The sequence below is a fragment of the Neofelis nebulosa genome, chromosome 15, assembly GCF_028018385.1.
Source record: "Neofelis nebulosa isolate mNeoNeb1 chromosome 15, mNeoNeb1.pri, whole genome shotgun sequence".
Lineage (NCBI taxonomy): Eukaryota > Metazoa > Chordata > Mammalia > Carnivora > Felidae > Neofelis > Neofelis nebulosa.
The window spans coordinates 71,493,133-71,563,700 of NC_080796.1; the positions used below are offsets into that span (position 1 = coordinate 71,493,133).

The 70,568-nt window shown below is 49.5% G+C and overlaps 2 protein-coding genes and 2 long non-coding RNA genes across 4 annotated transcripts; 2 read left to right on the top strand and 2 right to left on the bottom strand.

Annotated features, from left to right (window-relative positions):
* Window positions 1–450: 450 nt before the first annotated feature.
* LOC131495502 (uncharacterized) lies at window positions 451–11,751 on the top strand. The gene is made up of 2 exons (XR_009253990.1): window positions 451–858; window positions 11,431–11,751. It is a non-coding gene; the product is annotated as an uncharacterized LOC131495502 (long non-coding RNA).
* On the bottom strand, window positions 7,252–9,017 carry DUSP23 (dual specificity phosphatase 23). The gene is made up of 2 exons (XM_058700505.1): window positions 8,670–9,017; window positions 7,252–7,633 (listed from the first exon to the last, which is right to left on the bottom strand). Exons 1-2 carry the CDS (start codon window positions 8,934–8,936, stop codon window positions 7,448–7,450), a joined length of 453 nt encoding a protein of 150 aa, XP_058556488.1. The 5' UTR covers window positions 8,937–9,017; the 3' UTR covers window positions 7,252–7,447.
* Window positions 11,752–17,189: 5,438 nt separating the features above from the next.
* On the bottom strand, window positions 17,190–19,374 carry LOC131495503 (uncharacterized). Its single transcript, XR_009253991.1, has 2 exons — window positions 19,196–19,374; window positions 17,190–18,194 (listed from the first exon to the last, which is right to left on the bottom strand). It is a non-coding gene; the product is annotated as an uncharacterized LOC131495503 (long non-coding RNA).
* Window positions 19,375–63,626: 44,252 nt separating this feature from the next.
* On the top strand, window positions 63,627–65,414 carry LOC131496007 (C-reactive protein-like). Its single transcript, XM_058701120.1, has 2 exons — window positions 63,627–63,783; window positions 64,376–65,414. The coding sequence occupies exons 1-2, from the start codon at window positions 63,720–63,722 to the stop codon at window positions 64,981–64,983; spliced, it is 672 nt and encodes a 223-aa protein (XP_058557103.1). The 5' UTR covers window positions 63,627–63,719; the 3' UTR covers window positions 64,984–65,414.
* Window positions 65,415–70,568: the final 5,154 nt, after the last annotated feature.

A 70,568-nucleotide genomic window follows, 5' to 3' on the forward strand; every position in this document is an offset into this window, starting at 1 on the left:
TGGGGCCACCACCGCTGCAGACCTTAGAATAGGGTCAGTTGGCTTAGGGCAGCGGCCCGAGATTTAAAACGCGACAACAGCGACTTGGCCAGGGCGGTGGCTGCGCGGGAGCGGGTGCCAGCCGCCGTGGGAAAGACACGCACCTCTAGCACGCGGGCGCGACACTCGCTTGAGGTCCTTTGGCATTTGAAAAGCATTAAAAAATCACAACCCGCAAGCCCAGAGGCTGGAACAACCCCTTTACTTTCTCTGGCAACGCGTTAACGTCATTAACTTTCAGCAAGCGGGGAAAGCGGGTTCTTACTTAACTCGCATCTTCTGAAACGTCGTCGTAAGGATCAGCAGCGGTGAGGCCTTGTCTCTCTTTGGCCGGCGTGAAATCACAAAGCACCGCAGCGCCGCCCGGCGACGGGGCCCTGCTGTCGCGCGGAACTGAAGAAAAAACGCGGAGCCCGGCCGGGTGGCCTCTGCTCAGAGGCCTGTGGCGCCTGCGCACTGGCGATCGGATGCAACCCACCCAGACCCTCCGGCAGGAGTGTCGTCGGCCCCTTCACCGACCGAATCTACCCACGTGTGTTCCGCTGCCCGCTGGGGGCGCCTCGGCGCCAGTCGGCTCCCTGTGCGCCGCCCTGTACCCATCTTTGCGTCACACTTCGGGTCACGCGTGCCACGGATCCGCCACTAGATTATATGCCCTGGATTATTCTTCCCGGTTCTGCGTCTCGGGGCAGGTACCCGGTCAGTCGGTTGCCACGTGTTTACGGAGCACCCGGGTTCCAGGCATTGTGCTGGGTGCCGGCAGCATGGGCGAGGTCCCGACACTCTAGTAGGAGAGACAGACAATGAAAGGAATCATAGGTGAACAAGGGCCCGTGAGGGAGAAGGACAGATGCTTCGGGAATATGTGTGAGTGTATGTGGGGGGCGCTTGGAAACCTTTTCCCAAGAAACGGTTTTAAACCGAGACCAAGGCAGGGGGCTTGGGGGGGGGGGCGGGGGCGGGTGTTGGGAGCTGGGCACAGTTGGGGACAAAGCCTCGCTGGCAGAGGGAACAGCACCCCCCAGGCTGTCATGGGCAGAGCGCGGGATACCTGGTCGTGCGCAAGACGGGGTCAGCTCAGCAGGCAGGGTGGCCCAAACCTTACACTTTCCCAAGGTCGTCAGGCCTGCCCCTCAACTGGCTCCTGTGAGGTGATCTCTGAGCTCTTGAAACATCCTGCCTATGGGGCGCCTGGGTGGCGCAGTCGGTTAAGCGTCCGACTTCAGCCAGGTCACGATCTCGCGGTCCGTGAGTTCGAGCCCCGCGTCAGGCTCTGGGCCGATGGCTCGGAGCCTGGAGCCTGTTTCCGATTCTGTGTCTCCCTCTCTCTCTGCCCCTCCTCCGTTCATGCTCTGTCTCTCTCTGTCCGAAAAATAAATAAAAAACGTTGAAAAAAATAAATAAATAAAAAATAAAAAAAAAGAAACATCCTGCCTCATAAGGACGTCTTTGGGCACCTGAGACCCCGGGCCGGGCAGAGGGTGTGTGCTAACAACGTTGACTGTGTGGACGCCAGGCTGCTTGGGGCCGGGCGGCCTCACTCTGCCCTCTGGGGCTGCAGACCGAGTGAGCGGCGAAGGTCAGTCACACCGGGGCTGCGTGCCTTTGTGAGTGCCCCCTGCAAAACCCCTGGGCACTACTAAGGCTCCGGTGAACCTCGCCGTCAGGCAGTATTTATGCATTTTCACAATTCCAGGGGAGATAAATGTGCCCGTGTGATGCCATTGGAAGTCCATGCCTGGTTTCCCCGGGCTCTGTCCCTTGTGCCTTCCTCCTGTGCTGATCGTCATTTGTGTCCTCTCTCTGCAATAATATAATTGGTAATGTAACAGTTTTGTTTGTGAGTCCTTCTAGCAAGAATGGTCCTGGGGACCCCGAAAAGGACTGGATTCTTTGGGGCCTCATAGATCAGGGTCAAACGTGGCGTTGTTCTCTCTGTGCACTTGATCCCAGTGTGGTTACTTTATTCAATTCTACTCCACGCCCCAGGCTGCACCCAGCTCCAACCAGCCCTCACAACAGGTGCCTAAACACGCAAATCGGTGAATTTGCTTGGCGTGGGCCTGGGGAGCCCAGCGGCACAGAAGACGCACTGCAGGAGGTGAGCAGTGCGACACGTGGGGCATCTACACTGGTTATTCCCCATCTGTCCCACCCTGGGTTTGGAGCAGGCTCACTACTCAGCACGCATCGCTGAGGAGGACACAGTGATGTCTTTAGTATAAAAGGCAGGGGGGACATCCCAGAACTGTTGGCAGCGCTGAGTCCCATACACCGAAAGCTCAGAGGTGACATCGCCACTTTGTTTCGTGATCACATGTCCAGGGTGACAGAGCGAGTCAAGGGAAAAATAGGGTGAGAGGGTGGCCGAAGCAATTCAGGGAATTTGTTGGCACAAAGGATGCGGTTATCAAGGTTGCAAATAAGTCATCAACTTGAGGCATAGACGTGCACCAAGTGTTTCTCAGATTTCTGCTTGCTTGCACAAGCACAGGCCTTCTCGAGAGTACGCCTTGAGTTCATAATAGCGGAGACAAATTTTTAAGTAATGGAAGAGGTGCTTATGTGACTCACTTCTAAATCAATAGGGGACTATATTTTTGACGGTGCAGGAGGCTTGAGGTGGAAGCCGGCTGGGGTGGCAGCCGCTCAGGCAGGTCAACACTCCCAGGACAGAGCGGCGGTGCCTGTGTGTGTGTGGGGGTGGGGGGGGCGGTGCGTGATTCCAGAGCTCCACCGGGAGCCTGTCGGTCCAAATACTTTGTTTCTGGGGAAACACGAGATGCTGCTGTGTATTTTCTAATGAGAACAATGTCCCCTCTCCACGCCTGAGAGACAAGGCATTTACAGTTAGAGAAACCCAGGTTTGAGTCCTGGTCTAGCTATGTGACTGGGCATGTTATTTAAACTCTCTGGGCCTCAGTTTACTCATAACGTGCACTGGTCATTATCATGACCTTGCTCGTAGGGTCGCTCTGCGGATCGACTGCGATAATGTCTGTCGGGCACTTGGCATAGAGCCTGGCACGCATTAAGGGCTCCAATAACGACAACAAAGCCAGAAAGGAGATTCGAGTTTTCAATAAATCATCGGATATTTTCAAGGGCTCGATGACATTCACACGTGCCTCCAGATCGTCCTGCTGGGCGAGGACATCACAAACTCCGAGTCCTGTAGTAGCAGCTGTGACAGAGGTGACCTGGTGACCGGCTTCCCTGTTCGGGACTTAAACGCTGGGGCTGCATTTTAAGGAACAGCCACAGCTCGGATGCATTGGCTTCAGCGTCAGGTGCAGTGTCTTCTCTGACCTCCTCGGAGGATGGACAGAGGGACGTCAGAGGTTGTGTGAACACGGCCCTCGAGGCCGAGCTCTGACCATGAAGACAGACTGCCACACGGGACTGGGGCTGGGGCGAGGTCGGGCAGCGGGAGCAGGGCCCCTGTTTGATCCCAGCTCGGTCGCTGCAAATGTGGGCAAGTTAGCCAGCTCTGCACGCCTCAGTTTATCTGTAAAAAGGGAAAAATGCCTGATTCGCAGAGCGGTTGTAAGGAGAAGATGGTATAAGACGACGAGTGTGGAACAGCTGCTACGCGGTCGGTGCTTCATAAATGGGACGGTTCAGTCACGACGCAGCGGGCGATGCATTCGTGGTCACTGATGCTGTTTTGCGGCGCAACGGTCCCGTGAGACCAAATCAGTTTCCTTCTTAGGAAAAATGGCAAAGCAGACAGCAGAAGTTTTGGTCTGAGGCTCGGCGCAGGAGTGCGGCTCATTCTGGGAAATGGTTCGTGATCTGGATCAAATCCCTGGCCCCCGTGACGTGCTCATCATTCTCCTGGGGAGTCCTGGGGGCCCGGGCACCGAGGAGCGGACTTCCTTCACCAGGGGGAGGAGGGGCCGCCCCGTGGGACAGGTCCCTACGCGGTGGGTGCAGGATACATGATGCAGACGGATCTCTGCAGCAGGAGGACGCATGTCCGCCCCCCCCACCCCCCCCAGGGCGGGGACACATGGCCTGGGAAGAGCCCACGGAGAAGTACCCCTGTGGGGCCTGCGGCAGGCGAAGCGGAGGAGGAAGAACCAGGGAGGAGTGTCTCAGAGAGCGGCCCGTGCGCCTCCTGTCCCGATTCTGGTTGCTCGCGCAACCGAACAGCTTTCCGGGAGAGGAACCGAAACGGCGCCGGCCGCAGAACCCGAATGACGTGGACGGATGTCTTCCACTTAGAACGGCCTCCACCGGGCAGGGATGGCAAGCCACCTGCCAGACCGTAAACGTGAGCTTTAAAGACACGGAGGTGTGAGTCCACATCACTGCAGACGGTGAAAGCGAACAGTGTCTGTCACCATCTTGGAAAGCCACCCTGGGCAAGGGGGCGGGGCTGGGAGCGGGCAGCAGGAAGCGCTGCAAGACGGAAGCGTTTGATGGCGTCTGGCCCTTTCTCCCCCCTCGAGACGTGTGCGTCCACAGGAGAAATGCCCGAGCACGTTCCTATAGGGAACGAAAGCTCACGGTTGCCTCTGGTGCTTTGCTGGGCCGAGGCACTGGTTCCCAACTGGGGCCAATTTTGTCCTCCTGGGGGACATTTGGCAATGCCTGGAAGCATTCTCGAGGTCCCATTTTGGGGGGGGGGGGTAGGCACGCTACCGGCATCTGGTGAGTGGAGAGGTCACGGATGTTGCTAAACACCATACGGCGCGCAGATGGCCTCGCAACCAAGAAGAAGCGTCAGCCCCAGATGCCAGCGGTGCTGCTGAGCTGGAGGGAGCCTGGTTTGAGGGGAGGGCACAGGCTCCGTGTCGGCGGGGGTGGCCCGTTCCTCACACCCGTCATCTCAGTGAAGGTGGGACGGGGAAGGGAGGCCTGTAGCCCCTCCTTGGTGGTCACAGGAGAAGCGAGCAGGCCTCTGCTCCCAATCCCCAAGTATCTGGGGGTGGGGGTGCGCCCAAAAGGCGCCTCAGGCTAACCTCCCCAGGTAGGTGGAAGGATACGGGCAGAGTTTTTCATCTCAAGTCAACTCTTACTTATTTAAAAACCGATTTCCTTAAGCACATAATTATATGTTTATTTCCCTGAGGAACTCTTGAGGCAGCAGAGATCTGCTTAAATTATGGGGACGGAGGCTGCATAGGGGGCTCTAATGGGGTTAGAAAAATGTTCCGTCTCCTCTGAAGGAGCCCCGGGAGGAAGGGAAGGGCAGGTTCCCCTCCTGCCGTCCAGAGGACAGGATGCAGGGGGGTGGGAGTGGAGGGCAGGAGTGTGAGGACTGGCTGTTCGACAGGGCACGGCAGGATCAGAGCAGACGTGAACTCTGGGGTGCAGCCTCGGGCCCCCACTTCCCTGTTCCCATCCTGGTAGGTGGAGGGGAGGGGTCCGGGGAGCAAGCCATCCACAGGCTTGCTCCCTTCACGCACGTGTGCACACACACACGCACGCGCTCCCCTGTGGAAGGGGGCTCTGGTGCACGCACGCACACACGCACACACACACTCCCCTGTGGAAGGGGGCTCTGGCACGCACACGCACGCACACACTCCCCTGTGGAAGGGGGCTCTGGCACACGCACACACACACATACACACACACTCCCCTGTGGAAGGGGGCTCTGGCATGCACACGCACGCACACACACACACTCCCCTATGGAAAGGGGCTCTGGCACACGCACGCGCACACATGCACACACATGCACACACACACTCTCCCCTGTGGAAGGGGGCTCTGGCACACGCATGCACGCACACACACACACTCCCCTGTGGAAAGGGGCTCTGGCACACGCACGCGCACACATGCACACACATGCACACACACACTCTCCCCTGTGGAAGGGGCTCTGGTGCACGTGGAGAAACAGGCCCAGGCCTCTGGTGAGGCGGCAGGTGGAACAGGTGACCGGGCTTCGGTGCATCGGTCTCCGAGCCGCTTCCGGCTCTGCTGTAGCCGGAGTGCCTGCAACTGTGGGTGCCTCTCATGCGCAGCCTGGCCAGGCTGGTGGGGACCCAGGGGAGCAGGATGAAGGACCGATTACTCGGCTCTGATAGTCCTCAGCGGAGAGGGGCCCTTAGTTAGTCCGCTGTAGGACTGGAACTTAACGTCCTGTCTCCCTTCCGGGGACAGCGGCAAGACTCCAGCCGTAACACTGCGTGAGAGAGCAGAAAGATGGGTCAGGAGCGGGCGGCTTGGGCCTGCCTCTGGCCTAGGCTATACGGGACGGGGTCCGCGGTGGGGGGGCTGGCCTCCTTCCTCTGTGTCCACTGCATCTGGAAGGCAGGTCTGTCCCAGTGCCCCTGTCCATGCTGCGGCCCTGTCCGCGCCCGTCCCTGCAGGAGGTGGTGAGTCATCTCACTCAGCTGGAGCCTCCGCACCTGACAAGGCCGGGGACGCACAGCACTCAGGACGTGGTTCAGGACCAACCTCTGCCTCGTGCAGCCCGGCCTGCCGCACAACAGGGGACGGGGATTCAGACAGAAGTTACAATAAAGAGTCCATGTGGCTGGTCTCCCCCATTCATCCTGTGCCTCAAAGGCTCTGGGCCTTCTAGAATGGTCTCCAACCGGGAAGGGAAGGGAAGATCAGAGAAACACGCTAAGAGTCATGGCCCCGCATCCCTTCATCTAACCATCAAATAGCCCTCTCCACACGACCGCCCAGGCTGGCTCGGTTCCAGCCTCCCTGGGCCTGGGGCTGGGGGACAGTGTCACGGGCAGGGGCTCACGGGGGAGCCCAGAAGCCCACGGCTGGTAAGAGACGTCTGGTCCTGGGGAACTGGCAATAGTAGTTATCTGTGTGCACAACACCCAGGCCTTCTCCGTCTCGAGAGGGTGGACAGGATGACACAGGAGGGGCATGCGGGTCCAGACTGAGGGGTTGTGTCCATAGGACGCTTCCGGCCTGTGAGCATCAGAGACCCCGGGCCCCTGGGGATCTGTGACCTTTTCGCTGACCGGCTCCCCGGGAGAGACATCAAAGATTGTCAGAGAACAGACGCATAGCGTCTCAGCATCTTTCAGGGGCTGAAGATGTGTGCTGTGGTCCCGGCCCACCCTTCCACTTTCTAGAAGCCTGGCCTGGGGCCTGGGCCTGAGCTACCTCACCCAAAGAACAGCGATGGCCCTGCTGTCATTCCTGGGTCACAGGGCTAGCGTGAGGCTCCAGTTAGTTGGCATGTGGGAATGCTTTGTAAACTGCACGGGGCTATACACTGCGAGCTGGCTCTTCGAAGTTATTTATTCGGGGAAGCAGCGGAGGCCCCCCCCCCCACCCCCCCTGCAGTGCAGCCCCAGCCCTCTCTTTGGTCAAGGCCTGCCTGCAGGGAATGGCCACTCGGTCTCTTGAGCCAGCGGGAGGGCCTGGTGCTTCCAGTGCAGGTCAGGGCATGGGCCAGGCAGATGGGTGCCGGGGGCCCTTATTTAGTCCGCTGGTAGAACTGGAAGACGGCTTTCTCCTGTTCGTAGGTCTCGATGGAGCCGGGTCGAAGGCGCCGGAGTTCAGCAATGGCATCTCCCGCGGCCAGGCCCCTCTCTTTCACCAGGTAACAGGCCAGCATGGTGCCAGTGCGGCCAAAGCCCAGGGCACAGTGCACTCCCACAGCCTGCGAAGAAGCAGCTTGGTCGGGTGGAGCCTGGTGCCCTACCCCCCGCTGCCCTTCCCTTACACCCCTCCCTCTCCCTGCAGCTGCTGCTTCTAGGTGAGGCCCAGGACCTCACAGGTCGGCTCAGGCTCTCAGGGGCCAGAGAAGTGACATCAAAGTCAGGGAGGGCTGTCCCGTCCCTTGTGGTTTGGAGGCTGCCAATCACACCCCAAGTAGCTGGTTCAAGAGCCGGGTTCCTGGCCTGCCCGCCCACAACCCTCTACCTGCACTGACCAGTGATACCCCCACCCCCACCCCCGCCCGCCTCCCCCCCTGTCCCACCCCCCGCGGAGCGCGGAGCCGCTGCTCATCCGGATTGAGATATGACATAAAGTACAACCAGGTTTTGAAGACGTGGTACAAAAAAGTATTAAAATATCTCATGAGGAATTTATATTGATTATATGCTGAAATGGTAATACTTTTGACTTACTGGGTTAACCTACATCATCAAAACGAGTTTCCCCTCATTCTTCTTTACCTTTTCAAAATGTGGCTGCTAGAAACTTTAAAATTGCAAATGTGGTTCCGTTATATTTGGACTAAGTGCGGCTCCGGAGAGCGCTCACGAGCCACTGCCTTCCACCCGCATGTCGCCCCAGTGCGGCCACCCTTCTGCCTCTCAGCTCACAACACTCGTTGCTTCCCTGCGGGCCCTACCCCCCACTGCGCGCCTCCGCCCGTCTTCTCGTCCTGGCCCCTGGGCGCTCCCTCTGCTCCCCGAGTCCAGCGAAGTCCCTCCCTGCCCGGCCCCGCCCAGTCCCCTCGCAGGCTCCTCCCTGTCCCCCCCACCCCCCGCTCACCCCCTGTAGGCCCCTCCCTGCCCAGCCCCGCCCTGTCCCCGCCCAGTCCCCCGCGAGCTCCTCCCTGCCCGGCCCCGCCCTGCTCCCCGCTGACGCTCGCAGGCTCCTCGGTGCCCGGCCCCGCCCCGCCCCGCCCCGCGCAGGCCCCTCCCAGCCCCCCACTGACCCCCGCAGGCTCCTCCCCGCCCGCTGACCTCCCCGCGCGCGTTGGCCTCGTCCACTATCCGCACGAAGCGGTCGATCTGCTCGGGGGCCGGTGGACAGAAGTCCGGGATGCGCAGCCGGTGCAGCGTGAGGCCGGGGCAGGTGTCGCTGTGCGGGGGCCCGCGCTCCGTCAGGGACACCAAGTGCCGCACGCCCCGGTCCAGCAGGAACTGGTAGTGAGCGGGCAGCCGCGGCAGCGCCAGACCCGCCAGTCGGCCCGGGAGCACCCACGAAAAGTTGGGGGGCTGCACCCCCATGGCGGCGGCAGGGCACGCGACCGCGCCAGCCCCTCGTCCCCCGCCCGCCCCCGGGGCCCGGCACCACCCACCCGCGCCCTGGTACCACGTGGGCTCCGCGCCCCGTCCGGCGACGCCCCGTCCCGCCGCGGGGATTGGCCCACCCGCCTCGGGGGCGGGGCTGGGGCGCCGGACCGACGAGACGGGCGCCGCGAGCCGGCCGCAGTCCGGAGCAGCGCGCTCGTTGATTGGTTGGGTCGCCGGTAATGGGCGGGATTGCCGCAGCGGTGCTCACGGGGATTGGTGGAGCTACTCAAACAGCCGGAGGCAAACCTAGAGGCCGGGATGAATTGCTTTCTGCGCACGACGCCACCCGGGGTCGGGCTCTGCTGCTCCCTGGCGGCCGGTGGCAGTTATTACATCAGTGTCCCCTGCCCCTGCAAGCCCAGGGCCTGTCCTCATGGCGTCTTCCTTCACAGTGGACGCCTAGCAGATCTTCCGCCTCCGGGGAGGAACCCCTTCTATGATGACCGACTGGTCTCTTCAGTGACTTGGTGAACCCGTCCAGATGGGGCGATCACCGCTGCGGGGACTCTTTCATTTTCTATCGCTGGAATTCTTCAAAAAACTACGGGGCTGCCATCTGGTGCCCTGAAATCTTACCCGGGTAGGTATTAGAGTCCAATGATAATAACAACCCACAGCGTAAGAATTACCGTTTATTGAGCATTTTCTACATGCCAGTGTTCTAAGCACTTTACCTGTAGGAACTGATTTAATTGCCACCATAATCTTACGACGTGGGTAATCTAATGCACCCTGCTTTACAGGTGAGAAAACCGAGGCTCCAGAGAGGTTCAGGAATGCCACCGATATGACTAATGTCCAGGGATTTGAAACCAGACAGCCTGGCGCCGGCATCTTTAACGCCCCAGTTTTGTTTGCTCAGGTTAAATGAAAGGATGCTGCCTCTTCATATAACCGTCCTCACACTCCCAAATCATCTGCGTGAAGCAAGTGCAGCACTTCTTAATTTCTTTTCGTATTTCGTGACTTCCAGGCTGAGTCACCCTCCGGTGGGGAGACCAGAGTTCATCAGCCTTGCTCGGAGAAGGTGGGGACCCAGCTCTGAGCACAGCGCCTTCCCTGTGATCCGACCCGCCCACATCCTCTTTTGGACAATGCGCTTGCTAGTGATGCAGACTAATTATAATCGTGAAAATATTTAACCCTCCTTGAATTTGCTCATGTGCCAGGCCCTGTGCCAGGCGCTTTCTGGAAGAACAACACTCGGACGGTATTTTTATGTCCCTCTTGTACGGGAGTAATCTGAGGCTTAGACAAGTTGGTTAACCTGGTCAAGGACTCTCAACCAGTATGTGGCTGGGCTGGCTGAGCCGAGGCCGCCCTGAGCCCAAGCCCAGGGCACTTAGCCATAAAGATGCGCTTCCCTCCCCCTGTCCCCTCCAGCCCCTGATGCACACATTGGGCCATTGAAAGCTCTGGTTCCAGCCATATGGAAAGGAACTTTCTTCCCCCAAAGTTCAGAGGCTCTGCTGACTCTGTGGAAGATGCACTTACCGTTCACCCAGACAGGGCTGAACATTGCCTCCCCCTCGCTCGCTGGGTGCCAGGAGCTGAGCCATTTCCCCTTTCCCTGCCGTCCCCGCAACCCGCAACCCGAGGCTTGATGAGGCCCTTCCTTTTGGCACTCACATTTCCCACCAACCCCTGATCACTCTTCTTGCCTATCCCCATCCATCCATCCCCTCCTTGCCTGCTGTGGCTCCCCAGGGCTTCTGGCTGCACTGACTGTGGAGAGAAGTCTCCAGGGCTCCTGGGGTTGAGCATTTCTTGGTCCCCCTGTCTTGCCCTCCCGTCTTTGCAGCCCTCACTCGTCAGAGGAAAACTTCCCACATGCCTCCCCGCCACCCGGTGCCCCTTCCTTGTCTCCTTGAGATCTACGTCAAAGCCTATCTTCTCCGGAGCTATTTCTGGGGAAGACAGAGATTCCCTTCTCCCTTGAGCCCCTAACAGTGACTCTCCCCTTGTGCATCCTTCCACCTGCCTGGGCCCCCTTATGGAGAGCCTGTAGGAACTCCTTTCTTCTCTACAACTGTGCCCTTCCCTTCCAACAGAGCCCCGGTGAAAAGGGCCCAGGGTCCCTGCCTTGGGCTGTGTCCCATGGCCAGGGGTGCTGTTTAACTTTTTGTCTTGGGCCTCTGGAGTCTCAGACTGAAAGGAAGACCCCTCTGTGATGGTTTCCTGGCCCAGACCTTTGCCACTAACCACGTCAGTGCCTTGCACGCCCCGTATGATACTGGTTTTCCTTCAGGTGTTACCTGACGCTCAGGAAGATTTAGGCTTTTTTTTTTCTTTTTTCTGGGCTCGCCTCTCACCTTATATAAATATGTACTCCCAGGCAACAGTTATTTTATTGCATTGTGGTTACCTCTTTGTGTTGAAGCCAAGGCTGCATCATTCAGTCTTTGAATTTCGTCTTTGAATTCCACAGATCTAACGTGGAGTCTGATACGCAGTGCTCAAAAGTGTGCAGTGAACCAACGAATGGGGGAGAAAAAAGAGTGCATAGGCCAGACTGAGAAGACACACTTCTGGGAGCATACGTGAGTCTCCGGGACTCTGTGACAACGCGTGATCGCTTCTTAATCGCGTGGATTTGAGGACCGTATTGGGTGTCCTGTAACACCTTCTTACGGTGTGTTTTTTACCTGTCTGTGCTTTTAAGGAAAGAACACCTGTGTCGGTATGATCCTGGCTAAGTCTAATTACTAGTTTTGTTAAAGAGGATAAATAACCCTTGGTTTTTTTTAGAGCTCCTCTCCTGTTGTGAGTGCGTGTGTGTGATTGCGTGTGTATGTGAGTGTGTTGGGGGGGGGCCATATTCCCAGAGAACGTTCTGTTGACACTGATGGTGAGCTGAGTAAGAAGCTTAATTTCCCCGACTTGAAGGAATTTACAACATACTTGCGAGGATTTAGACTCAAATGTCATTGTTCTCATATAATGAAGCACTAAATTCCTCATCAAAGATAATCAGTTAATATATATTAAAACGTTAATTGTGTAGTAAAAATAACAAGCACAAAGAAGTCAGCAGGGGAAAGATAAGCCTGAGTTAGAATCACCAGAAAGTCCTGTGACCTTACATTTTGTTCCCTCCATTGCGAAATCCTACAAGTCACTTTTCATTGGACCACCTGGGTGGCTCAGTCGGTTGAGCGTCCGACTCCTGGTTTGGGCTCAGGTCATGATCTCGAGGTTTGTGAGTTCGAGCCCCATGTTGGCCTCTGCGCTGACATTGGGAAGCCCCCTTGGGATTTTGTCTCCCTCTCTCTCCGCCCCTCCCCCACCCTCTCTCTATCCCTCTCTCTCAAAAATAAATAAACATTAAAAAAAAAACAATAAAAATAAAAAATATATTAGAAGTAACTTTTCATTGACAAGCTCAACAGAACAGTTTGGGGGCACCCTGTACCATAGCTCCCCCTTCCCCAGTCCATACAAATGTTTTGACCTACTCTTACACGTTGAGATCTCAGCTCCCTGACTGGCTTCAAGCCAGTGGCAGTTGGAAGTGAAGCCAGAGTCAGAGAGTTCCTTGCTCCAAGTAAGCCTCTGTGTCCCCTCAAGGCAAAGGACTGCTTGGGCTGGGTCCCTGTGGCCCCTGGATTGCAGTCAGAATTCTCAGCATCTTAAGTATGCTGCTCTTCCTTTGTGTAAACACATTTCATATCTGGAACCTGAGGATTTGGCGATTGGGCTTAAGAAGGGATGGTGTGATGCCGGCCTCCAAGGTGGCCCCCGTGAACCACCTCTTTCCTTGCCTCGTCCTTTCCCACAGTGACAGAAGTGTAGCTGGCAGGATTCTGTGGAAATGATGGCGGGTGACTTCTTAAGTCATGAAAGACATTGTGGTTTTGCCTTGGAGAATCCAGCTGCCATGTTGTGAGGACACTCAATGAGCCTTATGGAGAGATGAGGTGAGGAACTGAGGCTTCATGGCCATATCACTCGAGGGAGCTAGCTGTTGGAAGTGGATTCTCCAGCCCCATCAAGACTTTAGATGGCCAGCATCTTGACAACCTCATGGATTCCCTGAGCCAGAACCACCCAGCTAAACTGTTCTCGAATTCCTACCCCATGGGAACCGGGAGATAATAACTATTTCTTACACCATCAGATTTAGGTGTGATTTTTCTGCAGCAACAGGTAACTAATACGAGGGGGGAATATCCAGATAGAATCAGATCGAATCAACTCAAGACGTAAAATAAAATCAGATTTGTTTTTACAAGAAAAAGTTATACCATAAACAGTTGTGGTCTAAGTGTGTTGTACGTGCATGTTTGTTGGGGCTGAGGTGCCATGGTAGATCAATGCCAATATCCCATTTAGAGAGCCGGGCTGTGTACAGGATCGAGGCTGAACAGCTTGAGTGTGGGGTGTGTGTGTGTGTGTGTGTGTGTGTGTGTGTGGTGTTGGAGGTATGGGGGTTTACGTGGTATCCGTATAGTTAGGGATGATATACAAATTATTTAATTACTGCCCATGGCAAAGGAAGCAAGCTATCAGAACAGACCAATCAGCTCCGTGGCTGTAAACAAAGAGTGAAGCCACCCTACTCTCTCTTGGATGCTCATCAGCACTGAGTGTGGAGGCTTCCACACGGTCTGGGTGTGGCCAGATTACCTTGGACATTTTAATACAGGTCTTTCCACAAGATGGCACTGATAGCTTTTCCTTGTTTTTCTTTGTCGTCTTGTTGAAAAATTTCTGACTCGTATACTGTTACAGAACGTTCCATGACTGGACCCTCCCAATTCACCAGTTGATGCCTTGTATTCCCGACAATTCCATCACCTTCATGACACTGTAAATTTTTCCTTTAGAGCATTCCAGAAGTTCACTGAGACTCTAGGTTGAGATGTTGGGGCACGGTGTCTTATACCAGAAGCTGTGATCAGGAGCGTTGGAGGTGGGCAAGGGCAGGGGATCGGGCTTTGGTCCTTGGCAGAGCTACCAACCCAGGCAGGTGAGAGAGCCGAGTCAGAGGAGTGGGAATGCTCACGTAGGTAAGAGCCACCTGCGGGATGGAAACCCTTTCGGTGAGCTCTCTCACATCTACGGTTCATGCTGCTACAGCCTTGGTTTTGCCTTGAATCTGAATGGAAGAGATTCCTGAAAACCTCCACGTTGCAGTTTTCATGGCATAAAGGTCAAAACTGGAAGGAAACTCAGAGCTCTCCTGGGTTTACCTCTCCATTTCTAGGTGAGGAAACTCATGGGTGGTCCAGACTGGGGACCCCATCCATTCTATCAGAAGTCACTGGGTCACGAAACTGTGTAGCTAGACCAAGTTACTTAACATTTCCAAGTCTCAGTCCCCTCGCCTACAAAATATAGATGTCTACAATAATACTGATCGTTAAGGATTATTGAGAAGGCTGAACATGCTAGGAACCTGTAAAGTACCTAAGCAAAGTGCCTGCACATCATTGGTGCTCAGAGCATGGAGGGTGATGCCACCATTATCCCAGGTGATTCAGAGCCTGATGAGAATAAGTGAAGTAATCACACTTATGCTGAAATAGCTCCAATGTGGAACACACACTCGTGAGATGCTGTGGTGGGCAGAGTTCTAAGACAGGTCCAAAGGCCCACACCCTTTGGCGAGAGGATGTGGCTCCCATGATTATGTTCGTTGCACGGCCAAAGGGGCGCACATGGCAAGGTGGCCTCGAGGAGCTGCGGCAAGGTCTCGGCTGATGGCTACCGAGAAAGCAGGGACTTCAGTCCTACAGTTGCAAGGAAGTGAATCCTGTGTCTGAATGATCTTGGAAGAGGACCCTGAGCCTCCAATGACAGTCACAGCCCATCTGGCATCTCAATTTCAGCCCCATGAGACCCTGGGCAGAGGATCTAGCTAAGCTGTAATTGGATATCTCTTTAGCTCCCAAGTTTGTGGCGGTTTGTGATGTAGCAATAGACCACGAACGCAGATGCCCTAATTGACTTTCTTTCTTTTCTTATTGTTAGTATGCTGGTTGCAATAGTAGATCTTTGAGGCTTCGGAATTGCTGTCTTATTTCTTGTGTCTTGTCCCCTTGTTTTAAGTCTCCCAGTGTCCAAAACTGTAAACTGCACAGGTCCGTTGTCCAGTGCAGAGGCAGCAAACATAGTGAATCAATGGAACTCAGGACCTGTCAATATCTTCTTCCCTCTGGTCGCCTTACCAACCTCCTGGCCGTTCTTCTGAACGCTTTGGAACCAGTCCTTCTCAGAGTGGGGCCCACAGTTGCGTGTCACCTGGGGGGCTTTGAGAAGTACAGACCCAGGTCCCACCCCAGACCTGTGGGATCCCCAGGTGGTTCATATGCACATCTTCGCCTAGAAGTCCCAGTGTAAGTCCGCTTTGTTCTGTGGCTCTGTGGACCTCTTCTGCTTGACAGTCATTGATAGCACCTAAAACATGGCTTGGTCACGAGGGGACATCTCTAGGTGTCTCCTCCCTGGAGCTGGGAAGCTTTGACCGAGCGGGTCTGTGGGCAGAGGAACCAATCAGTGCAGACAGAGGCCTCAAAGAGGCCCGACTGGCCTGGGTAGGAGCCCGAGGTCATTTAGTAACACCGAACAGTCCCTAATGGAAACAATCTATTGCTTTCTCTACAAGTTAGGCAGATGTCCAAGAAAAATATGCTTAGATGTACATTGTGGCTTTCCTGTTTTGTTTCAAGGAAGGGCTTGGTTCTCAGATTTCCTTTCTGGAGGCATTCTTGAAACATCATTTTCCACTCTCTCCACCTTAACAGCACATTCCAGGCATGACAGAAATTGCCTGATTTATCATCCCCCCCCCCCCAGCCTCCCTGCAATTTGGGGAAAAGGGGAAGAGAGCCACGGACCACCATCTGTCATATCCCGCAGCCCCCCAACAGACCTCTTCCCACCCAGACCCCATCCCTCTGGCATCTTCTTAGGACCCATCAGCCCCGTGGCTGTCTGGACTGGCCTCCACCATTCCAGCCTCTACACGTTTCCCCTCTGTGCAGCTACAGTGACTTTCACAGAACAGAGATCTGATGTCTCCAGTTCTCCGAGAACGCCTGACTGCCTTCAAGACAAATCCCAATGGTGGACTGGCCTAGAAAGCTCTCTGGGATGAGGCCTCTTGCTTTTCTCTTCAGCCCCACCTTAACCTCACTCTCTGCAGCAATGTGTCCCTGTCAGACTTCGTAAAGTAAGGGTCGTTGGAGAAGCAGGGCTCTCTCCCCGTCTGTGCACCTGCTGTTCCCATTAGCTGTCCTGGGCTCACCTTGCAACTCCTCACCTCCCTCAAGGTCCACTTTGGAACACAGCACCCTCTCTAGGACGCCTTCCCCGCACCCACACGATCGTGTTTTGTAGCTCTCTCTGAGCTTCTGCAGTTATCTCTATCAAAACTTTTATTATGTTACTTATCTAAAACATCTTGAAGCATTTATTGCTTTACCATACAAATGACATGTTTTTAGTCCAAAGGCATTAAAAATATATATGCACAAAAAAGAAAAGAAACGATCACCTCTTACCTAATTATATTAGTTGGTGTTCAAGGAGAAGCCGCTGTACGTTTTCCAAGTATGAAGGGAAGCAATACAAAGCCTCTAGAGGTTTACATACCCGTGGGATGGGATGTGGTCCCACATGATTGATCTTAGCCTGGGACATGTGCGTGAGAGGCTCTCAAAGACCTTGCCTGGAGGCCACTCTGCTATGAAGCTGAAGAATGTCTGGAAAATTCCCACCGATGATCTCAGTCTGCAGCACTGAATGTGGAGAGTCTCAAGAGATTCACCTGGATGCTGTGTGGACCCCTCTATGCATCTGCCCACCTCTGGAAAATAATGGCCTCTTCTCTCCATTGGAAACATTGTTCCCAGCATCTCCTCTGTGGTGCAGAGGCTTTAATAATGAGGGGCATTGCTGGGAGGTTTACAACAGACAGTTCACCTAAAGATAACCACACTTTGGTGAACCACCTTTCACAGGTATTTGTGTGCGTGTGTATATAAGTGAATAATAGACATATAAAGCCCTCCCTTTACTGTGCTCTATCTGTGTATCTCTATACATTTCTCCCCTCTGGCTCCTTGAAGGTTTAATGAGCTTGCTTCTCTACTTTTTAGAGCAAGGATTCCCAGTACTGCTTTGATGACACCCTGGAGTGTCTTCATTTATCTCAGGGGGTGCCTTGAAATTCACAAAACAAGATTAATTTAAATTCATTTTCATTTAAAAAAAGTAAACAGACATTATATAGTAATTACAGGTACAAGTGTGTGTGTTGAAATCAAACTAATAAATGCTTGCCTTAGAGAGAAATCAGCAGGATGGGGGTAGGGTTGGAAGGGACCACAAAGGTGGTGTCGTTTGAATCTTTTTAAAACATCCCCTCCGATTACTTCCAGGTTGGTATTTCCTCCAATTAATCGTGTTTCTCCAAGTGGGAGTCAGGGCTGTGGGGGCCGAGAGCTTCCAGAGTGCAGGTCTGTCTGTCTGTACTGGCTCTGGGGCGGGGCATGTAGGAAGTCCTCAGAAAAACATTTTGATTGATTGAGGAGGGCGCCTGGCACTGGGGTCCCAGCTCTGGGTAGCAACTCCATTCAAGTCCCGGGAGACTGTAGACGGCCAGACAGCCCAAGGGAAAAGGACCCCGCCTGAGATTCACTGCCTAACGTGACCGGTGAGAGCTTCTGTGATCGTCTTTCTGTCAACCATTTGTGCGAATCAGGAAGTTGGGTCAACGAACATCATAAGCGTATAAATGTGACCTGCCGCCGAAGGGACGGTCCCCAAGGTCATGGACGCGGGAAGGAATTTTGGATTCTTGACAAGACTAGCATCTTTGAAGCCAAGGAGCTGGTGGTGGGTTCGAATCCTAGTGCTGCCATTTAAAGCTAAAGACATAAACTGCTTTCCCCCCGCAGCACCCTCCTCTATTAGGTGGAGATAATCATGGCACCTACCTCATAGGATTGTGAGGATTACACGGGTTAATCCACGCAAAGTGCTTTGAACGACATTGGGCACAGTGAGAAATCAATAAATGCCGGCTCTTGTTCTCATCATCATCACAGGAGGCTCTAGGTACTTACCAGGACTAATTGGTAGTAGGAATGATGTCTGTTCCCCTCCACCCCCATCTGGTCCCAAAGAATAGGTTCAGGCACTCTCCCTGTTGTTCCCCAGATGGGCGTAGGAGCATCGTTTGCAGAGCTGGGGTCGGAAAAGTAGGCAGAGAGTTAATTACATAACAAGGACACAGACAAAAAATGAACACACACACAAATAAAACAAACAAACAAAAAAACCCACCCCAAAACAACAACAACAAAAAACAGAACAGAAAACCAGCACAGGCAAGTCTAATTCTCATGAATCCCTTCGTCACACTTTGAAGGGATATTCTGCTTCATGCGGAAAAACAGTGCAAACATACTTAGATTCTTAGAATCACAACTGGTAGCAAGGGAAGAATGTGTCTTTTAGCAGCATGTTATGACCTATCAATCCAGGAACGCAAGACATCATTAATCAAGAGGCAGTTTCAAAATGTGTTCATCATTACCCACTACTGTTGATGGAAACCTCAACCTATTCTAGAGAAAATGATTGATGGAAAGAGAGCTTGTGAGGCCATTGAGACACGTTCACTATTCTCTTTATTTTAGTGAAAAACTAAACATACCTTTTCCTTAGATGAGAAAGACAAATCAAGTCTCATGTCTGATCTTAGCAAAATTCAAATACTGGCTTTGAAATGCCAGTAATTGTATTCACTTCCTTTTCTCTTGTCCAAATACGGAGGAATAGACATTGTGTGATTATCGAGATGTTCAAACAGTTATGTAGGATCAGAAATTTTTCAAATTCATATAGAATTCATTTCTAGGCTTGCCTCTGACCATTACAGAAACAAGGTCGACGAGTTATTTCTTTGAAATTCATGATACCCAAAGACCTTCAGCTAGAAAAGGTATCTGGTTCACAAGAATGTTGGAAAGATGGTGAGAAAAAGGTCTTGTGATGGTTACCATTGTTATATAATATTTTTGGACCTCCAAGGCTGTAGTAGCCCTAGCCTTTCTGGCCCTTGCATTTTGAAAACTCTGTGCTTCTTCAACTCAGTTATACAAACATATACCAAATATGCCTGGGTGCACAAAATATTGGGCTATATACTTAAATGACGATACAGAGAAAAACACAGAACTTACATTTTGGTGCTCTGCGCATCACAGCCACAAGTCCAGTGAAACTCACCTCCCAGTAGCCACACCCTTATGTATTCCTCTTCCATGTTAAGACCGGGCTCAGCCACACGACTTGTTTGGCCCGTGACACATAGACAAGTGTGACAGAGGCAGAAGATTAATAAGCACTTTCACAACGAACCCTGTCCACCAGGAACCCTGAGATCACCGTACTATGAGGAAGCTTGGATTTCAATACCAGGTGTCAGGAAAGGGCTGTTGGGTCCAGCCCCCAAGAGTCCGTCAGCTGAACGCAGCTGCACAAGTGATCCAAGATGCGACCTGTGGAAGAGTGACCCAGCTAACTCACAGAATCATGACAAGTAATGAATTGTTGGGTCACTGTGTTTGGGGGTGGTTTATTACACAGAGATGGAAAGCAGCTCTAAAAATCGGTACCCAGAAGTGGCTTGTTGCTGTAATAAAAACCTACACTATGTGGAATTGGCTCTGGGACTGAGTGGCTGGCAGAGGCCGTAAGGGCAGCATGAGCAGACTTCTGGTGGAGCCCAGAGCAGCACGCTCACCGCCAGAGACCTGTAAGATAGAAAATGCACACCATGAAGTTGTGGCTGTTGCTTAAGGTTTCCATTTGGGAGGCTGAAGAGGTCAATTAACTTAAAAAGTTGTATTTAATAGGGTATGGGAAGAGAGAGATGTGCACTCAAGAAAGAACTGCTTTGTTCAAAAGCAGAATTTAAGTCAATATGCAGGGTCCAGGATATGCTGGGCTGGGAAATAAAACCACTTCACGTTTCCAGTCTCTGCAACTGGCAAAAGATTCTCAAAATGAGGAATGACCTCAGGGTATAGATCAAATCAAGAGTGGCTTTAAGACTTTGTGAGGACCACAGGAAGATGTAAAGTGATGTCCACTGCACTCTGTTAGCAAGACAAAAGGGCCTCTAAGAATCTTAAGGGCATTGTTTTTTTTCATAGCACCTTGCCATGCTGACCAAAAATAGTTGTTGGTATAGCCTTTGTGTAATGAAATGGACCAGAGCTTGTAGAAAGCCCACAAAGTTTATAAGGGAATTGGATGAGCTTAGACTAAATGGTGCAGGGAGACAGCAGAGAAAATCAGTTAGCTGCAAGCTACAGGCTCTTTCTTATTACAAAGGAAGACCATTTCAGAGGGCAAGGTCAGACACCTCCAGGGAGCAGAACCAGCTCTATGCAAGAACGATTTCCTGCACTCAGAGTAGGAGGTCCTGCAACAATTGCCTGGCTAGATTTCAAAATCGCTATGGACCAGTGACTGCTATGTGGCTCCCCATTCCTCCCCCTTTAAAATGGGAGTGTCTATTGGGTGTTCCATCTTAAAATTGCGTGCTGATATGTCTGGAACACATTACATTTCTTTTAGTCCAGGGGTTCTGAGTGATGAGAAGTCACACCCAAGAAGCTGCAGGAAGAAATGCACCTCAGGAGCCTCAGGCACATCTGGACCTGAGACAGATCAGAAGAAGGAGATACTGGACTGGAAGCTTGACGCCATGATTGGATGAGATCTTTGGTGGTTTGGGAGGGGGAGTGCATTTTTCAAATGAGGGAAACGTGAATCAATGGGGCCAGAGGGGAGACCATGGCACATGTGACAGTGATAACCCTCAATGAGTTATGCCTTGTGGTATCCATGCTGTGTGTAGCCCCCTCCCACATTGGCTCTGGGCATGGCCATAAGTCTTGCTTTGGTCAATGGGACATCAGCACCTGTGATGCAGACAGGCTTGAAAAGCGCTTTCATTCTGGCCTTGTCCTCTTGAAACTGCCCTGAGATCACCATGCTGTGAAGAAGTCTGATGAAATACCACATGGGGAGAGAGGCCCTGTCGCCCCAAATAGTCCTAGTTTAGCCCAGTACCTGGCTAACCCATCAGCTAAATGTGGCTTTGACTCACAGCATCACAAGATATCAAATATTGTTGTTTTAAGCCTCTCACTTTGGGATGGTGTATCATGCGGCAATAGATTAGTGATACAGGTGTCCCCTCTTAAGCACCCAGTTACACCTAGGAAATGGTAGAATAGGAGGATGCTATCCACTTGGGACATAGGGCTTTCTGAAAGTCATTGATGTTCTCTTGGCAACTTTGTGTACAGAATGGAGGATTGATGATGGAGTGAGGGTAGGTGTTAAAAGTCTCAGTTGTAGGCAAAGACGCTGAATAATGGGTAGAGTGCCCGATGAACACAGGGTAGAAGGGAATGGAAGTGGTCTAGGAAACAGGGAGACCCAGTGCAATTGTAGTTCTGTGAGTTAACTTTGGGCAGGTTACTGAATTTCTGAGTCTTTGCTTCTGTGCCTGTGAACCAGGAATGTAGGTGATCGCTATCCAGATTAACTGTGATAATACGTACAGAAACATGTTTGCAGTGCCTTGGGCGTGGAAGGTGTGCACTGTATGGCGATCTCTTTCTTCTTGAGTTTTCTCTGTTCACCACACAGCATTTCATTGAGGAGTCCACTGGGACCTTGTCCTTGGGGATAATGGAACAGTAACTCCAGGATGAGGGGAGCCGGGCCATTGATGGCGGGATTGGGGATCTGCAAGCCAATCTAGGGACAAGGAGAACTTCTGAGTTGACTTCAGGATCCTCTCACATGTGATGTTCTTGGTCTTCTTGACACTGTGCGCTGGCTCAGTCCCTGGAACTCTGTTCCTCTCTCAGATGTCAAAATACTCTGTCCTCAGTCCCGCTTCCTTAGGGTCCTGCTGAAGTACCTCTTTGTCTTATAAATTACTGTCAAGATATGAATTCCATCTAGAAATAGAGTCAGTAGCACGTCTCTGATACAACCCATGGCATATAAAGTAAGATATCCCTTATATGAGACAATGAGGAGCTTACTTCTGGGTCTGGGATGTGGTCAACCCAGGCAAGGGCAATGCTGCCATCTCAGATGAGCTGGTCCCCCAAAACCAAGCAGAAGACTCAGTTGGGCACTGCGTTCAGAACATTTCTGGAATAAGATGCCAGGGGAACCCCTGGCCAACTGGAAGAACACTGTGGTTACCAGTGGTTGTCGACTTCAGTCCAAATCCCCTTTTGACTCTGCTGGCCACCAAGATAGTTTGTGCCAGCAAGAAATGATCACTCTGGCGCAGTGGGGAAAAAGTGTTAATTGACTTCAAAACATAAAATGGTGGAAGAAGAAAAATGTTGCAGCCCTTCTGGGGCAGGGAATGAGAAAATTCCCTTAGATTACTATTCCTTACAGTCCCTTTGCAAAGGGAAATCATCTATCAGGAAGGTCTTCAAAATGTACATAACAGTAGATGAGGGATACATTGTCAACCTATTCCTCCCCACCTTTTTTTCCCCCTGATCTTGCTGATTTTTAGACTGGTATCAGGAAATAACTCTTTGGTTTCCTTTTGTTGGTTTTGTTTTTGAATTTCCATTTGTTGAACAAACTTAAATGCATTAGATATTGTACTAGGCATTTTACATGTGTTCTTTTCCTGAATCCTCATACCTACCCTACAGTGCAGGTATGATTTTCTCCACTTTATAAATGATATTGACTTGGAGAGATTTGAGGGCAGATCTGCCTGACTTTGGGGATCCTGTTCATTCACCGCAACATGGTGGTGGGGCATAGGGCAATAGCAATGCCTTTTTTAAAAGTCTTTTATTTTAATTCCAGGATAGTTAACATATAGTGTTATATTAGTTTCAGGTGCACTGCCTTTTAAATTTTTTTAAATGTTTATTTACTTTAAGAGAGAGAGAGAGAGAGAGAGAGAATGCACACACATGCATGAGTGGGGAAAGGGCAGAGAAAGAGTGAGAAAGAGAGAATCCCAAGCAGGCTCCATGCTGTCAGCACAGAGCCTGATGCAGGGATCAAACTCACGAACCATAAGATCATGACCTGAGCTGAAATCAAGAGTTACATGCTTAACCAACTGAACCACCCAGGTGCCCCTGAGGTGCACTGCCTTTAACTCAAGAAAGACTGCACTTATGTCTGGGAGAACGGGTCTCTTCACTGATTGGATTCTGGTTTTCCTTTGTCACATAAGTCCTGTTGATTGCAAAGTGCCTTCTGGAGACTTCTCGAGTTCTGCTTTAATTCAGAGCCGATTTGTTTACTCTTATTAATGTTGTCTGGTTGAAGCCGTCCTTGCTCTGCCTTTTTTTTTTTTTTTAAAGGACAGTATTGTTCTATCAAATCATAGAACCATTATTTTGGGGGACTTCTCACTTAAATGTTGTGCTGGTGTTGTCTTTCATAAATTAGAGTCCTGGATTTTTTTCTGACTGATATTTTCTATGAGGAACGGGTTGGACTTAGGTATAATATTCCATCGTTAGCCATGTTACACTATCATGTGTTGGAAAATTTTGTCAGGAATACCTTGAAGATTACTTATAAATGTAATCGACCTTGCCCTGGTCTTTGTGCATAAAGCTAGTAATGGACTAGCATATCAGGGCTTGTCAGGAAATAGCCCACACAAACCGGAAACTGAAGAGAGGTTAATAAAAGGGGCTCTCTACAAAGGTGTAAGCAAGGTTGAGGAAAACCCGCAGGGGTTGGTATGGAACCTTGGAAGCCATTGCATCTTGCAGCTCGGGATAAACTTGGCATTCAAAGAGTGCCACTCTGTGAAGACAAGAGCTGCAGCCTTGGTGGCCGGGCAGGGAGGGAGCTGGGCGGACAGAGAACCTAACTTTTCTGTCCTCCCATCTTCAGTCTCCTGCGGGTATCACCCACTGGCTGAGTTCCAGAAGCCCGGGGGCAAGGGAGCCTGTTTATACAGCCCACAGGGCCAGCCTCCTGGGGCACAGAGCAGAGGTGGGCCTGGGGTATGGGGAGGCTGAATAGAAGACTTCCCGCACATTTGGGGTGCAAGATCCAGACCCGACAACTAATGCTCATGTTCAACCTGAGCTTTAGACCAAGGAAAGCCTTCCTGAGAATGGCCTCCTAAAAGATCAGATAATAATTCCAGCCTTTAAAAATGGGTCAGTGTTCCGCTTCGTCCGATGCTTCTTTCTAATTTGTTTCTTAATGATTTTAACAATTTGCGCATGATCTGGCTGTGCATACCCCTGTTATGCAGAGTCTAAAAATAACTATTCTCGATGCTGGGGAAATATTTTTATTGTCACTAACCAGAAAAGGCCCCTCCGCCTTACCGCAAGACAGAGCGGCTTCACTTCGACTTTTCTAAATCCCAGATCATCGTTCTGGCAGTTAGCATTTTCAATTTAATTGGCTTATCGCTGATGATTATATATAGCCGGCCAACTCTTTCAGCTACTAAGGGGTATATTTTGCAGCCATTTTTCTCTGGTGGTTTCACTAGAAAATTATGCTATTAAAAGTAGATGTTTCAGGGCGCCTGGGTGGCTCGGTCAGTTGAGCGTCCGACTTCGGCTCAGGTCATGATCTCACAGCTCGTGGGTTCGAGCCCCGCGTCAGGCTCTGGGCTGACAGCTCGGAGCCAGGAGCCTGCTTCTGCTTCTGTGTCTCCCTCTCTCTCTGCCCCTACCCACTCTCATTCTGTCTCTGTCTCTCTCAAAAATAAATAAACATTAGAAAAACATTTTAAAGTAGATATTTCTTGGGTGCGTTATTGATGTTTGTTTGTTTGTTTGCGTGGCCTAGGACATTAATAAAATCTGTTTTGAAAATGTTCTCAGGTACACAGGGTAGCATCCACACGTGCTTGGTAAATGCTGGCTGAATGGGAGAGTGAGGGAACTCCCTCGTAGCTCGGATTGTATCTTTCTCTCCTCACTGACTTCAGGAGACGGTTTTTGGAAACGGTCTAGAGGAACGTTTTGGTCTTGCTGGCCTCTCCTGAAAACCCCCACTTGAAGGAGGGATGGTTAGCAATCTGGGTCTTGGCTAGGAGCTTTTATTTACTTTAAAGGGAGTGAAACTATCTTTTGTCCTATTGGCTTGCAAGCTGTGTGGGAGTCTCCTTCATCAGCGATACAGATTTCATGCAGTTCATACGCCTGTCAGATGTTAAAATTTGGACATTTCTGCTGCCCAAGGCCTACAGGCCCTTAATAAGAAGCATGAGCAATTCTGATTGGTGGCCAAAGGATGTACAGTTCTTTCGTTATTCCAGACCAGCAATATCCAGGAGAACTTTCTTCAGTGATAGGAACGCTCTATAAATGTGCCGTAAAGAATGACAGCGCTAGCCACCGTGGTCACCGAGCATTTGAAATGTGGCCATTAACACACAGAAGAATGGCATTTATGCTTTTTAACTTCATCTTAATTAATTTAAGTGACCAGGTATGCCACTACCCCATTGGACAGTGTAACTCTCGATAGCCTAGATTTTATCCCTCGATTAAATCGGACCATCTCTTCTTTGGCTTTCAAAAGAAAAGCATTTATCGGACTGCAGATTTCTGTTTTTGGGGGGGGGGAGGGGCAGAGGGAGAGAAAGAGAATCCCAAGCAGACTCCTTGCGTGGAGCCAGACTCGGGGCTCAATCCTACGACCCTGGGATCATAAGCTGAGCCCAAATTAAGAGTTGGACGCTTACTGACTGAGCCACCCAGGTGTCCCCGGGCTGAAGATTTCTATCGTGTAATTTATGGTGGTTTTAAAACATGTCCTCATATTCTTGGACACGCTTCCATGAAACTATGGAGACTCATCGCCCTTCCCTTGAGTGGGGACTGGCCCTAGCGACTTGTGTCTGGCCCTCTCCCTCTCAGCCTGAGCTTCCCTGTAGGAATTCTGGCTGCTCAACGGCTACCATGCTGAAGTCTTGTGGAGACACCACCTACAGTATCTGAAGAGGCCTAGCTGTTCTAGCTCCTTCTTAGGCTCCAGATGATTCCAGACCCAGCTTTGTCTGACTGCGGCTCTGGAAGAGACCTTGAGTGAACACTGCTTGGCTGAGCCCAGTCAGTCCGCAGTGAGATAATAACAATAAATGATTGCTGTCATTTTATTCACTTGTTTTCTAGCTGCTATTTTTGGGGGTTGTGGCATAGCACTGGATCACTGGAGCACCCTTGCACAAAAGAATGAAGCAGGGAACTGTTCTATTAAAATCCTGGGCGTATTCATTGTTGGCTTGTTTTGAGGACAAAGTCTGCTGTATCACTTTCTCTTAGATCTCAGTATCAGCGAGAGCTGCCCTTTCTTGGACGACGAATATACTTTTACTTTAATACCTTTTTGCTTTGGTTGCTAGGAGGCTCAAAGGTGAATTCTTGCCCCACTTTTATAACTAAGCAGGGCTGTAGAAAATTTCTTTCTGTGTATTTACTTTTCCTTTGGCCTCATCTTATTATCCCCTTTCCCCTTGTTTCTTTTAAAAAGTTGATTGATTGATTGATTGATTGATTGATATAATTTATTGTCAAATTGGCTAACATACAGTGTGTAAAGTGTAGTCTTGGTTTTGGGGGTAGATTCCCATGGTTCATCGCTTACATACAACGCCCAGTGCTCATCCCCACAAGTGCCCCCCTCAATGTGTTGGGCATTTGTTGAACCGACCTGAGCTCCAAGCTCAGCCCGTGGGTTAGTGATGATGGCAGGGAGGGCCCTGGTGGTTTATAACTCTCAGGCGGCCTTAGTTCCTAGGAAGGAAATGAGGGCCTGATGGCTGAGGCGTACGGGGCTGGTGGGCAGCAAAGCCTCAGCTCAGGTGAGGCTGTCTTACCACCCCGTCACCCACGTGGCGCTCACGGTCAGACGCTGGTTCCTTACCAAGGGCCCGCTCTGGAGTTGGGACAGTGGTACAAAGATAAAGAAGACCTCCCTGAGGGATTGACCCTCAAGATTGTGCCTGGTGGGAAATAGCACACATGTGTAGACATAAAGTGACATGCCTCGTGAGGAAAGTATGGATTCAGAGTGGTGAGAGATCACTGGCAAGCAGGGGACCATGGGAGGCTCCACGAAAGAGCGCTAGGAGCCAGGCGTGGAACAGGGGTGTGACTCATGTGTAGATACCCGGGGAGAGGGTGGGGTGAAGGGCAGACAGGACTAGCGGCGGTGGGTTTAATGCTGGGAATTCGAGGCACTGCGGCATTTGGCAGGGAAGATATTTTGGGCAGCAGAGACGGTGACACATCTCACATTATGCTACGTGAGGACTTGCTTACTCTTGTGTTTACGAAACCAGCTCTGTCCAAGGGCATGCGACCTGCACACGTGGACGGGATGGACTCAGGGCAAGAGACAGATGCTAATTAAAGCTTCCACAGAGCTGAGTGCTCAGAAAACCCAACAAAAGTCATGGGACTTTGTTCTGAGGGAACCGCCTAAAACCTTTTATCAACAAATAACATGTAGACTTCAAAATGGAGAGAAGGCTGGAAGAGATCGTCCAGCATTGAGTAACCCTGCAAACGGGACATTTCAGGACACGTCTGAGGAGTCCAATGGTGTGTGCTTGGCTGCTTCTTTGATTGCCCTTCGTTTCTTGGAGCCTCCTTGTGACCATGGGAGCCTGGTGTTCCGTGGGCAGGACGCCCAGCGAGGTTCCCAGTGGGGCTCCGTGGGGATGAGTCTGAAGTCCTTTCCTGTGCCTGATTGATGTGTTTCAACTAGTAATAGGCGGCTTTCCTGAAATTCCACAATTGCCTTTTGAAATAGGAAAACCCCGGGGTCAGATGGGTAGGAAGTTACTAATGGTGTGAAAACTTCTCCCGGCCATTATAACCGAGATCCTTCCCCCTGCCTACAAGTGAAAGTTTAAACAGACTTCCTTTCTTGGGTAGGGAAACGGCAAAAAAAAAAAACACAATGTCTGATTACGGCAAAGTTCAATGCCATTCTGCCAGATTCTTCTGGGCACACAAAACCCTGAAAGGGCAGCGGTCCACAAGCATCTGGACTCAGAATCCAAGTTCTTGGGGCGCTTTCCACAAAGTGCTTCCAACAGTGTTAAAGCATCAATAGTCGTAGAAGCTGTCTTCACTTTGCGCCGAGCCATACGGCCGGTAGATCATTTTCATACGCAGTATCTCATGTAATCCTGTTCGCAGCCCAGGGAGGGGAATATCACTCTTCTACTTTTGCAGAGGACAAAACTGAGGACCAGATGGTTTAAGAAAATTGTCCTAAATCTCAGAGCAGTATCAGCGGAGGGGTTTCTAGCTGGTCTCTGGGGTTGAAGTCTGTTTGTGTTCTTGAGCAGCGTCTGAAGATGAAAGGCAGGGCTGGAAAGAGCGTGTAGACGGGTGACTGCAGAAGTACGCCGGCCAAACACCCGATCACGTAAGGTTACGCTGTTTCCAGAAAGGGACAGCCTATGGCCAGCTTTCTCTCTGCCTGGGAATGTCACGTGCTGGGGTCACAGACCCCCAGATCCGGAAGTGACACAAGTTATCACGTAGTTCAAATCCTCTGTTTTTCAGGGATGGACTCAGAGGCCCCAGAGAACATAAGTATCTTGCAGAGACTTCCACAGCCAAGTGGTGAGAAGCTGGGATTGCTCCCCGGTTTCGCGGATCTTCTGTGGGACTTTCTCCTGCTTCGCCTTCCTGCCACAGTGTCTCCCTGGGACGACGTAGAAAGCTGTTTACGGTGGAAGGCAGTTGGGCATCCCCTTAGGCAAGTGAGCTCATATTAACAATCGCTGGGATTCATGAGTGTGCCAGATACTTGCACACGCCTGATTTGTAATCATCACAAGAACTCTGCAAAGTGTGCATCCTTGTGTCTGTGAGGAAGTGAGGCCAGGGATGAGGAGGAGGGGCTTCGCAGGGACAAGGCCGAGTTCATGCTCTTTCCGCTGTGCAGTGTGGCCTCTGTAATGATTTATCTCTTGTTCTAGAAAACAGAAATGTTTGATTTTTTTTTTTATATGGCCAAGTATCATTTTTGGGAAACCATTAAAATTTGAGTTGTCTGCGTTTAGTCCTAGAACTATATTTGATTAAAAAGGGAGATAAGGGAGACGAATCAGTTATCGCTTTCAGACAGTCCTTAGACGTCTTGATTTTTCTTTTTATTGTGAAGGAAAACCAACAACGTTTTAAAAAAGCTGTAATTCAAGTCATATGCTTACGTAATTATTCTTCTTTTTTTAGAAGAGAGACTTTTTTTCTTTTTTGTTTAACCCATATTCATCTAGAGTGCTGGGGGCAGAGCCCCAGAGACTCTTCTGTATTAATTAGTTCTTCCCTTCATGTACGAATACCTTCAGGGGCACTAAGCATATTCATCATTTATACCTCAGTTAGAGTTTTCTCTGACACACCTGCTTCCCTCTTAGCATCTGTGACTTGCCTTCCAAGTTTAAAAAAAAAAAAAGCGTTCTTTTTTTTTTTTTAACTTGGACAATGTTGAGGGATGGAGAGATGTGGCTTCCATGCCCTCCAGGAAGAATTTGGAACCACAGTTGGCCAGCATGGATTCACGGGAACCAGAGAACCAGCAGGGAAGGGAGCCAGAAGGTGGGGACACGGAACCGGTAGAGAGGGAGTTGGGACAGTGTCAGAGTGACATTTCTCAATTTCCATTCCACAACCCCCCCTGCCCCGACCCCTCATGGCTGTTCCTGGCCAGGGTGCCCCCAAATCCTGATACAACATTGTCAGCTGAACACCGTCTTTTTTTTTTTTTAATTTTTTTTTAATGTTTATTTATTTCTGAGACAGAGAGAGACAGAGCATGAACGGGGGAGGGTCAGAGAGAGAGACACACACAGAATCTGAAACAGGCTCCAGGCTCTGAGCTGTCAGCACAGAGCCCGACGCGGGGCTCGAACTCCCGGACCGCGAGATCATGACCTGAGCCGAAGTCGAATGCTTAACCGACTGAGCCACCCAGGCGCCCCTGAACACTGTCTTAACAGTCCCGACCGTCACCAGGCACTGCGCTGGGGGGCGGGGGAGGGGGGTGGTTCACGACACATCTTTCAGTGTGATTCCACACACGTGCCTCTGTCGTTTCACTTCATCCCTTTTCACACGGACCCTCTGCCTTTACCTGCACAACCCAGAAGGGTCACATCCTAGATTGCCCCCACAGAACTGGGGCAGGTACCTCAGCGTCAAACCCGTCGTGAGGATGACTCTGAATCTGTTGACTTTTCACTTGGTTTCTGGCCCTTGGACTTGTATTGCCTGGCTCTGGTGGCTGTGGGTTTCTTGGTCCCTAACTGCTGGCTTCGTTTATAACCTACACGCTTAATCTTGACTCTTGATAGGCACGGGATGTCTGAGTGGTCGTTTGGCTTCCAAGCCCTATTGGCTTTTCTGATGCCCAGCTCCTACCTGTCATTCTTAGATTTGTTTTTTTTTTTTTTTTCTGCCTGGCTTCCCACCCTGGTTCAGGATGCCTTGTCAGCAGCTATCCTGACCCAGTGGGGAGATTCGATATCATTGAACAGCTAGGTATACAAGAGGACCACGGAAGGGTCGACAACCTCACGTTACCATCTCGCAACTGGCAGAATCATCACGGCCTTTTTGATGACGGAGCCGTTTTATATGTAACAAGAGTTCACAGACCGCTTGAACAGGAGAAATGTTTTGTAATCAAGGAGCGGTAATTGTTATTCTTTCCAGTTGTTGAGTTAGCTATGCTTCTATAAATTATAACGTAGTGTTCCAAATTTATATTGAGTTCCTGCGGTGTCCTGAAATTGGGGTCAGCCCACCTCTCCAAAGAAGACCAGACATGTTCCTGTGATGCGGGTTCATGAATGATAATTTCGATTGCTTCTTCCTCATTCTAAAAGCGAACAAAAGTCAGCGTCCCCACAGAGCCTAGATTTCCGAAGTAACTTTACCTGTGTGAAATCCCAACTTATCTCGATAGGATATTATCAAAGGAAGGGAAATTTCCCATCCAGGATAAGTAAAAACAAATCAAAACAAAACAAAACTCAGTATCTGATTCCCAGCAAAGCTCTGGCACTTTGTCTCACAGGTTTGTTGAGAATTTATAACCATGGTTGATTTCTTGGGCATTAATTTCTTACCACTTTCTGGGAATCTATTGAGGCAGATGCAAATTAGGATAGGGTGGGTCCTCAAATATGGATTCTTTCAGACTACTGTTCTTAAGAATTCACATTGAGCTTATTTCGAAACTTATAACATTATGACAGAGAGGTCAATGAGTCAACTCTTTGAGTTCGTGACGACTTTAAGGGTGTGCCATCGACCACATTTCTAACTCAAATCAAGCTGTTTTAGGTGTGGCTCTCAAAATCATCGCTCTCCGCAATGTCGCACTCGACTGCACTTGCACCACGTTTTTGAGCTGCAGGGTCCCTGGGGCTGGAATGCTGGCCTCGGGAAGGACTCTGGACAGGGTTTTGCAATCGTGTGAACCACCAGGGTTCCTTCCCGCAATCAGCCTGGCATCGACTGGATCAACAGCAGAGCCCTATTCCCGGTCCATGTTGAAATTCTCTGTTGTCCTTTCAAATCCTAAGTAAAGGTTTCCTCCCATTGTGTAAATCGAGAAGCCTGACAGAGAATTGTGTTCGGCATTCTGTTTGTGGAAACCTCTCTCGCAGAGGCCACCCAGAGGTGTTCGAGAGTTACCCCAGTGATGGTCAGCGCTGATGATGCAACAGAGGCTACTAGCCAAGTCTGTGTGGCAATAAAACTCATCCTAGAGGAACAGAGGCAGAGATAAGCAGGGGCAAATCTAAGAAGGATGTAGCAACAGCTCAAAAGATCTATCACTCAGACAACCAAGGTTGTAGGGAGTAGAGCAGGAACAGCGAGCGAACAGTCCTGATAAACCAATGCGGTAATTGGAAGTGTTTCTGGTGATGTGAAGGAGGACTCTGGAGGCCTCCGGGGTGAGATAAGGCAAGCAATCAACATGTCAGGGTAATTTGCTGGCAGTTCTGGCTTTGGGTCAGGGGCATAAACCTGCCTGCTGTGATGTATGAAGCCTGCTAGCCTGAGGAACTTGGTCATAGAAGGACAATAGCAAAGTGGAGGCTGCTTGGGACTGACAAGAGGGGCCACCTGGCCCTGCAAATGTGACATCCAGGCTGAGGAAGGCGGACCTTGATGACAAACTGCTATTGTAGGGGGAGGGGAGGGCGTGGCCTCCCCCTAGAACGGCAGGGCCTGTGTCACAGCTACTGAGTGGTCCTTGAGGACGATGGTCTCAAAAAGCTGCAAGATGGGTAGAAAGGCTTTTGTGAAAGTTCCTCCATACGGGCCAAAGGGACTGTACGTCAGCCGTCTGACCACGCACCGACTTTGCACACCCTTCCCTCTCGCCGAACCCACCCAGATTACGCACCGCTCCTCACTCTGTCGATCTCGCACCTGACTCTGCGCGCTTCCCACCGTCCTACGAAGTTCCCACCAACAGCGCACACCCCTCGCCACTTGGACGGCTTCGCTTCCCCTGGGCTCAGTTCAGATCCCACCACCCAGCCCACTGACGCCACACAGATTACGTGTTGCCGTGAAACCACTTGCGTTTTGCCCACTCGGTATCTATTCTTCCATTCTGCCTCGAAGTTAAACCCTGGTTCTATTTCCCAGCCTCCCTTGCTGCTACATTTGGCCATGTAACCAAGTCTGGCCAATGGGATTTAGACAGAAGTCTTCAGGGGGGGACATCTGGGAAGGGTCCTTGAAAGGGGGCAGAAGGCTGGGGCATAAACTTCTGCCCTTAGTCTTCATATTTTTCCCACCAGTTTTGAAAACAGATATGATGGCTCAGATCTCGTCAGTCATCTTGTGCTTTTGAGAACAGAAGCCAGCAAATACGAACGCTTGGTTCACAGGTTAGAGGGAACTTGGGTTCTTGATAACGTCGTGGGACTAGAATACCTCCTCTGCACCTTGTGTCTTTCATCGCTTTCGCGTGACAAAACGAACCCTTCGTGTCACTTAGGCTGCTGTATCCGGGTCTCCGTTACTACAGCTGAAGGTGATTTCTCCGGGCACGGTGCCCGCCGTGCTTCTGAGCCCACGCTGTGCACAAACTCACTAGCCTCCTTGGCCAATGTGTGTCCTCTGCATGGTATCATCCGACCATGATGTTGCGTGAGTGGAACAACTAACTGTCTTTTTTTTGTTTTTAATGCCAAGAAGAGTCTGTGCATTTTCCTTTCGACTTCTCCAGTTGTATAGAGGAGAACGGATCAGACTCTCTGAGGTACACAAATCGCATTCTATAAATGTTCACGGGGCGGGGTTACCAGTGGCAAACGTTATCATTTCCTGGAGTAAAGCTGAGTCACGCCCACTACACTTCCCAAAGGGCTATATTTGGGAAAAAAAAATGCACATTCATCTCTTTGCCTTGTCTTGAATCTTTCCCCCTAGAAAATCCAGAAGAAATAAGACTGAAGGATATTACACCTGGAAGGCAGGAAGTGGGGGGGATGGGCTGTCCACCACAGGGCCCTGATGGGAGTGGCTCCCCAGAGGGGTGAAAAGCCGGGGGCTGGCCTGGTCCCACTGCTCAGCTGCCGGCAGGGTCCTGGGGGCTTTGCTATGGTCAAGCTCTTACTCTGTTCCAGGGCCTCCTTTGTCTCTTGGGAGAAGCCCCTTCCCCAGGCTCCAGCACGGGGGGAGGGGCAGGGAGAGGGGGTCCTCCGAGAAGCCGCGTGTGACAGTGAACGATTCCTCCACCGAGAAGTCTTCAGGCTGCAGAAAGCAAGGTGGAGACGGACGTGACTGAAATCTGCAGGTGGGAAGTGGTTACCTAGGGCACAAAACCTCCTCGGGGTCCCCGCAGAACGAGGAGGTGCGGCCCGAGGCTCGCAAGCAGCAGATCTGGGAGAACAATGAAAAGACACGACGTTACACGGGGCGCCCGTGGGTGTCCGGACCCCCCACTGCTTGGCCTCTACTCTTCTCACGTGGTCGAAGGGCCTAGAAGAAGCGGGGGTGGGGGGTTGTGTCTGCACCCTTGTCTTCACGAGGCGCGTCACTGTCAGCTGAGACTGGCAGGCGGGGCCCGTGACGCCTCGGTGGCCTCAGGTTATTTGTGAGACCTGGGGTCCTGGGGAGTCACACGTGTGAGTCATGGTCACGCGCTCATTCTGCTGTTTACCGATTCCGTCGGCATTGGCATTCGCAGAGTCATTTCTCTGAAAACGTAACAAGGGGAAAACAATAAGCCGTGATTTTTCAGTGATGGATTTCCCGTCGTTTTCACGTCAGGAGCCCTCCGTCCGGCCCACGCGGCCCACCTCGGCCTCTGGACGTCATTCTTACGTTGGGACCCAGCCTGCGATGTAGAAGCCGCAGCTGCGGGCCCTCGTTCTCTCCAGTCTGTCCCCGGCGCTGACCTGTTGGAAGAGACCAGTCACTTATCCCACCGGAGCGTCAGCTCCCTCCCTCCTTTGCAAAATGAAGTGACACTTGCCCTGCGGACAGGCCACCCACGCAAGCCACCTGCTAGCACGAGGGGGAGTGGGGCCTGCGCAGGTGTCCCGGGCCCCCTCGCTTCTTCTCCGGTGGCACCGATGACTCACAGCTTGTCGTGCAAGTCGGAAGGGGCGAGGAGCGGAGAGGGTTTCTGCTCTGAAAGGTGGCAGGGGGATCCGTGCGATCGTTGCTGGGGACTGAGGCTCCTCAACCCCCCCGGGCGCAGGCTGAGGCCTCAGCCCTGGGAGAAATTTACTTTCCTTCGGCGCTTTCTTTCTCCCACAAACCTCAGGCGAGTGGCTTCTGGGCTTTTTAAAGAATCAACTGATACTTACGAGGCTCAAGCTACAGTTAACGAAGCTTCTGCTGGTCTTTTCCAGCGGGCGAGTCTTCTGTGGCCTCACCCTAAGCTGGTTCGCTGTCCTCCGCCGCCAGGCACCGCGGTGTTGACCCCTTAGGTGAACTGTGTGCGTGCCGGTGCGTGTGTATATGTGTGTGCGTGTGTGTGTGCGTGTGGAGGTACGCGTGGGCATGTGTGTGTATGTGCGTGTTCGTATGTGTGCAGGTGCACGTGTGTGTGCCTGTGGAGGTACCTGTGGGCACGTGTGTATGTGCGTGTTTATGTGTTTGTGTGTGCATGTCTCTGCGTGTGCACGTGTATGCACGTGGGTGTATGTGTGAGTGCGTGTGGGTGTGCGGGTGTGCACTGTGTGTCTGCGTGTGCACGTGTGTGCACGTGGGTGTATGAGTGCGTGTGGGTGTGCACTATGTGTGTGTGCACGTGGCTGTGTGAGTGCGTGCGGGTGTGCACTGTCTCTGTGTGCACGTGGGTGCATGAGTGAGTGCGTGTGGGTGTGCACTGTGTGGGCACGTGGGTGTATGTGTGAGTGCGTGTGGGTGTGCGGGTGTGCACTGTGTGTCTGCGTGCGCACGTGGGTGTATGTGTGAGTGTGTGTGGGTGTGCACTGTCTCCGTGTGTGCACGTGGGTGTATGTGAGTGAGTGTGGGTGTTCACTGTGTGTCTGTGTGCGCACGTGTGGGTGTGCGGGTGTGCACTGTGTGTCTGCGTGTGCATGTGGGTGTATGTGTGAGTGCGTGAGGGTGTGCACTGTGTCTGCGTGTGCACGTGGGTGTATGTGTGAGTGCATGCGGGTGTGCAGTCTCTGTGCACGTGGGTGTACGTGTGAGTGCGTGTGGGTGTGCGGGTGTGCACTGTGTGTCTGCGTGTGCACGTGGGTGTATGTGTGAATGCGTGTGGGTGTGCACTGTGTGCGTGTGGGTGTGCACTGTCTGCGTGTGCACGTGGGTGTACGTGTGAGTGCGTGTGGGTGTGCACTGTGTGCGTGTGGGTGTGCACTGTCTCTGTGCACGTGGGTGTACGTGTGAGTGTGTGTGGGTGTGTGGGTGTGTACTGTGTCTGCGTGTGCACGTGTGTGCATGTGGGTGTGCATTGTCTCTGTGCGTGCACGTAGGTGCATGTGTGAGTGCGTGTGGGTGTGCACTGTCTCCCTGTGTGCACATGGGTGTACGTGTGAGTGCGTGTGGGTGTGCGGGTGTGCACGGTGTGTCTGCGTGTGCACGTGGGTGTACGTGTGAGTGCGTGTGGGTGTGTGGTTGTGCACTGTCTCTGTGTGTGCACATGGGTGTATGTGTGAGTGCGTGGGGGTGTGCGGGTGTGCACTGTGTGCATGCGCACGTGTGTGCATGCATGTGTAAGTATGTATATACGTGCATGTGTGCGTACATGTGTGTCCCTCTCCAGAGTCACAGAGATCCCGTGTCCCCGTCTTCTACCTACGTGGCTCGCAGCCAAGCTCGGACGGACCCTGTGGCGGTCCCTGCGCCTGAAAACCCTCCCGTGAGGAAGCCCCTCAAGAGGCGCCGTCGCGGGGAGTCGTAGGCGAGCTGATCCCGGAGGCGGAGCAGGGCCCCTTCCGCGGGCTCTTTGCCAAGAGCCAGTCTCTGGAGGGAGGTGATGGAGATGTGGACGCGGGGGCGGTTCGTCCCAGAAGCGGCTAACGCCGTGCACGCGGGCTGCCTGTGGTCCTGTCGCCTGGTGGCCCTGGCGTGTCCCCACGTCCCGCGGTGGCCCGGGCGCCGGCTCCTCGCACTGGGGCCCCCAGGTTGTGTGGATGGCCGTCCACACCGAGGGCAGCCCCTCCCTGTCCATCCCGCCCGGGAAGTGTCCGGGGGACAGGTGCGCTCCTGAGAAGAACCAGCTTCTTTGAGAGGGTTTGCTCTCCAGAAGCGATGGAAGTGTAGGATCGTTGAGACGAAGGAGGGTCTCGGGAGCCTTGCGGGGCAAAGTCCCTGTTTTCTAGACGGGGACGCTGGGGTCCGGAGAGGCCCAGTGACTCACGGCTGGGTCTGCCGCGCGATAGCATCTGGGGGCGATGATGGTGCAGGTTTTTTGGTTTGTAATTAAATGATCGTTTCTACTGAATCTTTTTGTAATCAGGAAGAAGACAGTCTTTTGACGCATACCTCCAGGAGGGTTAGGGCAGATGCGAGAATCGGCGGATTTATTGTCTGGCGGCAGTGGCCACTCTAAGAGAAATGGCTCTGAGTTAGCTTTAAGAAGCAGTCAGGGTCCCCGACACACACAAATAAATTGTAACGTCCCGTCCACATCTCCCAGGGCTCCTCATTTCTCCTTGTGTCTATGGTTCCAACTCCCTGTGTCCTCTGTCTTCATAAACCGAAAAGCAGAGAGGCGCCGGTAGGAGCTTCTAGAACAGTCTGCCTTTTCCCTCCCCTTCCTTCCTCCTCCTCCTCCTTTTCTCCTCCCCTCCCCCTCCTCCCCTTCCCCTCTCCTTCTCCCTTCTCCCTTTCCCCTCCTCTTCCCCTCCCCTTCCCCTCCCCCTCCCCCTCCCCCTCTTCTTCCTCCTCCTCTTTCCCTTCCCCTCCTCCCCTTCCCTTCTCCCTCCTCCCCTTCCTCCCCTTCCCTTCTTCTCCCTTCTCCTTCCCCTCCTCTTCTTCCTCCCCCTTTCCTTCCTCCCTCCTCCCCCTCCTCCCCTCCCCCTCCTTGTGCACAAACACAAGGTTCTTTCGAAAGCCCGGAAAGGAAGAGAATAGGAAGGACACATTTCCCATGTCTTGATCCTCGCTGACTGAGGGGCCGGGGAAAGGGGTCCCAGGCTTATTTCCGAGGCTACGTGTCTGGGAGTAGAACACTTAGCGGTGGTGTTTAGGAGTTTTCTTCTCCAAACGTAGGTCCAGAGGCACCGGCTCAGGTGCAGTGTGTCAGGCAGGTGGATGGGGAGGCCCAGGCGAGACGGTCGGCAAAGTGGGGGCAGGTCCCATCAGGACCCAGACACGGCCCCCACGTGTCCCTGGTTTACATGTCTCCTAAATCTCTTCGTGGTCTCCCTGTTTGTCTGTCACCTTTCCTCCTTGCAATGTGTTTACTGAAGAAACTGGGTTACTTCAGTGATTGAATCCCCGTGACATAACGCACCACATTCCTCCATATGCCGTATTTCCTGTACGTTATTGTTAGGCACAAATTTGTCCCCGTTTAGTAATGATAATAAAATAATGATAGATATTCTGATTGTTAAGCTCCATTCATTTTTATTATTGCTATTTTTTCCTAATACACTTTATATCTTAGAAGAATTTTAGATTTACAGAAAAATGGGAAAGACCATGCAAAGAGTTCCCCGTCTACTCCCAACTTCCCTTATTATGAGCATCTTACTTTAATCTGGTACATTTGTTACAGTTAATGAGCCAATATTGATGCATTATTATTACCTAAAGTCCATGGTTTATTCAGATTTTCTTAGTTTTTACTTAATGTCCTTTTTCTGATGGAAGACTGCATCCAAGGAATCACATGACATTTGCTCGTCCTATCACCTCAGGATCCCCTGGGCTGTGATAGTTTCACAAACCTTCCTGTGGTTTTTTTTTTTTTTTTTGTAATGTTTTAATGTTTATTTATTTTTGAGAGAGACAGAACATGAATGAGGAGGGACAGAGAGAGAGGGAGACACAGAATCTGAAACAGGCTCCAGGCTCCAAGCTGTCAGTACAGAGCCCGACGCGGGGCTCAAACTCACGAACTGCGAGGTCACGCTCTGAGCCAAAGTCAGACGCTTGACCGACGGAGCCACCCAGGCACCCCAAACCTTCCTGGTTTTTGGCCAGTTGTAAAGAGTGCCAGTCTGGTGTATGGATAGTAGTGCCCTCACCAGCTAGAATTCCTGGGACGTTTTTCTCGTGATGAGACTGTGGTTATGGGTTTTGGGAGGAAGATCACAGAGGAAAAATGCCATTTTCATCACGTTCAGGAGTACAGACGGCGATGGGATTTGTGACTGTTGGTTTCTTGACTTTGCCACCTGGCAGAGGTGGTGTTTGTTGAGTTTATCACTGTGCCTTTGCCCTCCTCGCCTCACCTCTACTCCTCCATGCTCACTGGAAGGGAGTGACACCTCTGGGGTGGGGGTCACACTCCTCCTCCCCGCTAACCCTCCCTGCCCCAGCCGTGGAGAGTGTGTGTAAAATCATTTGGAATTCTTCTGCGTGAGCTATTGGTCTCTTCTCCTACATATTTATTTACCGAATCCTTTATTTATATCAATATGAATTCATAGGTATTTATTTTATGCCTTGGGCTCTAATCCAAGGCTTTAAAAAAAAAAAGTTTATGTATTTATTATCTTGAGAGATAGAGAGCACCCATGCAAATGGGGGAGGGGCAGAGAGAGGGAGAGAGAGAGAATCCCAAGCAGGCTCTGCACTGTCCTTGTAGAGCCCGATGTGGGGCTTGAACCTACGAACCATGATATATCATGACTTGGGCTGAAGTTGGATGCTTAGCTGACTGAGCCACGCAGGCTCTCCAGTAATTCAATGCTTCTTTGTTTTGTTGCTTGAATTATTCTAGCTCTTTCAGTTGGATCTTGTGTCTCTCTGACATACGCTTACCATTGTGGGTTATTATTTATCAGTTTGGAGCACTGCCTTAGTTGCTGGGCTCCAGAACATTTTAAGGAATGGAAACTCAATTTACTTCAAGTTTTGAGTGAGGGGACTACATTTTATGGCAGGAAGTACACGGAGATTACTCTCTCTATCTAATGAAATGTGACGGCCAGTTTTGCTGGACTTCCTAAACCCCTGGGGTCAACAGCACACCCGCCTGTCCCCCATTCACACTTAATTCTTTGAACTCCTTCCAAGTTACACGGCCCACATCACAAATTCTCCATCACAAAAATTATGCATGATGCTCTATCAGCGGATTAGATCCTCCTTAAGGTTGTTGAAAACAAACAAAAATTCAAAAACCGTCTGACTTGCAAACGGATTTATTGCCCTAATTTCAGTTTCTCTGAATTATACTGAAAAGACTTTATCAAGACTCATCAAGTGGCCCTTGATTTTATCGATTGCCTTTTAGAAGTCTCTGTTTAACCCGACATACTTAGAAAGGTTTAGAAGTTTCTGAATATTAGTTTTAATACACCACTGTTAATATATGTTTCAATGATATATATTTATTATGTACTTCCTGGGGGGGGGGGCAGTAAAAATAATCCTAACTCTGGAGATTTAACTCCATCCACTTATGGAAGTTCTCCACCATACAATCTGATGGTGACGGGTTGCTAATTATCAGGAACCACTGCCCTGGGCACACGGAGACATATGTTTACCTTCTTGTAATGAGCAAAACCACTACTCATTGTCAAACTAATCAGCCAAATCAGCTTCTCTTCTGTCAGAAAAAGTCTGACTTCATATTTAACCCGAATAAACATGCCATTATGCATTTCCATGACAACCGTCTCTCTTCTGAACACAGGGACGAGCCGAGGATAAGAGGATCCCGGTTCCTCTCACATCAATTTGAAAAGATGGCAAGTTGGGGCGCCTGGGTGGCGCAGTCGGTTAAGAGTCCGACTTCAGCCAGGTCACGATCTCGCGGTCTGTGAGTTCGAGCCCCGCGTCAGGCTCTGGGCTGATGGCTCGGAGCCTGGAGCCTGTTTCCGATTCTGTGTCTCCCTCTCTCTCTGCCCCTCCCCCGTTCATGCTCTGTCTCTCTCTGTCCCAAAAATAAATAAACGTTGAAAAAAAATTTAAAAAAAAAAAAAGAAAAGATGGCAAGTTTAACTCCCTTGATTTTATAATATTTACAATGTAAATGGCATCATGCATTACTCCCTCCAAATCAGAACTTCCTTTTTTTTTTTTTTTCAAATCTTGTTTGTTAATAAAATCATGTTCCCAAGCTAAAGCAAGTCTTAATGCATGGATAAAAGACATAAAACTTAATTTCTGCATGGTCATTATAAAGATCGGGACCTGTTACATAATTTGCAGGGTCCTATGCAAAGTAAAAATCCAAGACCTCTTATTCTTTTTTTTTTTAATATAATTTATTGTCAGATTGGTTGACATACAACACCCAGTGCTCATCCCAACAAGTGGGGGCCTCTTATTCAAAAATTACGTATTTCAAGATGGCCAATGGCAGAGCCTTAAAACTGGTGTGGACCCTACTGGCTGGGGTCCCTCTAAGCGCAGGGCCCTCTGCGACCCCCACGAAGCTCGTCTGGACAACAGTCTGGCTTGTAGAGACCCTACTCCCTTTCCTGATGGAGGCCAAATTCATGTGAATGAAAGTTTCCAAGCTAAAAAAATAACATCACCAAGATACTCTGCCTGCATTTTGTTCTCTGTAAGTGTGGACACAATGTATTAACTGGAAACATCTGTGGGTTTTCCTGTCTGTAACGCATAAGACATCAACCTACCACACTCTTCACCGTGCTCTGGTGAGCAATTTTCTTAATGCCTCAGTGTCCTCATCTGTAAAATGGGGATAATGCATGCACCCTGACCTGTAAGGACTAACTGGGTTAACATGGCAATACACTTAGAACAGTGTCGATAGGACTGTGTGTTATTATTATGATTGTTACTGTAATTATTCTGTCATTTCATTCACAACACAAACTACGATTAGAACAGGGACCTGATGTAATGGCCGTGACAAAGTCAGCATAGAAAATCTTTTCCCCATCAAGAGTATGTTGGGAGCATAACCTTTCCGTATTTATGTAAGATTTTCCACTTTTCACTGGAAAAATCACGACACTCGAGACAACGCCGCCTCTGGGAGGCCCCCACTCCAGCCCTGGCGACCAGACTTAAATGTGAGGCTTACTGGGTCCTCTCCGCTCACGGCCGCCACACGCAAACGCTCGACCGCCTTGTCTGGCGAGTGGTCCAAGCACAAACGTGGGTCACCGGACGCAACACCCCAAGTGCCATTTGCAGGTACACGGCAGCCATCGTGACACGAGCCGGAAGGATACTGTTTCAGTTACTAGGGATTCGAAACCTTCATACCAGCATCAGCATTAGTACGGAACCACTTCTGGGCCGCCTGGGTGGCTCAGTCGTTAAGCATCAGACTTCATCTCAGGTCATGATCTCACGGTGCGCGAGTTCCAGCCCCGCGTCGGGCTCTGTGCTGACAGCTCGGAGCCTGGAGCCTGCTTCCGATTCTGTGTCTCCCTCTCTCTGCTCATGCTCTGTCTCTGTCTCTGTCTCTGTCTCTCTCTCTCCAAAATAAACAAACATTAAAAAAAAAACTGAGCCACTTCCAAATCTTAGGACACGTACGACCAAAGAGAAGTGATAGCCACTCACACAAATTAATGTGCCCCTCTCCTTTCTCACTCTGAAAGGCGTCTTCAAACCACATTATTACATGTAAGAGTCAAAGTGTTAATTCCTCAGCATTCCTGACAACTGGGAAGCACACTCACTGGAGGCCGAAGGTGTGGGAGTGGATGGTTTAACCTCAGCGTCTGTGAAGAATGGTGCCCACAGAGCCAAGAACACTGTCCGGTTTCAGTCAAGATTAATGCAAATTTGGTTAAAAACAAAAGCCACCAGGTAACCCAAGGGTTCCTGTGGAAGAACTCAGGAAAAGTAGTCGACACCGCACACAGCAGGTCTGAACACCTCCCTTGTGGCAGGTACTCATGTGAAATTCAAGATAAAGGTTTAGTCTCATCACTTAACATCAGTGTTTTCCCCCACTGTGAAGGGAATGAAGAGGGGTCCTCTTTTCCTCCCACAAAAACAGGGAGCCACATTAATTTGTGTATATTTCAGGACTCACGTAAGGGCGACTCTCCAAAGCCTAGGATTTTCCCTAAGACAGTGGGCCATTTTGGTTATCCTTTTTTTTTTTAGTGTTTATTTTATTTATGTTGAGGGGGGAGGGGCAGAGAGAGGGAGAGAGAGAGAATCCCAAGCAGGCTCTGCGCCATCAGGGCTCGGACTTATATACAGTGAGATCACGACTCAAGCCGAAATCAAGAGTCCGATGCTCAACTGACTGAGCCACTGAGGCGCCCCTGGTTACCCTTTTTATGAGAAGCGCGTTCCACCATACAGAGCCGGGGGTTTCCAGACGTGTGTAGGAGAGCAGGTGTGCGAGGCGAGCCAGTGAGCTCAGACAGCATCACGGAAGACATTCGAGACGTTAGCTCCGTGAGGACGGGGGTTCCGCAAGAGGACTTGACTGGGTAGCCTGGTCTGACCCAGGAACGTGAGAGCAGAGTGTTGCTTCAAAGCTGGAGACTGTCCGCAGCAGGCTCACGCTGCTGGAAGAGGTTCTTGTGCCGGCCAAGGTCAACCTGGGCCACAAGGCTGCTGTCCTCACCCTCAGTCCCGAAGCAATGCTCGGGATGCGATTAAAGGCCTTCCGGTAGATGTCCGGGTTTTCCTGACTCTGTAAGAACTCAATCTTATCCACGCCTAGAATGAGAGCAAAGAAAAGTCTGCATCTGTGTGTGTATAAAAAAACCAAACAAACCACGAGGCTTGCTGACGATCTTACCAGTGCCCTTAGCTTTCCTCACGAAGAATTAATTGATTTAATTTTGGACTCTGAATGTTCTATAAATACAGTATTGTACACTGTATTCGATGTTTTCCTCCTGTTGTTTGGCAGTGTTTTAGGAGGAAGATCACAAAGAGTCGTTCTGAGAAATCCGTGTTGCGTGTGAGATTCATTACGAGTCAGTGTTGGCATCTGATAGTCCCTGGAACCTGGGTTGAAAAACTTCCGTTATATAAAAACCCAAATCGTGTTGCTTTTCTGTGTCCGAGGGAATCGTCGTGTCTGCTTTCTTCAAGATTCTGATTCCTAAGGAGGAACCTTAGCCACAGCCTGGCAAATTTAAACAGTGCTTAATGATTTAAATTCCAATTCCTGGGGGCCTCTGGGTGGCTCAGTCAGTTGAGCGTCTGACTCTTGATTTTGGCTGAGGTCGTGATCCCAGGGTCATGGGATCAAGCCCCGTGTTGGAGCCTGCTTAAGATTCTCTTTCTCTCTCTCAGAAAAAAATTACTCTCTCTCAAAAGTAACAAATCAACCATAAAAAATAAAATAAACTCCGACTCCTTTTACTAGAGAGTGACAGAACAATTCAAACCGGAAATCAAGTTGCTGTGAGATACATCTGTATCAGTTCCCCGGGCTTGCTGTAACAAAGCGCCATGAACTGGGTGGCGAAAACAACAGTGATGGTCTCCCAGTTCTGGAGGCTGGAAGTCAGAAATCCAGGAGACAGCGGGGCTGTGCTCCCTTGCAAGTTTTAGGGGAAGCCTCGCCGACCCCCTCCAAGCCGTTGGTGGTTTGCTGGTGGTCCTTAGCTTACAGCCGCATTGACCTGCTCTCTGCCTGTCACGAGGTGTTCTCATGGTACCTCTGACTCCGCACGACCATCTTCTTATAAGGACACCGGCCGTCCTGGATGGCACCTACCCCACTTCAGTGTGACCTCATCCCAACTGATGGCATCTGCAACAACCCTATTTCCAAGGAAGTTCCCAGCCTGAGGTCCTGAGGGTTAAGACTTCAGGGAGAGGGGAACATTTCGACCCATCACAACACTGTATTAAAATTTTTTAGACCAAAAGGTGAAATTGGGGCGCCCGGATGGCTCGGCCGGTGAAGCATCCGACTTCGGCTCAGGTCATGATCTCACGGTCTGTGAGTTCGAGCCCAGCGTCGGGCTCTGTGCTGACAGCTCGGAGCCTGGAGCCTCCTTGGGATTCTGTGTCTCCCTCTCTTTCTGCCCCTCCCCCGTTCATGCTCTGTCTCTCTCTCTCTCAAAAATAAATAAACATTAAAAAAAAGGTGAAATTTTACTGGAGTTTTAGTACTCTTAAAATATTCAGATATTGGAAAATTTTGCACCACAAGATTTTTTTTTGCATCATAACTAATATAAAACTGAATTTTAATTTCATACATGCCAACAACAATGTATAGTTGGCTTATCAATAGTTAATATTATATTTTTGAATAATACTTCTCACTACTTAGATTTGTATTTCCAAAGGTTATTATGAAAACCACTGAGAAATTACTAATGGGAAGAATCTTGTGATATAGATTACCACAATCAGTAAAATCCAGATTAGAATGATGTAGATCGAATACGGTTATTAATTTTTATAATAAATCATAAAAAATCAGATAACATGTCAACTGTGCTCTTTTTCATTACTTAGTTTGTAGTAATCTGATGTGGTGTGAGACTAAACTTTTAGGAAATCATTTCACAAAAGCCATGATATTTCTCCTGCACATGCGTGAGAACACACATAGCACACTCTGGGGTTTGGCTTTTGGAGGGAGGTAAGTCAGAATCATGTGTTAATAGCAGAAACCATCCCATTAACTTCATTAGACATCATGATTAAACTTTCTCCGTCCATTGGAGGAAAGACAAAAGGTGTATATACTTCAAAAGCTAATCAGTCTGGAAGCTACGGGGCGTAGGGTGCACCTCATTTCTTCCAGTGCAAGGGAGGCAAGAAAGAACAGCCTATGAGCTTCCTCAAGAGCAAATACTCCGATGGCTCTGTTCCAGGAACAACTCACACGGTAGTCGTAAATCGATTCCCTTGCGAAGTCCTTGTGCACCCAAATAGATACCTTGTGACAGTTACTGGTTGGCTAAACTTAGGTCACACGCAGAAACTTAGTGGCAAAAAGAGCTGGGAAATGAAGCCTGTAGCTTTCCAGGTATGATAGATTAGGAAGGGGAGCTTGGATGTGGGGATGTGGGTCTTGAGTGAACCCAATAAGTTTACACACTTTACCACCATCAGTGGAATCACCAACAGAGATGCTCTGCACTTCTTGGGAACAGACTTGACACTGAGTTTGTGTGTGTGTGTGTGTGTGTGTGTGTGTGTGTGTGTGTGTATCTGATGTTTCACACTGTGATTTGTAAATGCCTTAGAAACTGGAGTAGCTGGCCCATAGGTATGTAGTCCTGTCCCTGTGAAGGGAGGTAAGACGGTTCTTGAGTCCTGTGGCCAGAGATGACGAAGTGACCCTGTCAGTGAGTACGGGACAAGATGATAAAATCGCACAGAATGATGGCCATATAAAGTCTGGAGAGAGAATCTGGACAACTCTTTCTGTGCCTGCTTTATTAGGCTTCGTGCACATCTCATGTCAGTCATTTTTATTTCCTGTGTCTGTTTCATTCATGTTTATTGTAGCAATCGAAAACAAAAACAGAACCTAAAATAAAGTCTGTCCACTTACTTGGAGGGGGAAGGACAAACAACCAGACTGGGGCTCATGACACACTGATTCTGTAGCGAGTCGAGGGAGTGAGGGGTCTGTGAGAGGGAGGGCTGTGGGGGCTCCGGGGGCCTTCGGGTCCTCAATTATTCAAAAAGAGCATTGGGTAAGGTAGTTGCAAAAGAAGGGTATTTTCGGGTCATTTGTCTATTAGTGAGTGTTCTGTTAGCGAGGTCGTCTGTGTTCCTGGCTCCTGCCTGGAAGGTGGCCAGGGACCTTGTACTTTTCAGGTCCTCCCAGTAGGACAGAAAGGGCAATATACTGGACTGGGCAGGACCTCCAGGCTGTGCAGTTTCAGTAGGGTCATCTGAGGTGTTTGGGTTGTGATCTCTGACGTTCAGCCTGCTCTGATGCTCAGTTGTGTTTTCCTGTCCAGTTGTGCCCAGAGCCCTGGCACCAGAACAATGCAGAAGGGGATGGGATTCATGCCCCAAGATAGAGATGGAATTCCTCTGTCCTGCCCCATCGTCCTTGACTTTGAATCTGCACCCCCTGAACTGAGCTCTGCAGTGACACGAATGTCAAGTACGTAACCCACACTGGCTTCTCTGTTGGGGAACAATCCTGTTTCCTTTCTTGATAAAGCTTAGAATCCTGGTGCCATGATGCAGTTGTGAAGCACTATTTGCATGGGTGACTGTCCCCTTCACCCCTCTGTTGTGTCCGAGTCCAGGCTGTATCTGTCAAAGCCCTCAGTGACAGGAGATACATTTGTTCCCTAAAACAGAAGAGATGACTTTCTTCCTTTAGGCTCAGTTTTTACGTCCCCTGTTTTCTAAGAACGGCCACACAGTGTTTCAGGGACAGGGAAACACAACCGGCTGCCCCTGATTTGCCAGTTTGCAAACATTTTCTCACAGAGTTGGGATACCAGCAGGCACAGGAGACTTTTATAACTATCCCTGAGGGGTCTCCCTTTTCTGGAAAGATCCTGCTGCCTTTACCCTGGAGCCCTGACTCCTGGCCTAACGGGCTGAGTCTGGGAAGTCATTCACATATCAGCTGTGATGTGCCCACTACTGTGGGTATAAACCCAGAAGAGTAGGTCTTGAGACCATCGCATCCAGGTCACCAGAGCCCTGGGACATTGGCCTCCCTCATCCTCTCCATGGACCCATCTTTGAGACTCAATTGCAGACACAGCAGCGACTAGACATGAGTGGGTGTTGCCGTGTTGCCGGGTATTTGCCAACTTCAGCATTTTTGCCCGGGGAGGGAGAGGCTGCCCGAGGCTGGGCCTGGGGTCTGGTCTGAGGGAACTGGTTGCTCAGAGCAAATGCAGGCAACTGGCAGCTTGGGCGGGGAGGCTAAGGGGCCGGGCAGGATATGTGGTTTCCTAATTTATACAGAGAAGTGAGGGAAGAGATCTTGGTGTGTTCCAAGTCGTGTAACTTCTTCTTTTTGTTTATTTATCTACTTATTAAACAATTTTAAGTGTATTTATTTTGAAAGAGAGAGAGAGGGTGGGGAGGGGCTGAGAGAGAGAGAGAGAGAAGGGGACAGAGGATCCGAAGCAGGCTCAGCAGAGAGCCCAATGTGGGGCTTGAACTCATGAACCGTTAGATCATGGCCTAAGCCGATCATGCTTAACTGACTGAGCCACCCAGGCACCCCAAGTTTATTTATTTATTTTGAGAGGGAGAGAGAGAAATCGCAAACAGGAGAGGAGCAGAGAGAGAGAGAGAGAGAGAGAGAGAGAATCCCAAGCAGGCTCCGCACTGTCAGCACAGAGCCCGACTCAGTGCTTGAACTCATGAACTGCAAGATCACGACTTGAGCCTAAACCAAGAGTTGGATGCTTACCCGACTGAGCCACCCAGGGACCCCCAAGTCACGTAACTTCTCTCCTCTACTTTTGTCTCCCACACACGTGGGCAGGAAAGCCTTTGTGTCCCCCATCGAGCTGGGTGATTCCTTTGTCACCCCTGAGGCACAGCCAGAGAAGACACCACGTCCTTCACAGCTGTGGGTCAGGTCCTGTACTAATCTCTGCGTGGCGCAATCTCTGGGCCTAGAGCATCCCGGAGCAAGAAAATGAATCCTTCTCTCTGAAGAAAGGGCTGAAGTGTGTAGCGTGTCAGTGGGTGGTTCTGATACGTATTTCGAGATCCCACAGAGCTCCCCTGGTCCAGAGTGCCTGTGTTCGGGCTGGGAGTCTCCCGCAGGGATCGCCGAGCTCCTGGTAGACGGGCCAACCCTGGTGAGGAGGAATCTGAAGAAGGGACGCTCTGTGGGACAGGGACAAGCCTTGTTCGGGGCAGGAGCAGATTGCTCGAGGGTGGGTGGTCTTGGATCAGAACCAGTCCTTGGTGGGAGACATGGGAGCTGTGAACGTGGGGGGCTTCGTGTTATCACCAGTTGAGATTGGCAGCATCTGCGATGGCAGGACCTTCAGTCCTAACATCCTGGCCGGGAGGATGCCAGGGTATGAGCTGCCTGGTTGGCATGTTTTGAGTCCCCACCATGGCTCTGAGGTCCTTCCTGCTCCGCTCAGAGCACAGGGTGCTGAAGGGCAAACTCTCAGAGATGAAACCCCCTTCCCCTCACGTGTCAGTGGTTGTGTCCCCCACAGTCTGGGTCCCACACATCAGAACGTTGCCTCAGCCCTGCCGGGGCTGCCTGCCTTCTCTCCTCAATGTGCCATCCATCGCCTGAAGGGAGTGTCGAAGGGTTAGCGAGCAGTCCACTGCAGCAGTCATCACTGCGGATCACAGCCGAGGAAGCTTTTTGAACTTCAAGGTACCTTAGGGACCACATAAAAATGGTGGTTTCCTTTTCTTCCTTTCTTTCCTTCCTTCTTTCCTTCTTTCTGTTGAAAAACTTGGTACCAGGTAAGACCTTCTGGAACATACCACCCAAAAAGCAGGTGGAAACAATGCACCCGTTCGTCAAGCTGTTTAGATCTTCGTTGGTTTGTGAAAGTGTTAGCTGCTTGCGGAATCCCTGACTCGTGCAAGAGCCCCTGGTTCCCAGAAGCACAAAGTGAAAAGTGACGCTTTCCTTCACCGCACAGAGTGTGAAGACTGAGGAGCAAAAGCCACTGTCCTGAAAGGAAGAGCCCAGCTCAGTGGAAAGGAAACGCAGGTCTTCCGATGCCCTGCTGGAGGGGATTCCTTTTGGCTTCTTCCAGCCTCTTTCTTCCGTAACTGAGCCCCCATCCCACGTCCAGGTGGTTTCTGGCAACCATGTTTTTATAGGGCTCTGAAATCACCAACCACCGTCGATTAGGACCAATGGGGACATTACGTAATCTGCACTCGGCGTGTTCATTCTCTGTTTATACTTTTGAATCTGGACCAAGAGCTTATTCTTCAGTTTGAGCAGAGTTGAAGGAAACAGAGAAAGTCAGAATTGCTTGGGTTCCTGGTTCAAGTTCCTCACGAGGCAAAATCCTTTCAGATTACGCTACCCGCTGCTCACTGGAAAAGTCTTTTGCAAAGACCCTACACAATGTTTCTTCTGCCCTAGTTTCTACCCTCAAGAGACTTAAATGAGCAGCTTTTGGTGAACAGCTGTTGCCGATTTTCAGTCGTCCAACCATTTGTTTTCTGTGTAGAGTGTCTACATTATCAGACTTTGGCTTACAAGGTTGGTTCCATTTTAAAGACGGGAAACTCCATATAAAACATTTCAGAAGATTTTCCATCTCTTTGTGAATATCTCTCAATTGATATTTCTGCTGTAATATATCATGAGGAAGCTTTCTATTCTTTCAAATTTTTATCCTAAAAAGTAACAGGGATTATAGGGGAAATATAGTTTAGGGCATACCATTAAAAACTTCTGCAACAGGGGCTCATGGGTGGCTTAGTTGGTTAAGCCTCCGACTCTTGGTTTCGGCTCAGATCATGATCTCACGGTTTGTGAGTTTGAGCCCTGTGTTGGGCTCTGTGCTTGGGATTCTCTCTCTCCCTCTCCATCTCTCTCAAAATAAATGAAATAAACTTAAACAAACAAACAAACCCATAAAACCAAAAAAAAAAAAAACCCAAAAACTTTTGCAACGATGGAATGGGTTCAATGACACAAACAGTAACTATTCTAATAAAACTACTTTCATGACTAAATTAAGATAAAACAATCCAAATTTTTGCCTTTACCTTAAAAAAAAAGGGGACTAGGTAAGTCTCACCTGATGGAAAGATGTATAAGTAAAGATTGGGTGACAGAGAAAAGGCAAACACACCAAGAAGGTCTTTCTAAGACAGAAGCATGTGGCCGGGTGGACTGAGAGGAGAAACACGTGACTCCATGTTCCTCCAGGTTGATGTACTCCCCGTGTTGGTGTCCACCGTGGTGGCTGCTGTTACTTGGCGGTGGAGAATAGCAATCGGCCACCGATACTCCCTCACTTATCTGTCACACCTGAATTGGTTCACGTTGCAGAAACAAGTGTTGTCATTGAACAGAATGAACCAGTGGCCAATGGTGGTGGTGCTACAATTTGCCTATCTGACGGGCAGAGGAGCTGGCACGCTGGTGGGAAGGGGGTGCTAGGGGCCTTATGTTGAAGCTAAATTTGAATGGCAAGTGTATTTTATATATTTTTTTACTTGACTTGGGTCACCCCTTCCAAAGTTGGCTCTGGCTTTGTTCATTACGTAAGAAAATGGCAGGGCAGGAAGGGCGCTGCTCAGGGATGGCCTGAAGCATTCGCAAGCTGACGGAGAGACTCCTTAAGGAGGGTGCTTGGCCGCATGGGCTAAGCTTCAGAAGCATCAACAGCAACTTCAGTTCAGAAATCTGCTTGGGGTGTTTATAAAGTTGAAAGAGATGTGAGCACCCAAGAAGGACCTTCTCCAAGCGTATTTCACACGCCTGAACAATTCTCGAGGAGGAGACATTCCTGCCCAGAATGTGTCGCTAGCTGAGAGCCTGCAGGGGGTGTCAGAAACGGGATATCAAAGCCGTAAGGCTCAAAGGGATGGGCAGGAATCAAGAGGGTTTGATTACGCACAAAGGAGAAGAAGGATACATCAAATAGACATGGTGACAGGCTTTGCCAATATGGCTGATGACTGAACTGTCAAGAGGGCAGCAATGGCCCCAGTCCTGATCTCTGGGTGTGCAGGGTAAGTCCCTGTATTTCAAATTAGTCTTTCAAGAGATTCTTCCCAATGAGTTTATAGGTTATAGACTCAGGACAACGAACCTTAATTGACTGGCATCTCGTGAAGTCTCAACCAAGATGTTCTTCGACCATTCTCATTCTCTCAGACATTATGGAGTTTCTGGTACTGCCTTTGGCCAACACTGAGTGCTGGGTCTGCAGAGCATTATTTTGTCTGGGATAGCTGATTTAGGAGCTGTGGTATTGGTTTGTTTTCTACATTTTACGGGTGGGGGGGAGTGCATGCTGTGTTACTTGTGTGCATCCCATTAAACTCTTCGAATTCTTTAAAGGAAGGGCTCTTCCAACTTTGCAAGAGTTGAAAGAGCCACACTCCTTTCGAGGAAGAGGCCTGGGCCGCTGCTGCTGAAGGAATGTGACTCTGCACGGATTATGTAGTGTGACTGGCTAATGCAAATAGATTTAGAAATTGGGGCTGGGTGGGGGGCAGAATTCCTCCGGAGTTTCAACTCACAAGAGTGAGACAATTTGACTTTGGACTTTAACTAATTTGTACTTTACTTATAGGGGAATTTAATTTTTGGAATTTAATCTCTCCCTGGAGATGTAATAATGAAGATTGACTTAAATTTTAGATGGATGCATCTACCTGCTGTTGGCATTTATTACTGAAATACTCTGATGTTGTCATTTAACTTTGTCGCAGAACTTTTGGTGTAGGAACTATAGTTGGACAATATGAATAGAAGCAATTTCGATTGGGAAGAGTAAGGAGTTAGTTTTAGATTTGGCATTAGCCTGGCCTTATATAGTTAATGTAATTAACCTACTGTTTGGACCCATTTCCGTTTCTGGAACACAGGCTACATTGGCCACCGGCAGTCATAGGAGAGTTCGTAAAGGAGCACTGAGGACAGCCACAGGTCTGGTTGGTCACAGGTGTATTGGCTGAGCCCTATGAATGAAAAGAACGTATTTGGGGATGCAGTGTTTCCTTCCCATTCCTTGTGTGATGGAAGCAGCCTCAGAGAAACGTTCCTGGCCTCACTTCCCTTCCACGCGGTTCCCTCCGGGGGAGAAGTAGGGTGTCCTGCAGCTGGCTGGTGGACGCTCTGCGCGCCTCTTCCAGACATCACACCGAGAGTCCGAAGTCAGCCCTGGTGGGAACATTTACGGCACGGAAACCAGCAAACACTATGAATCGGGAGTTTTTGTGCCACAGAACTGGCTCTCCGGGACTCCAGCCTCATCCACCTGGAAGGAACGACTTGCCCATTGATGACTTTGGGATGGGGAACCGAGCATGCGCATGGCCATCCCTTTCTGTCCCCTTCTTCGTGTGTGGATGTGTGTGTCTGTATTTGGGGACCTGCCTGTCTGCAGATAGCACGTGTTTGAGTCTGCTCTCCGCTTTGGGGTGACTTTGACAGTACGTGCCCTGCACCCACGGGGGGACATCTGTCTGCTCCAGAACTCACCGCGGGTGCATGAGTGAAGCTGTCTACATCTGAGGGTCAGGATGAAGCCATCTTAACCAGCACAGCCCCTTTAGCCTCAAAGCCAATGTCTTGACCTCTGTCTGACATCTCGATTTCTCTCAACTGGTTTGAAACTCAGCTAGAAAGGAGAGCAGTACAACTTATTAGTTTCCTTATACCTCAACACTTACATTTTCTCTCTTGTTTGGAAGTTGTATGTATATATACTCTTCTAATTGTAACTCACAAATATCCCTCTTTAGGGCTACACCCAGCCGGTTAAGTGTCCGACTCTTGATCTTGGCTCAAGTCACGATCTCATGGTTTGTGAGATGAGCCCCACACTGGACTCTGCACTGACAGCACGGAGCCTGCCTGAGATGCTCTCTCACCCTCTCTCTCTGCTCCTTCCCTGCTTGTGTACTCTCTCTCTCCAAATAAATAAACATTAAAAAAAAATATTCCTTTTTTTAAAAACGCGTCTTTTTTGTTTTGAGAAAGGACTGCACCAGGAATGGAAATCTGCATCAGATTTTTTTAAAAACTCAAACAATTGAAAAAAAAAAACAAACTCAAACAATTGAAAGAAAGCTTTGTCCTCTGACCCAGATGTAAGCATAATCATGAAATTATGTTGCATGTTTCTTACATATTTTTTAATGAGTAGAACTTAAAAAAAACTTTTACTTTGCAATAATTTTAGATGGGTAGATAAGTTACAAAAATAATGCAGAGTTCCTATAAGCCCTTCACCCAATTTCCCCTAATTTTAACATTTTGCGTCACCACTGGTGCATTTGTTAAAACTCAAAGACAATGGTTGGCATATTGCTCGTAACCGAACTCTAGTCTCCATTCAGATTTCTCTAGTTTTTATTTACACTAATGTATGTTTTCTGTTCAAGGACTCAGGCCAGGAGACCACACTCCACTAATTGTCATCTCTCTTTGGCCTCCTCTGGTCCATGACAGTTTCTCAGGCTTTCCTCATGTCTCATGACCTTGACAGGCTTGAGGAGTACCGGTCAGGTCTTTTATAGAAGGTCGCTCTATTCGAATATGTCCGAGGCTTCTCTCCTTGGTAGGCCGGAGTTGTGACGATGAATGAGATAGGATGAATTATTCATTAGAAATACTTTCTCAACTCAGTAGACATATAGATATTGATGTACATTATATCCTGTTGTTTGTGATTTTAAAAGCCGAGTCCGAGATAACATTTACGTAGCTTTTGTAACTTGCCTTTTTCATTCGACATTGTTTTAAGCTCCATCCTTTTTGAAATAAGAGGCATTTTCCCTGTTATAATGTGATATATGCATTCCTGAAAATCCTCGTGTTCTGCATAATTGTACACTAAAAATAGCAGGGCTTGTGGGATAATTAGACCCATACATAATTAGGGGCGGACCACTCGAAACGTGCACACCAACACGCCAGAGCACTAACACACGGACAGTAATGATCTTGTGAATCATGGGCACAGGACGGGCTCACAGCCCCGCCACCCCACACTCCTGCAGCCTGCAGCTCAGGGCTCCTAAGACCTTCGGGGAGTGTGTGTCTGGGGGTTGCCACCTTCAGGACGTGTTGGTTTTATAAAACTCTTAATCTGATCCCTGGCACAGCTTCATTATCAAAACTATTTGGAATGTAGGGAGAAATCTCTTGGTAGCTCCTGGCAACATCATGGGGTGGTTTCAAGCTGGGGATGCAGAGCGGTTTTTGAAGCCTTATAAGCCATCGACTGCCTGCACCGGTGACCCTGAGCCAGGCCTTTCTGGCTTTTCGTTAAGGTCTTCATGTGTTACTAAGAATTTTTCTTGCATTGCGTGGAAGTGTGGTCGTTACTCGGAAGCCAAGCCGAGAACCTGCCATCAGCTTTTGCCTACAATACTTACACGTGTGGGTAAACCCCTCTCATCTCGAGGTTCCCGACTTTATCGATAAGTGACCTTCTTTACCTACCTGGTAAAGCTACTGGGAACCCTGCAAGTAAGGCACCAGGCTGTTTTCCCAATAGGTTCTCTTGGTTTCAGAAAGTCAACCTTAGTTCCGTAAAGCTATCTGGTCCTATCTGAGGCTGTACAGATTATTCTCAAGTCAAAGCCTTGAGAAAACCAATCAAAGCCTTGGTATACAACTGACGTTTTCAAGTGTGTCCTGTCACAAGGAGAAGGGATTTTTATCGAACTTGCATAAATAACCATAGTGCCATGAAAATAACAATATAGACTGAGAGTTTCCAAATTCTGGAGGGATCAGGCAGGGGGAAAACGACAAATGTTTCATCTTTATCCACAGAGGTATATTTCAGAACACTGCGGATAGATTCAGAAGAAAAGGTTTTCTGAAACCTAGAAAAACAAACATAAAAGAACCAGCAGGGCTCCAAATTTTACAACCATAAAAGATTATAATCACACTTAGCAGCTCATTTAGTCCCAGGTGATGAATTCTTGCTGCTGTTACTTTTTTGGTTAGAAGTTGTATGAAGCCCTCAGTTTCTCCATTAGAGTTGTGCAATTCTTCTCCAGTTCAGTGCTGTGATTGGAAAGTTATCAGAAACCTGTGCTTGTGAGTGTCCTTTCCATGAAAAGCCATGAAGATGACTTTTGCAAAAACATCAGCATAAAACAGTAACTTCTATAAATGAGAAAAAGTGTTTAAAAAAGACCATGGTTAAACATCTGTTGGAAATTCATTATTGATTGTTTCAGTGGCACGCAGCATTTTAAGATAATACCTGGGGAGGGGGGCGCCGGGGTGGCTCAGTCGGTTAAGCATCTGACTTCGGCTCAGGTCATGATCTCATGGTTCGTGAGTTCGAGCCCCGCATTGGGCTCTATGCTGGCAGCTCGGAGCCTGGAGTCTGCTTCGGATTCTGTGTCTCCCTCTCTCTCTGCTCCTCCTCTACTCACACTCTGTGTCTCTCTCTCTCTCAAAAGTAAATAAACATTAAAAAAATTTAAAAAAAGCTAATACCGGGGATTATGATTGATAGCTTTATACCAGGACATATCAGGATTTCGCACATTTCCTAAAAATTCTGGAACCACTTATATTCACAGTGTATACCCACACAAATGTAAACTAAGGTTTTACATCACTTACGTGATCATGCTTTTCAAGTAATTTAACATCAAATCAGGCTAACAAGTTAACAAGTTTAAAGTTTGTTTTTTTTTTTTTTTTTTTTTTTGAGGAGGGAGAACAAATCTTTTGAGGTGTTCCAGGGACTTTCTGGAAAATTACACCCAGATAAAAAAATTTCACTTAGCATTTGACTTGGGAAGTTTGTTAAACACATCAAAAGGTTTGGATGCTTGACAAAATGGAATCACAGGCAATTATGAAACAATATTTAATTATCTATGTCATCAAAATCTTTTATTTTTTTTTTAATTTTTTTTAATGTTTATTTATTTTTGAGACAGGGAGAGACAGAGCATGAACAGGGAGGGTCAGAGAGCGAGAGACACAGAATATGAAGCAGGCTCCAGGCTCTGAGCTGTCAGCACAGAGCCCGACACGGGGCTAGAACTCACGGACCGCAAGATCATGACCTGAGCCGAAGTCGGCCGCCCAACCGACTGAGCCACCCAGGCGCCCCCATCAAAATCTTTTAAAAGCAAATACGGAAGTGAGTTAAGCAAAACTCACTTCTTAATATTAAGATTCAGTTAAGTCATCAAAGATTTGATAAAGACCACACGAAGCACAGGACATGGTTTCAGTAAAGAAAATATTTGCTTTCTTGACCAGTTACTTAAAAGGCAAAAGAACTTCCATCACATCTTTTCAAGTGCAGACCAATAGTCCAAGGACACTTTTTCCTTTTAGCACATGAAAGAAACTTACATAAACAACCTATTGATAATAATATTTATTTTGAAAGACCCGACAGCAATTCAATTTCTAGCCAACTTGACTATATATGGTAATATTCTCTCTCTCTGCCCAAATATACATTTAGTTTGTTCTCCATTATTTTCCTTCCCGTTCTGAAATTACCAATTTCACTTCAGGACAGATCTACTTTTGTTTTTTCCGTAACAAAATATGCATCTCCATGCCTCAAAACTTTCATATCCAAAAACGTATCCCACTTTCCTTGTGTACAGAGTCGTGTCCCCTTATTGTATCTAGCAATTGTACCTACACGGATTAATTCGAATTCATTAACCCTTAGAACCTTTAATATCTAGTCAAAACTAAGAAGTAAGCACTTGTGAACTGTTCCACTAGCATTCTCCAGGTTGGTGAATTCATGAGTACGTTTCAATATGGCACAGTTGACACGTTTACCAACAGACCCAAAACCTTTAGTTTCTACGTCACAGAAGCCAAAGGTAGATAAGCCTATGTCCAGTCATCACTGTTTCCAGTATTTTGACTTCTTTGGAAATGATCTAGATATTTAATAAATATCCATCACTTAGCAAAACTCTAAGGTTTCAAGTTACCCCAAAGATTTGGGAAACATAATTTTGGCTGAAAAGTTCATCTATAAACTTTTATCACACTTACGTATATCTGAATTATTTGTGCTCAACAATTCCATTTAGACTATGCGTGCATCCGTCATGAGACACTCTGCCATGATCCCAAGCTCTTTTCCTGGCTGACAAATTTTCTAAGAGATAGCATGCATGTATTTGACTAGTGGACATAGGTGGGATAAATGTTGTATGTCTGCATTAGATTCAGTGTCGATAACTCTGAAGCCATGTATATTTTATTTTTTAGTTGAAAATTCTTAAAGTTTATTTACTTATTTTGAGGGAGGGAGAAAGAGCATGAGCAGGGAAGGGGAGGAAAGACGGAGAGAGAGAATCCCAAGCAGGCTCTGCACTGTTCGCGCGGAGCATGATGTGGGGCTCAAACTCACACAAGGTGAAATTGTGACCTGAGTTGAAACCAAGAGTTGGGCGCTCAACTGACTGAACCACCCAGGTACCCCGAAGACATGTATCTTTTAATTAAACTAACAAAAAATAAACTAGCTTGTATATAATAAAGATTACCCCAGATCACATGAACTTGGAAAACACGCTTCTATGTTTCTGAGTTTTAGGAATGCTTATTTCATAAGCACTTATTTTTAAGCCAATTAAATAGGGATGTTTACAAATTAATTTTCACAATACCCTCTGGAGGTAGAAGAAAATACCATCTCTCTGTGCGTGTACAAACATAGGCATACATAAACATACAGGCAGACACAGAGATCTTAGAGCCTTCATTCTAAGATTGTAGCCATGAATAAGGTACAGCAATGTTAAAGTCACTAATTTATAATGTTAATTTATTTTTGAGACAGAGAGAGACAGAGAATGAATGGGGGGAGGGTCAGAGAGAGAGGGAGACACAGAATCGGAAGCAGGCTCCAGGCTCCGAGCTGTCAGCACAGAGCCCGACGTGGGGCTCGAACCCGTGAACCACGAGATCATGACCTGAACCAAAGTTGGACACTTAACCGACTGAGCCACCCAGGCCCCCCTGAAAGTCACTAATTTATAAATAACAGTTGAATTCAAATTATATCTCTGTCAGACAGAACAAGTTAAGGTTACTTGCTCCAATGGCTAAAGCTGTAAAGTATTGATATTTACTAATTAGTATTTACTAATACTTACGGAGAAGACATTTAAGATTTGTATTTGTCCTTGACACGTGATTGTATGGGGGCTATGGGCTAGTGTTTGGCAGGTGGACCTTTACAGCAGTTTATGATTTAAAAAGCTACCCACCCCCCTTCAGTCTCAGGTCTGATTGTGGACTGTGTTTTAGTTGTCTCCTGGGGTGTTTACATTTTAAAGACGTGGCAAGATTTACATTTTGCAGGGACAGAGAAAGAAGGTGAATTTTCTCCTAGGGGTCTTGAAGCATATTTGTCTGTTACAGAAGTCTAGGATAATTACTATTTCAATTTTTTCTGCCTTTTTTTTTTGAAATGCGGAACAATTGACTTCCAATATTTGGATTTTTTCTTTTTTGGTGCAAGATCTGCAAATGTCTGAAGGCGAACAGGAAAGCGTCTGAGTGGACGCTGAGTAGCTCTCAGAATTATGCTTTGCCTCTCCCAAGACTCAAGTGACAAATGGAGAATCGTCGGTTTTAACTCTCTTTTTGTCTTGCATTCTTGCAAGCTATCGTCAAAGACTTGGGTCGCTGCTTCCACTCTCATGCTTAGAAGGGGACTGGTCCATCAGACTCCTCTATTTTGAATGTGTCTTTTTAGATCGGGGAGAAAATTTCCCCTGAAATTAAGGGGGGAAATTAAAAGATTTCTGTGTTCTGGAGCTTTAGGGTATAGCGCGTATGCCTTTGAAAGGTCTGTATGAAGCATTCAACAAAAGCCTTTGGATGCTCTCCATTCTGAGAGCACAAGTCAACCTTGTACAAATTCACCGTAAAGGGGAAAGACTCTGCTATTGCTTCTATCAGCCCCCAGTTCGTCCATTCCCCTACCGTTTCTTTGTAGGAGGGCCTGGGGGAAATTCTGGCTACCTCTTGTCTCTGCGAGAGGGGTTTTTCCCAGGGGGCCCTTTGGCTTGTTAACTGCACTACAGTCGTGGGTGGGAGAATATCCCTCCGCCTTCAGGCAAGGTCCTTGTGAATGGAGCGGTGATTGGCCACTCGTCTTCTGATTCCTCCATAAATTTGTCAGGGCCTTCTGAAAGTGGAAGTTACAGGGTGTTATAACTTGGAAAATCTGTTGCTATCCAAGGGAAGTGAATTCTTTGTCGCTGTGTATGTGTGTGTGTGTGTGTGTGTGTGTGTGTGCCTGGCAGGGGGCAGGGGGTGTGTGACCAGGATGTATCCACAAAGGACGTCACATGGAAAGACTTGAAGCTGTGACTGATTATGGAGCTTGTGAAGCACCTGTCCCAGGTGTGCATGGGCTTCCACCTTCACTTGAGTAGCCCGTGTACCCTGGGCCTCAAGAACAGGCTGGAGTGTTCTCTGTGAATCTTCTAGGGAAAGGATGGCTAAACCAGGGGGCTGGGTGTTCAGGGGATTTTCTGGGGAAAGTGGAGGAGTTTGGGGAGTTGGAATTTGCGAAGGAGGTGAGGCCGGACTTTAGGAAGGGGAATTGACGTTAAATGTGGACTTTCATCTTTGTTCTAAGTCTAATTTGTGTTCTTTGTGTGTCTTGTTAAGAGGGTCCCTAAGAGTAGCTGTTATTCTCATTTGTATCCACTTTTTCACGTGGTCTTTCCATAAGAGGCAATAAGGATGAGAACTCTCCGGAAAAAAAAAAAATTAGTTTCTTCAAATACAGACATTTTCTAATTCAGAGGATACTTTGGCCATTGACTTGTCGGATCTTATATTGGTCTCAATAGTGACTCAAACCAGTTAGCCTTTTCGTGGCTTGACCAAGGATGCCAAAGAGATGCACTAAAAAAAAAATGCACCAAAAAAGGGCACAAAAGACACCGCCCTCACAAGATTCAGAAAGTTCGCTCCCAGCGTTAGCCCGGGAAAGCAAAACCCTTTGTTGTCATAGGCAGTCGGTGGAAATGGCGTCTCCAGTTTTCTCATGAGAACATGAGGGGCCTCGGTCACAGACTTGCATATCTGTGGCACCAGCAGGTGCCACTGAAAGGGGGCTTTTCCGGCACTAACGAGGCAACAAAGGTCGAGATGACCAAGGCCCCTCATGGATTGGAGCCCTTGTGACAAGTGCCCCTGTGAACTGGTACAGGGTAGGTAGGTAGGACAAGAGAGTGTTGCTTGCGGACTGCACGTCTCGGAATCCCAGTCTGTTCGACTGGCTGCTAAATGCAGACTGGCAGGTGCACCTTCCAGCTGGTGGGAACCAGAGGGATTATTTTCACTGGTCACAAAGCCAAGCTCTAAGGACATAGAACAAGATGAAAGGAAAACCTCGTCTGGTTTGCACACAAAATTTGCCTCAGCAGACGCCAGTCCGGCGAGAACCGTGAAGTCAGCAGTCTGGGAGGCTGGCTCGAACAGCAGACTTAGGGGGCCTACGCCTATGGTTCTACCCTGTGGTTTCCCTCCTTATGACAAATGACATAAAAGAGAAAAAGGAAAACAGTGACCATCTGAGGGAGGAAAGGGGTCAATGGCGAACAGGGGTACTCATAACAAATCTTTACAATAGTTGTTCTATCCAGGGAACCAGTCCACACAAGTCTTTTCTTCTGCTAATCTAAATTCAGAAAAGAAAAGAACTCTCTCCACTCTCACTCCCAACAGACGCTGCGGGCAGAGGCCCAGGAGACTGATATGGTTAAGAATTCTTACTTTCTGGGGCACTTGGGTGGCTCAGTCAGTTGAGCAACTGACTTCGGCTCAGGTCATGATCTCACGGTTTGTGAGCTCGTGCCCTGCATTAGGATCTGTGTCGACACCTTGGAGCCTGGAGCCTGCTTCGGATTCTGTGTCTCCCTTACTCTCTGCCCCTCTCCGGTTCATGCTGTGTCTTTCTCTCTTTCTCTCTCAAAAGTAAATAAACATTAAAAATATTAAAAAAAAAAAAAAAAGAAGAATTCTTACTTTCTGCCGGCTCCCATTGGGGGCCCCAGGATTCCTCAGCTGCACCATCTGGGCGTGACAGTGAGAGCCCCACATTGGGCACCAAAACTGTAGGGGAGGAGAACTTTTCCCTTCTTCCCTTCTAGGTTCTTTGGCTGGCCTGATAATTAAATTGACGTAAGACAGGTTAACAGGAGGAAAACAAATTTCGTTTCATATGATGGGAGCCTATAAAAATGGGGCATTCAAAGAAGAGACCAAGCAGGCAGCTTTTATGCTTTTTAGCCGAGGAAATAAAACATTTGTGAGGAGTTGATGAGACAGAGGGATTTGGACTTTGGGTAGCAGGTTAGTGAAGAAGTAACAAGGTTTGTTTATATAGCCTTCTTGGCCCTACATTTCCTACCTCTGGTGTTAAGGATGCCTTCTACTTCCCTGGTGCGGAGAGGGCACCTTCCACATGGGAGATTTATTTCCCGCTTCCAGAGGGACAGAGGAGGGTCGGGGTGTCCTTCCTGCACTATTTTTACGTAACTTTGATTCAAAAGAATTGATATGTCAAAGTGGCGTATTTTGGGGTGGCCTGTTCTGCCCCCCTTCGGTAGCAAGTAGCTCAAAGAGTTGTCATAAGAATCAAATAGGATCATGGCTAGAGAACACTTAGTGTAGCATCTGGCACGTAGGAAGCTCTCGAAACGGTCGTCTGCCGTTATTATCATCAGGCTGTTTTGCGTTATATCCCTGAACATAGACTCATTATATACCATCAGAGTATACTTTGGTGGAGTTGGTCTGAGGTACAGCAGTGGGAGGTTTTGCTAAAGATTAGGTCCAGCGTATTAGGAGGACGAACGGCAAACCTTTCAGGCAATTATTTGTGAATATCGATTCCCCTAATTGAGTTTTGGTAACTATTTGGAAGCCTGCAAGGTAAGGATATATTCTCGGGCAAAAATGTGAGTGCGAATATTCTCTGTTGTCCAATTAGGGAAGATCCATATTCCCTGACATTCAGCTAAGCAGAAGAGGGGGTTGACACTTCTTTCTGGTTAAAGAATCCAGTCAGGAGATATGTCTTAATTATAGAAGACCATCCCAAATCCCCAAGGATGTGGGCTGAGCTAATATTTTCCTCGGAATTCAATTACTGTTACCTTACTACACATAGTTTAGTGGACAGCCTCTGGCCCTAATAATTTTAGCCAGGAAAATTTTTACAGCTGGCATTTGCATTCAGGGAACATTAAAAAGCTCTCGATAAAGCATTCCTGGAATGCTTAAATTTAAACAGTTTAGCTCACTGGTAGATATTTCCATGTAATTTTGTTAGAAAATATATCCCAAGGTAACTGATGTATTGTCGTACTACATAGAGCTGTCAGACATGATCCAATTAAATGTTGGGTGACATCTTCCAAAAAGGGTGATTTTAGTTTGGGTGAGTTGGTTCTAAGCAATTCTTTTTCACAGTAAATGGGGAGTAAGATTAATTGCCCACTGAGGCCACTTCTAGCTGATGTTAGTACAGCCACGTCATCAGCGCTGGTTTTCCTTTACAGAAGGGGTCTTGTATCCTGTTTGTTCAGAAGTAGAATCAGGCGTTAAGGCTGAAGTTAAAAGGACAAAGGGCCAAATGATACCTAAATCCTATGATAAAACTACCGGGGGCAGGGGGGGGGACACCTGGGGGGGCTCAGTCGGTTAAGCGTCCGACTTCAGCTCAGGTCATGATCTCGAGGTTCGTGAGTTCGAGTCCCGCGACGGGCCCTTTGCTGACCGCCCAGAGCCTGGAACCTGCTTCGGATTGTGTGTCTCCCTCTCTTTCTGCCCCTCCCCAGCTGGCACTCTGTCTCTGTCTCTGTCTCTCTCTCAAAAACTAGTAAACATCAAAAAAATTTTAAAAAGGGTATAAACAAATTCATGTTAAGTTTTCTCTTACAGCATCATAAGCATATTTACGTGTTGTAGCATAAAATTCACAACCGCCGTTGTAAACGGCTGTCCATTCTGTTCAATGGATGTGGATCTACACCATCTGTTTAAACATGCCCACAATTTTCTAAGTTGTGGTTGTCTTTGTGAATAAAGCCTCCTCCACCCCCTCAAGCCACCTCACCCCCACCCCGCCCGATATTCTAGAATGGATTTCCCCGGAATGGATTTCCAGGATGTGACTGTTTTAGTTCACCAAGCACTGCCACCCAGCACTGTTGGAGAACCAGCAGGCACCGCAGCGTCGCTAATAAATAACCCACATTGATCTCTCATTTTGCAATTTATCTTGGTTTATTTGCTCTTCGGGCTTTGATTCATGGCACCAGAGGGCAATTTTGGAGAATCATTTACCCATCAGCTGAAGTCACTGTGACTGTGGCTCATAAAAGTTCAAGCAGAGCAGACCAGAGATGGGGATCCCAGCTGCCAATACTTTTTCCACGACGAGAACCCAGATTCCGGGCCCGGGGACGGCGGGGCGGAGACATGGACAAGTTGTCACTGTGTTTCCTGGTCGTCATCGGCCTCCCTGGAGCTTTTCTCCAAAGCGGTAAGCGCGGCTCTGGATGGTCGCTGAGTTCTCGTCTCCCGGCCAGACTGTGTTAAGGCCATGGGGAAAATGGCCAGTGCGGGGAAGGGGTGGTGGTCTGGGGAAGAGGGCAGTCTGGTTTCTAAATCCACATAGTGACAGAATACAGCTTCGTGGCCTAACAAGCTGTTAAAAGAGAGACCACAGGCCCTCATGGAATCACTTGTGTTAAGCCCCACCCACATCGGCAAACCGAGACTGACTACCTCACCTGATTTCAGTGCCAGCCTCCCCCTGGAATACAATCTTTAACTGGTCAATCGGTTGGCAAGCTGGTCAGCACTAACGAGGTTAATTCGCCTGAGAGCAGCCCTTCCTCCCCCATAGGACGGTGACCCTGCTTGAAGTAATCTACCCCTTGCTAGAAACTTTCTCTCCCTGAACCTTCTACCCTGTAGTTCTCAGAGCTCCTTTCTTTCTGCTGGAAGGGATGCTGCCCAATTCATGAACCAGGGAATAAGGCCAATTAGATCTTTAAATTTACTCCTCTGAATTTTGTTTTTTAACGTAACTCAACTGCCGCCATTTTCTCTCTCTCTTTTCTATCCCACAGACATGCAAAAAAAGGCCTTTGTGTTCCCCATAGAGTCCGATAAGTCCTTCGTAACCCTGTTTGCTCAGGTCCAGGAGCCATTGAAGGCTTTCACCGTATGCCTGCGAGTCTATACCGCCTTGACCCGCCCATATAGCCTCTTCTCTTATGCCACCAGGACACAGAGCAATGAGATCCTCCTCTTCAAGAACAAGAGTGGAGTATACAGCGTATCTGTGGGTGGCTCGGACGCCTACTTCAAGGCTCCGGAGAAGTCTTATGCACCAATGCACTTCTGCATCAGCTGGGAGTCCAGCTCAGGGATTGTAGAGCTCTGGGTGGATGGGAGGCCCATGGTGAGGACGAGTCTGAAGAAGGGATACACTGTGGGGGCAGGAGCAAGCATCATCCTGGGGCAGGAGCAGGATTCCTTTGCTGGCAACTTTGATACGAACCAGTCCTTAGTGGGAGACATTGGAGAGGTGAACATGTGGGACTTTGTGCTGTCACCAGTCGAAATAAACTCCGTCTACAATGGTAAGGCCTTCAGCGCTAACGTCCTGAACTGGCAGGAGCTGAACTACGAAGCACAAGGTGAAGTGTTCGTCAAGACCCAGCTGTGGACCTGAGACCTTCTGTCAGTCCCGGAGCTGCCTCCTGGGGGTGGGGGGCGGGGTCACACCTCACATGGCCCTCGTTCGATCCGGCTCTGAGGGGGGACCCCTACACACGTGGGGGGGCCGTGTTTCCCTCTGCCTCCTCCACTCTGTTTTCATCAGCACAAGGGACAGCGCCGGGCAGAGGGGCTGTTCAGGACCACACCACCTGACCTGGGGGAGGGGCGCCTGGGTGGCCCAGTCCTTTGAGGGTCCGGCTCTCGGTTTCGGCAAAGGTCATGATCTCATGGCTTTGTGGGTCGGAGCCCCACGGCGAGCTCTGCGCTGACAGTGTGAAGCCGGCTTGGGATTCTCTCTCTCTCTCTCTCTCTGCCCTTCCCCCGCCTCGCACTTGTCCGTGCCTCTCTCCAATAAATAAATAAATAAACTGAAAAGAACATCTGCTTTGCGGGACCGTCGATGTTTTTAAAGTTCTCCAAGCGAGTCCAGTGTTTGGTCAAGATGGAGAGCCATGCATTTTAAGTGTCTCTAGGAGGAAGTGAGCCAACTTTTGTGTTTTTTTCTCCCGGAAGACGGCATATGTTTACCTGAGGTCCTGCCAACATTTTAATTTCCTTTTAAAGGCAAACCCACCCCATTTTATTGTGCTTTCATGAGTTATCTGCATAACCCAGGAAGAAAATTTTTCCAGTGTTCTGACCCCCCCGCCCCCCCATCCATCAGGATGTGGTCACTGAAATTTAGAATTCTCTCTAATTATTTAATCCTTTGAATTTGAAGGTTTAAAAAGCTAAAGAGAAACGTTTTGTTGTCGTTTCTGTTTAATTTGTTCTTTTTTCCTCAGGACCACCAGTTTTCCTCGTGTGATATTTCCATTATTTTGCCTTCTCATTTATCATCGCCCAGACTTCTCTGAACCTACGTGCTTTGTCCTTATAATAGGAGCTTTTATTTTTTTAAGGCTTTCCTCCACATCAGTGATTTCTTTTGCTGTAAGGCATATTGGGATCCCCGCGACTTCTAATGCCACTGAAGATCCCGCAGTGCTCGCTGAGTTTGTCTGGAACCCCTTCTTGGGTTTAGTATGTTCTCTCAACTCTCATCCTTTCATTGGGTCCCCGTTTTCTTCAGTTTGCTTGAGGGCTTGATGCCTAAAACTTTCCGAATTTCCCTGTCATTAATCTTTTTGGAATAAATCTTTTCCATGCCTTACATACTGGTCTTTCACCTCTTAGTGTTTTTCCACCATCCGGCAGCTCAAAGCCAGCGTGAGGGGTGAGTTCTTGAGCCCCTCCTGCTCGGCTGGCCACAGGGAGACCCTGACAGCTTCAGCAGGCCACCTGGGGACTCCTTATCATGTGACAGCCTGCAGCTCCCCTTCCAAGTGACTGTCGCCTCCACCAGGTTCTGCCAAGCGTCTCGTAGGTGTGCGTTTTCAGTTATTTGTGTCATTTCCCTATCTGCGGAATGACCGGGAATGCTGGAGAGGACACGGGTGACAATAGCAGCTTGATCCTGCAAGACCGGGTCTCGGTTCTTCTGGAGAGGGTCCTAGGCTGGGGAAGCTTCCATTTCCCTCTGACCTGCTCCTCCTTTCGGGGAGAGGAGCGGCTTGTGCGGGCTTGTCCCAAACCTGACATCCACTGGTCCACAGCTCAGGGGTCAAGTTTCCTGTGCACGTGACCGCTCTGTCTGGGGCTCTGGGACCTTTCCTTCTCCACCAGGTGGGAAGTAAATAGAGATTCTCGTTTCTGTTCCGTCTGGAAGCTTAGATCTGGGGGAGGGGGGCGTTCAGGAAGGTCCCAGGGGCATTCTCTGCCAGCCACAGGTCTGGTGCCGTGATTCTTATTTAAGTCCCGTCTCTGTCTTTCGGTTCCTTTAGAGCGTGCAGGGAGGAGATAAGCCTGTCCCCTCAGAGCCGTAAATGCCACAAAGAGAGAAGGAAGCTCCCAGGTCGAGAGGTCTGTACTTTCTGCACCTATAGCAGCAGGAAGGGGGCCTGGCAGGGCTCCAGACCCAGTAGAGCCGTAACCGAAGAGGGGACCATCTCTCACAGGCAGCCGGGCATCCGCTGCCTCTGGGGACAGGGCTTACACCTGGGGCCAGCTCAGACTTGCCCAAGAGTTTCAACTCTGGACATTGCAGTGCCCCCCAGGGGCTGGGGCAGATTCACCTCAACACCTACAGAGTCCTGGTGCCTGGGTCTTTGGCCTTTGCATCGTGGGTACCAAGCACTGATGGGCAGAACTAGGTTCTGTTCCTCTCAAGATGCTTTACTCATGTTCAGGGTCAAGGAGGGTCTATTGAAGGTCTCATCTGTACCTTTATAGGGGCCACTGCAGTTTCTTAAAGCCCCCGCCCCTTTCATCCAGGGTTTCACGAGACCACATGAGCTCATGCCCTGGTTCCATATCTTGTTGGGCAAGTTGTTTAAGATGTTTTATTCTGCGGATTTCCTCATCTTCCGAATGGGGATAATGTAGGGCCTCCTTCCCTGGCACACGGCTAGGGCTCCATGACCGTCATCTCTGATTTGCTGGTAATACTGTTCATTGGATCACGATGGTGGGTTTCAAAGATCCAGGCTCTGGGTCAGAGACCCCGTAGGTTGAAGGGATCCAGCAAAGGACAGATGCCCAAGAAGGGGGTCTCCGGCTCTGAGGGGGGACGTGTCAGCTTGCCACGGAGACCAAAGTCATGGACATGATTACAAACTTAAGGGACAAGGGGCACATTTGGAAGGACTGTCCTTGGGATGCTGTGGTTTCAGGAAACACGTTCAAAAGCAGAACAGAGGACGGTGAGAGGTGAAGAGACTTCCGAATTTGGCAGAAAACTCTCACTCGGATTTTTAGGAGGACATCAGAAACGTCGGGATGAGGCACTCAACTTAAGAAGACAGGCTTCATGCTAGACAGAAACCACCGGGAAAGGAGAGGGGTTCTGTGACCCGTCCTGTGGGCTGCAGGACAGAAGGACAGGGTTGGTGGGCAGCTGGTTGCTGCTCTCACAGCTCAGGGCAGGCTGGCTTCAAAGGACAGAGGGGCCACCAAGGAGGAGGGAGATGTCACAGGGAGCCGCACAACCTCAAATTTCCCGGCCACAGAGGTGACGAGACAGGCGTCTCTGTCACTAAACAGCCCATCACGTTGGGCCAGGAAACTCTAACCTGAGGACAGGAGGTGGCTGGGGAGGTGCTGGGGCCGGAGGACACGGGAGACCCTAGAGCGAGGGTGCTGGCCGCGAAGTCGCCGACCCTTTCTTTGCTGGAAGGTTGGGCCCAAACAAGAAGCTTCTCCACACAGGTTTCCCTCTTGCCATTCAGCACAGAGAACGATCCTTCCAGATGTAAACGAGAGCCGCCCCCTCCTGCGGCCCCTAGAACATACTGGAACCCTCCCCCTGGCCCTCAGGGCCCTGTGTTTTCTTTTTTTTTTTTTTTTTTTTTTTTTTTTTTTAACGTTTTTTATTTATTTTTGGGACAGAGAGAGACAGAGCATGAACGGGGGAGGGGCAGAGAGAGAGGGAGACACAGAATGGGAAACAGGCTCCAGGCTCCGAGCCATCAGCCCAGAGCCCGACGCGGGGCTCGAACTCACGGACCGCGAGATCGCGACCTGGCTGAAGTCGGACGCTCAACCGACTGCGCCACCCAGGCGCCCCAGGGCCCTGTGTTTTCTGACCTGTCTCCCTCCTGCCATTTTGCCTGTTCCTCCCCCCCCCACCCCCCCCACCCCCCCCCCCCAACAAACGTGTGCCCGATGGCAGCCATGTGGCATCACGGGGCTCGGATGCACGGGACCGGCTGGAAAACCACAGGAACGGGAGCGAAAGAACCACACTCACATCAGATCCAGTCTCGTCGCCTGGGGCTTCCTTCACAGCGGGTGTACATGCGCCCGACGTGCGTGGACCCGGAGCTGGCACTTGCTTTGTCCAGAGCCTCACGGGGCAGGTTCCACATCACTCGCTTTCCTGCTCCATTAGGACTTGCGGATACCACTCTCGGAAAAAGAAAAGAAACCTGGGGGTGCGGGTTTCCTTGCGTCCTCTCCCCCTAGATCGCAAATTCTACGAGAGCAGCTGCGTCATTACCCAGCTTCTAGAGGGGTGTGGCTTCTAATACGTCCTCAATAAATATTTGACGAATTCGTTAATTCCGGAGAAGGCGGACGCAGGGAAGAAACGGCTTGGATGCCACTGAGGAGGGAGAAATGGATGCCTGGAGTGGGAACTTGGGAGGCCACAATTTTGCTCACGGAATGCTCTGCTGTAAGTGTGTGACAGCCTGCTTCTCAGAGAGGGGACGGGCGGCCAGAGTCTGCATTGGATTCCAAATGACACTTCCGGGGATAAAGCAGGTAGGGAAACGGGAATTAAACAATTATTAAGAATAGGGGCGCCTGGGTGGCTCGGTCGGTTAAGCATCTGACTCTTGATCTCGGCTCAGGTCGCGATCTTGTGGTTTCATGAGCTCAAGCCCTGCGTCAGGCTCTGTGCTGATGGCACGGAGCCTGCTTGGGATTCTCTCTCCCTCTCTCTCTGCCCCTCCCCTTCATTCAAGGTATAAGGAAGGGGGACAGAATACGCCGCCTCAGAATACGCCTCTGTGGCATATCGGCTATGTTGAGCTGGTTATTTTTAAGAAACAACAAGCAGAGGAGGCACTCTGAAAACCGAGTCCAAGTGACCCTGTTGTAAGAGACATTTGCATTTGTAAGGGAAATCGCCGTTTGTAAGGGTGTCCCCCTTTCTGTACCAGGAGGAGGAGGAAGGGGACACCACCTTTAGAACCTCTTATCAGTTTGGGGCGCCTGGGTGGCGCAGTCGGTTAAGCGTCCGACTTCAGCCAGGTCACGATCTCGCGGTCCGTGAGTTCGAGCCCCGCGTCAGGCTCTGGGCTGATGGCTCGGAGCCTGGAGCCTGTTTCCGATTCTGTGTCTCCCTCTCTCTCTGCCCCTCCCCCGTTCAGCTCTGTCTCTCTCTGTCCCCCCCCCCAAAAAAAAAAAAAAAAAGAACCTCTTATCAGTGGAGAAGGGCAGGATGATTCACATCTGCTTAACGATCTCACACTTATAACAGTCTTGTGCCTGTTACGCTAACATTTTTCCGGGCAAGCTCACGTTCCTTTGGGACGGTCAGCCATCTTGCCAGGTAATCTGCAATTTGATGGAAGGATAAGACCCTTGTTCTCCTGCGGGTGAGTTTGAGAGCGGGAACGGGATATATCCTAGAGTAGAGAGCTTCTAGAATTGTAAGGTGGTCTCATTTGTTGTTCATTCCACCCACCAGGTGACCCTGCCCTTTAGCTCCCCCGCCCTGCCCACCCGGCCTAAGTATTTCTTTTTTCCGGAAGTGAGACTAGGGGACGAGGGTGTGGAAGGGAAAGCTTGGTGATTGGCCTGTCTCCACTTCCTGTTACCAGCTCTTCTCAGGGGAGGCACCCGCTCTGTATGAGGCGGCTGCTTAAGGCTGGTGCTGGTACGGAGAGGGGCAGTCATCCTCCCAGGGCAACATGGGGACGAGAATAAGGGGCCTACGTGGATGACTGCTTCCTGACACTCCCCCACTTGTGGGGCCTGGCTCCTTTTGGCTGG

Coding starts and splice junctions, on each gene's coding strand:
- DUSP23 (XM_058700505.1), bottom strand. CDS start 8,936: ATGGGGGTGCAGCCCCCCAACTTTTCGTGGGTGCTCCCGGGCCGACTG. Junction 7,634..8,669: donor AGGCCAACGCGCGCGGGGAG/GTCAGCGGGCGG, acceptor GCTTCTTCGCAG/GCTGTGGGAGTGCACTGTGC.
- LOC131496007 (XM_058701120.1), top strand. CDS start 63,720: ATGGACAAGTTGTCACTGTGTTTCCTGGTCGTCATCGGCCTCCCTGGA. Junction 63,784..64,375: donor TGGAGCTTTTCTCCAAAGCG/GTAAGCGCGGCT, acceptor TCTATCCCACAG/ACATGCAAAAAAAGGCCTTT.